Source organism: Protomyctophum parallelum, assembly GCF_964188405.1.
Source record: "Protomyctophum parallelum genome assembly, chromosome: 19".
Classification (NCBI taxonomy): Eukaryota; Metazoa; Chordata; class Actinopteri; order Myctophiformes; family Myctophidae; genus Protomyctophum; species Protomyctophum parallelum.
Window position 1 is genome coordinate 22,081,474 of NC_139717.1, and position 72,089 is coordinate 22,153,562.

Here is a 72,089-nt window from a genome sequence, read left to right on the forward strand (position 1 = left end):
TTTCGATGACGTCCCACCGGAAAATAACATTGAATGTTGTGCAACACCATAGAGTCCATATTCTGGCAAACATTAGATGAAGAAACATGGTGTAGAGTATAGCTTAAATTTCACCCATTTTCAACATATCTTCATATAATTGGTCCTCATGAACTAATTGTATGCCTCAAGGTGACGACAGAGGCCAGTTAGCTGTGCCACGCAGAATTGGGCAGATTACCATGTTTTCACATCTGGGTTACTCGCTCGCAGACCTCCATTGTAAGAAAAGGCTTGTGTCAGCAGTAGCTCACGCTGTTTATCTTTCGGCAGAGATATATAATAATATGTTGGGAGGGATGCGATGAAAAATCGCAAATCACATCTTTTGTTAAAAGGCATCTGACATGGTTTCACAGTGAGTACATGACAGTAGTCCATGTGAACTCCAAGAACAGGCCAGGGTCTCATGCTTTGTTGTAGAGCTGGAGGCTAGTTGGCTCAATGATGATTTCTGAACGACAACGCATTCACTGAATAAACGAACGACAAGAGGGCCCACCACGCTCAGTGCGCTTTCATCTTCAAAGAGTCAAATAATTGCAACTTGTGTCATTTTGTTTGCTTGCTTTTTTATTTATACATACTTCACAGTAACGGAAACAAATTGACACTTTCCATGACAGCATACATTACATTAGAATGTGTGAAGTTACCTCACCCTGGCGCACATTGTTGGCTTGTATTTGCGCAGAGACGTTTAGCGTTAAATGTAATTACAGTCACGATGCAGCAGTTAGAACGGCAAATTAACTCACTATGTTTTATCGTCCGTAACATTAATGGCTTTAAAATGTATGCATTGGCAAGTATTCCAAGAGAAGCTTCTCTTCAGTGTGAATGCACAGTATACTGTATATAGTGTAGTGTCATGCAATGCAGATTTAAACAAGATGAATACACCCATTAAGTGTACAGTGTTATAATGCTCTGAAATGTATATAAAGGGTATGCGCCTGCATAAAGTGAGTGGCAAATAAACCTCATCTCCATATTCTAACTTGAACATAGGCCTACTACAGTATCACACAAGCATCAACAAGTAGCAGATCCACAAGCTTGTAGATCAACCAAACATTGTTGACTTGTTCTTGAAGTACTGTTTCTTGACCTTGGGCTTGGCCGCCTCCTCTCGTTCCTTCTTCTCCTTGGCCTGCCTCACCGCCTCGCCTTGCCTCTGCTGCTCTTTGGTGACCGGCGGGCACTTGTAGAGCTTGTTGATCCTCAGCACGTCTATGTCGGACATGCCCTTCCTCTGCCCGATCCGGATGTTGGCGTTGGGGATGGGCGTAATGGTCTCATGCCGCGCGCTCTTGGAGAAGGCGGTCCTAAGGAGAGGGGAAGCAAGAGGATTAACGTAAGCATTAAGAAAAGGAGAAAGAAAACAAAGGCTGGAGTGGATTTAGAGACGCAGGGGCTGAGACGGGGGAGGGGGGGTCATGGGGGGGGGGGGGGGGGGGGGGGTCAGGGGTGGCCTAGATGCAGTACAGTTAGTGTGGTGATGTTTGTTTTCAAAGGAAAAAAAAGTCTGGGCGAACGAGGCTGGAAAAGATTTACAGTAGTTGCTGAATATTCTTCTAAATCAACACTGGGTGGAAAGTTACGAAAGTACATGCATACTGTACTTTTTGGATTGTCTGTACTTTAAGTATTTGTAATACATTTCAAAGACACATATTGCTCACAATGCAAAGCATGTACAGTAGATCGGCCCAATGTTTGCCTGACATGCCCAGAATACGGACCCTAGGCTAATGTGGCTTAAGTGTTCCTTTGCCTTTACCTTCCATAGTGCAATACAGAATTGTAGTCGTATGGAGTGTCCAGATTGTTGGTCTCCTGCTTCTTGAAGTTGACCTTGAAATCTGATGAGGCAAAGGAGACAAGTGTCAAGGTGGACCAACATTCACTTTAATACCGTTTTATTAGTCCTGGACTTTTTTTTTTCATTTTAAAGATCAATGAAACCCTTGGCTGATTTTGTATTATTATTATTGTATTATTGTTGTTGTTATTTTTCAGTTCAGAGTAAAAAGTACAGCAGGTAAAACATGGCTAGGCTTCACAGGACTGACTTTGTAGTGTGGTGTAAGCGACATGGCCGCCGCTCGCTAATAACGGCTGTGTTGGATGTAGGTGTGTGTTGTCAATACTTTGTTTGCACAGTGGCACACCTTAATGTAACACGGCCATTATCAATTCGATTCACTGCAGCTGTGTTACTTAATGCACTAGCCTGCCGTGTTTTTAATCTGCTGTAGGGAAGGATTTAGATAATGTCCTTCCTACATCATAAAGAATGATTATAATTATAATTGAACTGGGGACCCCCACCCTGACAGGGACTTGGAATTGTAGGAATTAGTTTGACTCTGTTCCACAGATAAATATTGTGAAAAACACAAGGTTTGTCAAATTCGACACACACGTTCCACGCCACCACAGGGAGGGCAGTGCCTGGTGCCTGGCGCATGCATTTCCAACTTGCATCGTTCCAAGTGGGCCAGTGCCCGACGGGCGCCGCTCTAGTATTGCTTAATTCTCTTACACTTCTGGATGTTCTCGTAGTTGATGCGGACGTGCTCGTCGCGGTCGCTGCGGCTCTGCTCGTGCTGGAAGCCCAGCGCGTGGAGCAGCTCGTGTTGCACCACGCCGTGCTGCACGCAGCCGAACTTCTGCAGCGACACCACCTGCACGTCCCCCGTACGCCCCAGTGACGAGTAGCACCTGCAGAGAGAGAGAGAGAGAGAGAGAGAGAGAGAGAGAGAGAGAGAGAGAGAGAAATCAGTATTATAACCAGTGGTGGGGAAAGTACTTTTTAGAGAGAGAGAGAGAGAGAGAGACTACTTTGCCGCCTGGAGACCAATCGCATTTTGCTAATAATTGCGCGTTTGATTCATGGTGTTTGGAGCCGTGCAGTTTGGCGGGGGTTTATTGCGTTAGGGCGCTCAGATTAGAGCCGCTGGAAATTAACTTTCAAACACAGTCCTGACTCTCGGGATTGTCATTTCATTACATTTCCGGAAGTTATTTCATTGTGTCCACTCGTCTGGCATCAACACACTGTATAGGATCAAACAAACTTATATAAGCATACTGTAAGAGAACGCATTAGTGTAAATAAAATATTTTACTCTCTGGTACTCTAAAGCACTATAACTGTAACTATAACTATAAAGCTATAGTTTTAATAATCGTACTAACTCAAGTGGAGTCCACGCACCAACAGCTATAATGATGACAGTGCTAAACGACGCAGTTACAGTGCTTGGTGTGGGCTGCCCTTAACCCTATAAGACCAGAGGGCCTGATTCTACAAAATGTCTTCTAAAATCAGTTTTCTGAACAACTTATCAGTGCTGCTACAAACTATTTCATGTCAAGGACCCCCAGAATTATCTGTATTTGGTTGCAGGAAAAGATTTTGTTCCAGGGACCCCCCAGAAGCAAATATTTGAGGTGAAAATGTGTGCTGTGAAAGAATATATATTCAAAGATTTGCGCACGTTTTCACGATAAAATAAATAAATAGCAGATCTACAAGCTCGTAGCACGGCATGACACAGGCTAAAAAAGTGACACCGATGCGTTCCAGGTCTATAGCTGTAGTGATGCTCCATGGGAATGGGTTCAGCGTTAACAAGTGTGAAAGTCGTGAACGGCCGTCGGGCAGTGTTGCGCCTTTGCCTCACCCGAATTTGGGTTCGATGCTGAGGTACATCCTCTCCCCGGCGGGACGGGGGACGAAGCGGACGCACGTCCTGTAGTGGAACTCCTCCATGGCGCCCAGGATCAGGTCCCTCTCGGCCGAGTCTGCAGAAAGCATAGAGGAGAGCAAGATGTGTCAGCACAACGTGTGGAATGACTATAGGTGAAGAAACGGTTAATTAACTGATGGATCTAATCAGTTAAAAAAACCCTGATAATAGATCATTTTATAAAATAATCGCTTAAAATATTGATCACTATTTTAAGTATGCCATCATAGGCGAAAGGTTTCCAAAAATCAAGGCGAGTAGGAAACCTTACTGTATTTAGAGATGTACCATGGTAAACCATGACTCTAGGCGAGTAGGAAACCTTACTGTATTTAGAGATGTACCATGGTAAACCATGACTCTAGGCGAGTAGGAAACCTTACTGTATTTAGAGATGTACCATGGTAAACCATTACTCTAGGCGAGTAGGAAACCTTACTGTATTTAGAGATGTACCATGGTAAACCATGACTCTAGGCGAGTAGGAAACCTTACTGTATTTAGAGATGTACCATGGTAAACCATGACTCTAGGCGAGTAGGAAACCTTACTGTATTTAGAGATCTACCATGGTAAACCATGACTCTAGGCGAGTAGGAAACCTTACTGTATTTAGAGATCTACCATGGTAAACCATGACTCTAGGCGAGTAGGAAACCTTACTGTATTTAGAGATCTACCATGGTAAACCATGACTCTAGGCGAGTAGGAAACCTTACTGTATTTGGAGCTGAAGGTGAATGGGACCTCCACGTTGCCGTTTGCTGATTTTGGCCAGTAACAGTCGAATGTTGTGCTGGAGCATTTCATGGCATTCCTTTTTCTAGAAACAAATATGTCTCCCTCCAGCAGAAAGTCCCTAGACCCTGTAGTCAGAGATAACACAACATAGACAGATGAGATTGTCAGCCAGACATCTTGTTCAAGGTTTTCTTTATGTGTTACAGTTAAACGTTGGGTAAAGCTTAATAGTGCGTGAGATGTATAGATTTTGGGGAATAAATAATATATTAGACGCTTTTATTCCAGAATTGATACTGTGCACTGTACAAAACAAATGTAAAATGAACAAACTGTACAAAAAAAAAAAACTTTCAAAAGGGCACATTGCTGTCCAGAGGGCAAAGAGGCAGCTAGGTGCGTTCGGACCACTTGGTGTCTATCTGCACGTCCCTGACTATGTGCCCTTTTTTATGAATAAAATGTAGTAGCCTATGTTAATACAATATAACTTGCATTTGGTCTCCCTGCTCTTCTAACTAGACACAGGATCTGACACGAATTTTGACCTGATGGTCAAGATTCAATTTATCCCCTGAGCAAGCAGGGCCGGCTCTATTAGCTCAATGGTAAAGCAGATAATGTCAGCACTTGTGCAGTAGAAGAGGAAAGTAGCCAAAAGGCGTGTATTCCAAATTACAAAAGTATTGGCATCAAAATAGACTTAAAGTACCAAAGTAAACGTAGCTCACAACCCCTTTCGATAAAACAATCCTATCAAATGGCCCTAATGCATATCTACAGGAAGACTACTGTAGAGACTACTAACCGTTGTTCATGGTCAAGATGATGTCTGTGAAGTCTGTGTCGTCGAGTCCCAGCAGCTCCTCTGTACAGTAGAAGACAAATACAATAAATAATCATATTTGAACAGGAGACCCCCCCCCAAAAAAAATGACTTGAAGCATTACATTTAGTTTAACTCTCATAGTATAGTTTGTTGGTTACTTTTGATGCAGTAATGGTCTAGATAGATAGATAGATAGATAGATAGATAGATAGATAGATAGATAGATAGATAGATAGATAGATAGATAGATAGATAGATAGATAGATAGATAGATAGATAGATAGATATTTGATAGATGCAGAATAGATAGATATTTGATAGATGCAGAATAGATAGATGCAGTAATGGTCTCATCCTGACCCAAAGGATGAGAACCACTGGCGTATATAGTGTAATGTCATCAATGAAGACAGAAATGCAGAAATGAACTGGCATAGACGAGAGCACTCACCGGGACCGTTCGTACCCTGGTGCTGTGACGGAAAGAAAAGACAGGGTCAATGTTTCATATATAACCGGACCGCACTACCGTGGACAGTAGGGGTGCAATTGAACTAACTTTCAGCCTGGCATCAACATTTTGGCCATTTCATTTTAGGTGAAAACATTCTAGGCTTAAACATTTCCCCAAAATAGGGAAAATAGCAGATGTGACGTAATAGATTGGCTGCTGTAACAATGTATAACAGACAAACTGATTATAATAATCACACAAATGTAAACTATAAAGTTGATAGTATAGTGCAAGTTTGAGCCATCAGGCAGGTTCTTACCGGGTGTGTGTGAGAGTGTCCCAGGAACACCATGAGAAGAAGGGCCAATATGGTCGCTTTGAGCTCCATGGTTCTCTTGGTTGTCAGGTTCAGGGGAGGATGTTCCAGATGTGAGCTGCTGCTGGAGGACTGATGATGATTGTCTGCTGAGGACCGGGCCTTTTATACTGGACCGGTCACTAAGGTGTGGCTTATAGAGGGATCAGTGGGGGTCTGTCTTAGACACACACAGTGTAGTCGAAGCTGTTTTACTTAAGTAAACGTTGCAACACCACTATACAGAAACACTCTGTTTCAAGTGTGTGTGTGTGTGTGTGTGTGTGTGTGTGTGTGTGTGTGTGTGTGTGTGTGTGTGTGCGTGTGTGTGTGTGCGTGTGTGTGTGTGTGTGTGTGTGTGTGTGTGTGTGTGTGTGCGAGTGGCCAGAAGTATTGGCATACTTGAAGTAAGGACATGACTATTAAATGGTTTTACTATTATCCGTGAATTTAAAACATGGACAGAATTAATTAACTGAGGCTCTGTGAAAAAAGAAAGAAGTGAAAATAGTTTTTTTTATTACAGTTGAAGTGCTTTGAAGTCACCGCATGGATGTTTAAATATGTACTTTTTATGTATTATTCATCATTTTGCATGTATTATTATTTAGCTACTGCGTTGTTTGGCTGCTGCATTGTTCGTGTTTTGCTTCGTGATTTTATACATGTGGAATAAATGCATGCATTATCGTGATCGTAAACCCACAATTATTTATCTCGCTATAATCGTCCCATCACTAACTTGAAGTAGCAAAAGTAAAAGTACTTCAGAGAGAGAGAGAGAGAGAGAGAGAGAGAGAGAGAGAGAGAGAGAGAGAGAGAGATCTTTATTGTCATCCAAATACATAAAAAGCATGAATGTTTTTCTCCACTGGTTATGCTCCACTGGCTTACAGATGATCCTATAGTTAAAATAGTGAGAAAAAAAATGCAATACTACAGTAGGCCTACTAATATCACCACTTATACAATAAAATCACCTGTAGACAATGGTTCTCAAACTTTTGCAAGTCAAGGAGGCTCAAAATGATATGTTTGGCTGAAGACCCACTTCAAACATATTTTCAGGGACCTCCAGAAGCAAAGATTTGAGTTGAACACATTTTCATGGTTTGTTTATACGTGTGAAATATGGTTAAAGTGGTTAAAATGATGTGACGCTATATGAATATGATAACAATTCTTTCTGGGGGAACTACTGAGGGACCCCTGATGTTCCCCGGACCCCACTTTGAGAACCAAATCTTCACCACTTTTTAACCTATGTTCATATAATTGGTCCTCACTAATGATGATGATAAAATAGCAAAAAAGGATTCTAGGCCTACTCAGTCCATGTCTCATGTTTTGCAGTAACAATCAAAAGCTACAAAGTAAAGTTGCCAAATTATTGTCATGGAGTAAAACATTCAATATTTGCCTCCGAGATTATGGTGATAGTAAATGCACTTAGTAGTAGGCTACTATCCACCACTTATTAGAGGTAGGACAGGGGAATCAACACTCTTTTTCTGCCTGTGTGTGTGTGTGTGTGTGTGTGTGTGTGTGTGTGTGTGTGTGTGTGTGTGTGTGTGTGTGTGTGTGTGTGTGTGTGAGGGTGTGTGTGTGTGTGTGTGTGTGTGTGTGTGTGTGTGTGTGTGTGTGTGTGTGTGTGTGTGTGTGTGTGTGTGTGTGTGTGTGCGCGCGCGCACCTTAGACACACATCTGATGGGAGGTCACTGCCCGCTATTCCAACATAGGGATAATCTCATTGTGAGGGGATTAAAGTGACCACAGGCTTTAGCATCAGATATCACACAGCCTCCACTGATCCAGGGTCACGCCTTAGAGATGCACCATATTGAGAGGGAACTAGGGTGGGGGTTATTTTCTCTGATTAATATGATGTGGAAAACGGTGTTGATTTTGTCGAGTAAAATTATAACCAAAAATGGTCTCTGGCTACCTTTTGTCTCACAGATGACAAAAAAGCTATGATGACTAAAACTGAGACTAAATATATTGACAATCGTCAACAGATAAAAAGCTAGACGGGAGGGGCTAGTGCTGGAGGAGATCCAGTAGAAGTTTGGTTGTGCTCGGGTGTTGCACTCTGAAATTAGCAGGTCTACAAGCAAGTGAAAATTGCCATTTCAATGGCATCACAGCCCGCCAAAATACATTAAAAAAAATCTTATATTTGGTCGACTAAAACTACACAAAAGGTTGCCTAAATCATTTCAGATGACTTAACAGAATTGTATTCAAATTACTATGACGACTAAACTAAATCAAACTGACTGTCAAAAATCAATACTGGTGGAAAAGCAATTCACTGAGTAAAATCTGTCTGTTTTCTCCCCACAATGAATCTACTCTGGCATTTAAAGCATAATGAAACAGTCTGGTTAGAATTCAAACTAAACGTCTACAATTGCCTCTTCAGCCCTCCAGATTGATGTTACAGTATGTTGATCAAAAGTAGTCCAATTTTAGAGTCTTGTCCTTTTTGGTGTCAAAATGGACAGATAAATGCTACCTGTTTAAATGACCACATTTAACACACACACACACACACACACACATATAGGCCCGTGCCCGGCCCGGGGCCCGTGGAGTTAAGGCCCGTCCGGCCCTAAGCCCGTTGGTACAGTCCAGAAATGGCCCGGGCCCGGCCCGGAAGCCCGACATATTTTTATTTAATATTTCAAGCATGCGTGCCGCCGCCGCGGTCGCTCTATTGGTGCACGGACGCAGCAGCAGCAGCTACTGACTTACAGCTGCACTATATCGCTCTGATAAACCCACATTAAGGAACAAGAAGTCAATAACACACAGACGTCACACTAAAAAGTAGCCTACTTAAATATAATTTTATACAGTAGCTGCTGCACGTGCACTGTCAATCAGCGCAACGCGTTGTGAGCTTGCAGATCGGCTATCGCGGACTCACGCTGCATTATAAAACCCAGAGTAGACGGACAATAATAAGAACACTTACGTTATGTATCTGCAGTTTCTGCAATGTACAAATCCAACTTTGTTTAGTGTGGTAATAATGCTCCCGCAGTATTTCATGTTTTTAGAGAGTATAGCCTATAGGCTACTTACTTAGTACTCGGTGTGTGTGTGTGTGTGTGTGTGTGTGTGTGTGTGTGTGTGTGTGTGTGTACAGCTGCACTGCACAATAATTAGGAGAGAGAGAGGACGAGAGTTTAGGCGCGGAGCGAGAGAGATAGAATGTAAAACACGTTGTTTCAAAGTCTTTATAGTTTTGACCAGATTTTAGTGTGCTTGCCTTGTGGCTTGTGTGTGTGCGGACACTGTGGAGGGGTTATTGTCACGTCACTATGGAGCATGCTGCCGCGCTGCTGAAGCAAGTCCAGTCTGGGTGAAATTCACATCGGAAAATGAATATAACGGCGCGTTGGGCAGTGACAAAGTCGGCCTGGGCCCGGCCCGTTTTCCCCGTCGGTACCCGATGGGCTTGCAGGTCTCTAACACACACACACACACACACACACACACACACACACACACACACACACACACAAACACACACACACACACACACACACACACACACACACACGTGCGGGGGTAGATCTGCTCTTTTCGGTGCGCAAAATAAGGTGAGACCTCGGGAACGCAGGCTCGCCTGGAGACGGCGGAGAGCTCCACGGAACCGGGCCGGCGAGGCGCACACGGTGGTTCCGGGCCCGGGCACGTGGGCCGATCGCCGGGCACGATGCGCGCGGAAAGGCATGCCTTTCAATACCACCAAATACCAAAGGCAACCTATTAAGTCGCAAACGGGTAGATATAGCCCCGACGAGTGCCGCGACGAGTCCTCACGCCACGACGGATTCTTAACGCTGCGACGTATAATTCAAAACACGCTGCGACGTAAAAAAAAAAAGCCCCGACTTAAAATGATTCAGTCGCAACCTAGGTCGAACGTCGTTCTGAGATTTCGCCCTCTCTCCAAATGAATAATGAATTGCATTTTTATGGCGCTTTTCTATGCACTATGTGCCTACTCAAAGCGCTTACAATGGTTCATTCATTCATACATTGGGAGGTGAAGCGGCGAGCAGTCGACGCCAGCGTCCTCACTTCTCACCCCCAATCCAACCCTTGATGCTGAGTGTCAAGCAGGGAGGCACTGGGTCCCATTATTTAGAGTCTTTGGTATGACCCGGCCGGGGATCGAACCCCGACCTCCCAGTCTCAGGGCGGACACTCTAACCACAAGGCCACTGAGCTGGTTTTAGACCATTCCTGACAGTTGGAGCGGCCAGATCGTATCTTCACTGTATGATCCTATCACACAGTGAATACTGTTTCACAAACTGGTCTTGCACAGGTGTGACTACTCTCAAACCCATAGAACACCTCTACAAGAATGCGCTCAAGGTGTTTGACAGGAAGCCCCACTCATATCATCATTGTAACATCCTCCGGAGGCTTATTTTTTTTTGCTTTGATAACTTTAACATTTTCAAACAGGTCAGGGTCATATACAAGACCCTACATGGTCTGTGCCCGCCCCCCCTAAGTGAATTCATTAAACGAAAGCCCGATAGGGGAATCAGTACCAGAGCAACAACTCGAGGAGACTGCGAAGTGCCGCACCGGCAAACAACATTCGGCCAAAATGTCCTTTCAGTACAGGGTTGTGTAGCATGGAATGGCCTTCTTCTGCGTATAAGGGTCGTGCTACATTTCCCTCTTTTAAATACAATCTGAAAAAATGGTTGCTTGAAAACCAAAGCTCCAACCATTTATGATTATTTTAGGTGTATTTATTTTTCATGCTGTGTTCCCTATGTAATGTAATTTAAATGTATTCCACTGTTTGACTGTCTGTTTTTCCGTTTTGTGTTTCCTGTGAGGACTGCGGATGAAAATTAGCAACTGTGCTATATCCGGTGTATTTACGTCCATGTGATGTCCATTAATATGCATTTTCCTGTCCAAATAAACAAATAAAGTAAAGCTTTGAAAAATGAGCTCCAAACCTCACAAAATAAAATAATTAGGGTTATCCTAAAACTCCATCCCAGAACACATCTTCTCCCTGCTCATTTTGATAGCCTCAAATGGCCCAGGGTAGACGAAAGTGTTTCATTGATAAAAGCTGTGTATGGTCTACAGGATACAAAGCAAGGACACCCCGACATACCTTCATAAGTATTTCTCTAAGGTTAGCTACATTCATAATCCTTTCACAATTCAAATGTATTTCGCCCAGTTCTGATGTTATAAATCAAAATGTTTCCAAAACAAATGTCAGACAACAGAGCTGACAATTCAAATCTTTATACACAACAGGGCTAAAAAGGAGAAACAAATAGTGAAAGTGGAATGGTCTCGCTGCAGTGTGCCTCTGGCTGTTATGCCCTAATCCAGGGGTTCTCAACATTTTTGGCCCGGGGGCCCGTATGTAGCTTTGGCCACGTCTCGTGACCCCCGCCCCGCCCCCTGCACTCCCCATCCCCAATACAAACTGACTGCAAAAATAACCTTAATAATAGAGAAAATATATCATAAATGAATACTGAAACCAGATATAATCATTAAGGAAAGTTTATGCATGCACTATGTGTACTATGTGAACTCTTCATTTACATTTTTCAGCCATTCAGTTGCAATTTTTTCTTATTTATTTTAATAATTTGGGGACCCCCCAAAATAATTTGGCGACACCCTAATCCATACATTTGTTACAGATTAACCTGTTTTCCAGGCTAACTAAAAGGTTATTGAGGAGTTTGCACTGTCTGTGATATGTGTGTTCGTGAACAAGTGTGAAACATCGCCCCTGTGTGGGGAGGCTTAAGAACTGCACCTAATACCCAGTCTCCAAAAATGGCCAAAGTTTGCATGCCTATAATGTACACTATATCTAATTGCACAGCACACACACAGAAAGCACAGCAGCACTGTGATATCTGGGAACCAAATTCTATACAATATTTCATAAGTAATGTGTGCTCATCTTGCATGCTGTCATCTGGAGGTGTCGATCTGAGAGCTTGTCTCACTTCAAGTTCTCAGCCGGGACACCTGGGGTGTCGATGGTTTGTTTATACTCCTGGGTGACACGCAAAGGACATTTACATGCTAAGCACAGTGGATCGATCAAAGGGCTACAGTGATCCCAATTATATCTTCTAGGGGGGTGGACACAGGCCAGTCTGGAACAATGTGTATTGTAACTCTTGATAATCAGTCGAATTTCAATGTAACTTGGTCAGTCGAGCTGGTCACACTACCTGTGGCCAGCTGGCTCCTGTGTGAGCCTGTGTGCGTTGCTGCTGTGCACTCTGTGCACTCTGGAATAAACACCAGGAAACTTTCATCTGCTGCTGTCGTGCAGTGTCACGATTCTCTTCTGCTCTCCAGTTCTTGGTTACGTCTCTGTACAGTATTTCGTATAGTAGAACTAGAGTGTTTGGTGTCTACCAGATACCACAGCACATTCATTAAAAATAAATCACACCCGTGTGAAGTGAGGGGCGCTAGCTCTTGTCATCGTGCATCATCCATACCATTGTCGATGGGAATTTCTGTAGAGCAAAAATAGCTCCATTCATTGTCAATGTTATTTAATGTTTGTGTTAGGACAAAAATCTATACAATAGCTGAATATAGGAGGGGCTAGCGCCACTAAAAATATATAATAATTCAAATCTCTGCTACATTGAAAATGAGGGCATGCCCCTCAACTGTACTCCAACTCCAAGTTGAAATAAAGGTTATGGTGCTGATGATGATGATGATGATGATGATGATGATGAATCAATTAAATAAAAGTTCAGGCCCATACCAGCTGTAAACATAAAAGTGAACACATTAATTCATTACTAATAGCAATCCAATAATGTCAATTATTGTGATAATGCATATTGTACCTATATAGTTTTACATTTGGTACTGTGTAGTATATTCTTCTGCCAATACTTTTGCACTCGTACTACTCGAGTAAAATACAGGAAAGCGAGTAGGGCTACTTCTACACTATTGTGCTATTGCTACCAGTGTCGACTAAAACTATGACGAAAAATGTCCGTCGACTACCTTTTTTCACTGGGGAAAATTAAATGCAACCTAATTGAAAACTAAGCTACGATGACTAAAAAAAGACTAAATATACTTACAATGTCGTCAACAAATAAAAACTAGACTAAAATGTTAGGAAGGGACTAGTGGACAGGAGATTCAGTAGGCCTAACACAAGTAATTTTACACTTGGCATGCTTGCTGAAAATAGCCGTGGGAGGTTAGGTTTAGAACCAGTCACACATGTGTCAGGAGAGACAGTGTTGTTGGACTAATGCCTGTCGGTCTGTTAGTATGTCTAACCAACGTATATGTTGCACCCCCATGACTTCCAGCATTGCCCCTGCAGTCAGTCAGTGCTGTCAATGACAGAGCAGTCAGTGCACTTTGACCAGCCGGCTCCAGCCTGTACAAACACTACCAGTGTGTGTGGGGGAACAGCTAAAGCTTTACATACTAACGTTTCATATTATCCTAAAAATCTATAGAGTATCCTACAGTAGCTGTGTTTGAACCAGGATATTATAAAGAGCTGAACATGGCGGAGAGGAGAACCGTGCAGATGGAGAGCAGACAACCTGCATTTGTGCAGTTTAATAACCTGGCGTGTGAGACGACGGGAGGCAAGGTGACTAGTACTGTCGTGTGTTTTATCTGGTGTCATAAAACGCCGACGTGACGCTTCCGTCATAAAACAAATAAGGGTCACAGTTCATGACAAAAGATATTATACCATTGCTGTTGGGGCGCTTATGTCTCTATTGTTTTAAGACATTCAGGACGGGAACCCCCTTTTGGTGTTTTAAGCATTATGTTATACTATGTTTGAAAAGTCGTGACAATGTGGCGCAAATCTTTGAGTATAGGCCTATATTATTTCAGAGCGCGGGGGGGGGGGGGGGGGTCCCTGGAGAAACCTATTTTCAGATGGGGGTCGGCGGCCAATTACATATAATGTATGGGTTCATACATTAAATAGTTTGAGCACCTCTGATATAGAAACATACAGAAAACTGACATGATTTAGAAGACATTTTTTTAAAATCTGGTCTCAATCCTAAATGTTTATTTTTTTCCATAAATTAATGCCCTACTTGATCATACTAGTATCACACAAAAGCATCAACAGTAGCAGATTGGATGTGCTACTTTACAACAGTAGCAGATTGGATGTGCTACTTGATTTACAACCAGTGCTGTGTTTGGATTCATTCCAGGTGATTTTCGCTACAGACGAATGGTTTGCTCCAGCCAACAACCTGCTCAAGGTAAACTACACAGCACAGCACAGCACAGCACAGCACAGCACAGCACAGCACAGCACAGCAGAGCACAACACTTAAATGTATCTTTATCAACACGTCACGTGGGAACATTTCATATAGCCTATACCAGTGTTGCTTTTGGCAGGACATTTTGATTTGAGCTTTAGTCATTAGTCTCTTGAATAGCTTCCATTTAGTTTTAGTCACCCGGAATGTTTTAGTGTTAGTCTAGTCTTTCATGCACTCAACTAAATATCATGAGATTTTTATCGACTAAATCCACAGTTGATTTAGTCGACTAAAATTGTCACGGCAAACTTATAGACATGGGAAAACTAGACACAGGTGAACACCACTGACAATCAACACTGGGATAGGCTGGGGAACTAAGGGGACACAGGTGGAAACATGGGCAATCACAGGACTAGTGAGACAAGACAGGAACAGAACTACAGGGGCAGACAGGAAGGCACAAAACATGACTACAAAATAAAGGTTCACAGGTTCAACTAAGAAACGAGGAAAATCACATCAAAATCACAGGAACACAACAGAAAGGTAAAACAATAACAAAAACCAAGAACAGGGTACACAAGAAAACATAACATGTCACAGAACGTGACAAAAATGCATTTTGGCGGGCCTTGATGCCGTCATAATGACTGTTTTTACACTGAAAATGGGCAATCTACAAGCTCACAACGCGTCGCAGCACGAGTACGACGCGTTGTGAGCTTGTAGATCGGCTATTTTCAGCACCAAGTGTAAAATTACTTATACTGGATCTCTTGTCCACTAGTCCCTTCCTAACATTTTAGTCTAGTTTTTATTTGTTGACGAAATTGTCAGCATATTTAGTCTTAGTTTTAGTCATCATAGCTTAGTTTTTTATTTAGATTCCATTTAGTTTTCGTCAGTGAAAAAAGATAGTCGACAAACATTTTCCACCTTTTTAGTCGACAAAATCAACACTGGCCTATATGTACTGCTGTGTTCCCTCTTAAATCAGAGCATAAGCCATCTCAGTCGCTGATGTGCCGAAAATTAATTGACTGACCCGCTGTTATGGTGGGTTTAATGCATTTTAACTAAGAGCTTGTTTAAGATTATGGTCAGACTGCATTGAACGACATGTCATACAACAGACAGAGCAGGCCTATGTTTTGATATGTCGCAAATCTTGGAATATATATTATTTCAGAGCGAACGTTTTTTAACTCAAATCTTTGCTTCCGGGAGAGGGGTCCCCGGAACAACATATTTTCAGATGGGGGGTCTGCGGCCAAATACCAGGGGGTCCTTGATATGAAAATGGTTGAGCACCACTGACATAGAAACATAGGTTTTTTTTTCTTGTTCAAATTAGTTTAATTAACAATAAACTCTTGCTTGCTACAGATTTGTCTGCATTCTGAACAAACGCCTATATAACATTTAGTGTATGTGTTGTTCCCAGAGAGATGCTCCTCAGTTCATTGCGTCTGCGTTCACTGACTTTGGGAAGTGGATGGATGGATGGGAGACACGGAGGAAGAGAATCCCAGGTCTGTTTGACGTCAGACAACCTTCACCTGCATGTCTTCAGTGCCTTGACCCATTTAGACCTGAGGGCGATTCTACAAATGCCTTCTAAATCCTGACAGTTTTCTGTTTCTATGTCAGTCGTTCTCAAACATTTTCATGTCAAGGACCCCCAAGATTATATGTAATTGGCCGCCGACCCCCATCCGAAAATATGTTGTTCCAGGAAGCAAAGATTTGAGTAAAAAACGTAGATCTGCTATTTTTCCAATAGCTGAAGTATAACATAATGGCTCAAGGGCACGGCGAGACAAATCCCGGGCCTGGACACGTCTAGTAGTTAATTTTCTATAACATATAAGGTAAATTTGCGACAAGCGAGTGCGATCCCGTAGATTATTTTGTCCTGCGTCGCCTGAAGAAATTAGGGGTATAGCTGGTTTTGGTCTATATGGCTACATGCATGTAGTGCTGGAGTATAATATGCAATCACTGACTATAAGGCTGTATAGAACAGATGGGGCTCTCTGCATTCTCAGATTGTGCACAGATTGTTCACAGACATGGACTCAGCTGTATCTTGACTTTACCAGAAAGCTTTTTATGTCTGACTTCAAAGACCCCCCCCCCCCCCCCCACCACCATGCACCCTCAGGGAAGAGATCACAGGTCGCCAAACAAAGGCCAAATACATGCCAAACTAAGAGATATAGGGGAATCTCCAATCACTTAGACAGTAGTAGACCATATGTACAGACACACCTAAATGACACCGAAAAGTCTAATCGAATTGTATTTATTTTGTAATCTGCAAAATAATTGTTTCTAATAGTGCCTTTTTTAAACCTGGGATCATGATTAAGATGAATAAGCATTAATCAGTAAACAAACATGAGGAGTAGTTGCTACTGTGAAAAGCCCTTTACGGCTACGGTCATTAATGTGATGTTCTCTCTCTGACTGTGTGTGTGCATGTGCATGTGCATGTGCGTGCGTGTGTGTGTGTGCGTCAGGTTATGACTGGTGTATCATCCAGCTGGGAGTGCCAGGGTTGATCCGTGGCTTTGATGTGGACACCTCCTTCTTCACAGGAAACTACTCTCCCTCTGTGTCCGTACAGGCTGCCTGTCTGGGTGCGCACGCACGCACGCACGCACACACACACACACACACACACACACACACACAATAACATGTGCAAAGGAACAACAACTTCGGATTTCCAGTTCTCCTGTCATGGATAAAGTAAAGAATGGAAGAAAAAAAATCACACCTGTGTGAAGTGAGGGGCGCTCTTATCATCGTACATCGTCATGACGTAACATGTCTATTTGCTCAGACAGATATGACGTACATCACGTCAACGTCCAATGAGGCTTCAGTACTCTGATATAATAAAAAAAAATATTTAAGCACACATCTACTGCTCTTTTCTGACTTCTACTACCACTGTCAGTCAGTCAGTCAGCCAGCCAGCCAGCCAGCCACGGCAGGCAGCCAGTCATTTATTTAAGCAAAGTATCCTGTGTGTTCTTACCTCTGGAGATGTTAGCAGCAGACCCGGGCCATGGGGACAGATGAACACACCGGCTGATGAGCGAAGTCACCAGTGTGACTGAGTGACCGACCAAACAGGAAAATGAACTTTGCTCTGTAGAGCGTCGCAGTCCCGCCCCGTACCAGGGCCCAGGAAATGATTCTCCGTTCATTTTCCTCATAGACATTTCAAAAAGTATTTATTTAAAGACGTTTACGCCGCAGACAAAGCCAACTCGAGTCGTGACAACTCATGACAACAAACACAATATTTTGGACCAAACAAATAATTACAAAGAAGAAAAAAAAACGGCAGGTTACAACACTTTTTTTGTTGTTTTTCTTCTTTGTAATTGTTTGTTTGGTCCAAAATATTGTGTTTGTTGTCATGAGTTGTCACGACTCGAGTTGGCCTCGTCCACGGTGTAACCGTCTTTAAATAAATACTTTTTGAAATGTCTATGGGAAAAAATGCACTGGGAATCATTTCCTGGGCCTGGCGTCGTCAAGAAAGGGGGCGGGACTGCGACGCTCTATAGTCTTCTCATAATACCGATTCAGATCATTCCCATGATAAGCCCGCAATATATGGACGTTCATGTTGTGTTGAGTGCTGTCAGGGCAATAACCTCGGCAACGATTACTGCATGTGTTCTGCTATTACTGTATATTCATAAAGAGTATGAGGTCACCAAAACCAGGAAAGTTAATCCTGCAGTCCACTGGAGAGCCATGGCCACTCTTATTATTTTATCATCCGTCTAACAGTAGAATATCCAAAGAAAAATGAATCTGTACATTGAAACTATAGGATGCCATGCAGGGCAATAGTGACCATAGTGACCTGGCATCTCTCCACATAACATGCTAATGATGCTATCTAGATTATATTGTAACCTTTGCATATGTGAGCAAAGTCTTATAACAGCCCACCCCTGTCTGTCTGTCTGTCTGTCTGTCTGTCTGTCTGTCTGTCTGTCTGTCTGTCTGTCTGTCTGTCTGTCTGTCTGTCTGTCTGTCTGTCTGTCTGTCTGTCTGTCTGTCCAGACGTCCCTCCAGACATGTCCCTGGAGGGAGACAGGACCGGCATGGCCGCTGACGACAGCCAGTTTGCTGCTGTCGCCAAGGTAACGCACTCACTCACACACGCACGCACACACACACTCTCACACACACACGCACACACGCACGCACACAGACAGTGACGTGTGCTGTGTGTTTTTCAGCTCGGGTCCGAGTCGTGGACGGAAGTACTTCCTGTGTCGGAGATGAAGCCCGGATACTCCGACAGCTGTCACAACCACTTCCAGGTTGACCACGCCCACAGGGTCACCCACCTGCGACTCAACATGTACCCTGGTCAGTTAACCCAGTGGTTCCCAAACTCATTAGCCCGCGGGCCCCCCATTTAAAAATATATGCCAGGGACCCCCCCATAAGAGAAGATTTTTACGGCTCTAGCAGTGATTCTCAACCTGTTGAATTTCAGGGACCCCCAGTTTGACATGCATATTAGTCTACAGACCCCCCCCCCCCCCCCCCCATTTAATGGCATTTCTATCTCTGGGACCCTCAATTGATATTGTAAAATCTATGTTAATTTAACTACAGACCCATGAGGGTCCATTTGGTACCAAACTATCATTGAGCTGGGGATCCCCTGAAACTCCCTCAGATACCCCTGGGGGTCCCCGGACCCCACATTGGGAACCACTGAGTTAACCCATTCTGGGCGGGAACCTCTTTTGGTGTTTTAAAGCATTACGTTATACTTTAGCTATTGAAAAATAGCTACTCGTAGCACGGCACCGAGTGCTACGAGTGTAGGTCTGCTATTTTTTTTTAATCGTGAAAATGTGGCGTAAATCTTTGAATATTATATATATTCATTCAGAGCGAACGTTTTTAACTCAAATCTTTGCTTGGAAACGACATGTTTTCAGATGGGGGTCGGCGACCAAATACATCAAAGTTTTGGGGTCCTTGACATGAAATATTGAGAACCACTGATATAGAAACATACGATACAACTTTATTGTCAGCTTGCACTGGCATTTGTTTTGCGTCCATGACGTCACCGTTCAAGATACAGACAAGACATACACAATACATTACAAAAAATACATTACAGGACACAAATCACAGAAGCAGACAGGAACAAGAACAATAGAACATATTCTCTTGGTTTTCCAATTTAGGTTTAAAAGCAGAACAGACTTTAGCCTGTTTTTCTTTAGCCTGAAACATGAGGTTTTTCAGAAAATTGTCATGATTTAGAAGACATTTTAAAAATTTCGTCCTGGTCTAAATGGGTTAATAGACTCAACATGTATCCTGGTCAGTACTGTGTCATTAATAGACTCAACATTAGAAAAAGTAATAATATTACATTACTTATTACTTGGAATCAAGACTAATATAGTTACATGTATATTACTTTATATTACTTTTTTTTCACCCGGGCCCCTTCCACCCGCAAAAGAACACAATCTGTTTAGCCAGCTCCTTTTACAACTGAATCCAATTCATTGGAATACGAAGTCTCCAATCAGCCAAACTGAATAATTGCAGGATATAAAACAAAAATAGTCAACAGTCTCCCATCAGTCTGGTTCTGCTGCATACTCCACATTTGGAATTCAACATCAACAATCTGAACTACACACACATGGCTGCAGCATCTCAAAACGGACACTATATATTGTATACATACATAACAAACAATACAATAAAGCAACAGTCTCTGACCTTTTTGAGGCAGCCTATAGTCTCTCAAGACTGTTGATATTATATAATATCACATATTACTAAGTAATAACTTACTTTACTCGTTACTGGGAAAAGTAATAATAGTACAGTAATATGTAACTAGTAACTCGTTACTGCCCAACGCTGCATATAATGGATGTGATAATGTGTCATTGTGATGATACAGTCATAAACTCTCTATGCGTGCGTGCGTGTACAGATGGAGGCGTGTCCAGGTTCAGGGTGTATGGGGTGGGGCAGAGGGACTGGTCAACAGTCTCCTCCCAGGACAAGGTGGACCTGCTGGCTCTGGCCAATGGCGGAGTCTGTCTTGGATACAGCGACGCCCACTTTGGACATCCCCGCAATATGATTGGTAATGTCAATCACATTACTATACAGCATATAATTAATGTCGGGAGGAAACCACCTAACTCCATTTTTGAGTTTTCTATGTATATGTATGTATTATGTATGTATGTATGTATGTATGTATGTATGTATGTATGCATGCATGTGCAGTTCTGGCCAGAGCAGCCAACATGGCAGATGGATGGGAGACCGCCAGAAGACTGGACCGACCCAGAGAACTGAAGGTTTAACACGCACGCAAGCACTGCACGCACGCACGCACAGGGGTTTGGATTCGAGTTTTCCCAATGTTATACTTAGTTGTCCGCCGATGTTACACACCGGAAATCAGCAAACATGTTTTTCAGTCAGAAAACTGGAAAAAAAGGAACAATTTATTATAGACTGAGAAGTGAGAATACAAGTGTGCATATGATATTTTATCTTGCCGTTCGGCTCTGCTATAATATGTCCTGTAAGGGATTGAGTGGTATGTTATTGTTGCTAGACGGACCGTACGACACATGCTTACTCGGCTTCCGCCCCAACCTAAAGTAAACAGTTAACTCCACACGCCTCATTATTACATGTGAACTTGATACCATAAGGTTTACACAACATGGTGTCAGAAGCTCGGAATGCAATAAGAAGAACAATCGAGAGGAGAAAAAAAAGAAAAGAAAAAGATGATGCATACCGTTCAACACCCCTGGAGAGTGGTTATTCCCCTGCACAACTCCTCATGGCTGGAGACAGATTCGCTACAACATACCACAACACCCAAACACCCATGCTTTCTCGCTGGCCAAACATCAGAGAGTTCAGAAAGTCAGAGATGCAGGCAAAGGAGGATCAATGACGTCGCTACGACCTGCGTCACGGAGCCCGTCCCTTACCTACGCTGCAGTGTGGCCAAAATGTGTGGCTCTCCAAGGAGAACAGAGGAGGGACTGTCGTACAGCAGGCGGCAATGCCCAGGTCATACATCGTGGAGACGGACGACGGACAGTTGAGGAGAAACCGCGCCCATCTGCGCACTCTTCAGCAACCTGCTCCACAGACGACAACACCTGTGGTCGACTGTTAGACTGGATATGTGAAATGTCTGAATGTAAAAAATAAATTAAAAAAAGATTGTGTTCTGATTATGTGAATTGAGATTTGAGAATGTGAATGTTTTTTCTGACAGTAGAGAAAAAATCACACACGTGTGAACTGAGTGGTGCAATTCCCCCCCCCCCCCCCCCCTCTCTCTCTCTCTCTCTCTCTCTCTCTCTCTCTCACTCTCTCTCATTAGAGACACTACCCCTCTCACTGTTTCTGGCGCCCCCTACTGCTATTATTAAGTCACATACTCGTGCTTACACAGACACACACACAAACAGGTACGAGGACATTGCAAGCTGGTTGTAGGAGTGGTTGCACCACTCAAAAAAGAAAAGGATACAGAGGGAAGGGAAAAAGGTGAATTGCATTTGTTTGCCTTTTTGGTTTAATACTGGTTTGTTGTTAAGAGTGATGTTTCTTACTAAAAGGGGAAGGTGTCCTGTAAGGGATTGAGTGACGTTAGTGTTGCTAGACGGACCGTTATGTATGTAACACGCTTACTCGGCTTCCGCCCCAACCTAAAGTAAACAGTCAACTCCACACCAGAGTAATCTAGTAAGAGAGTAATGACACTCCCTTTGTGGACCCTCTCGAAAACGAGATATTGTATCTCAAGAGGTGTTCCAAATAAATAATTTAAAACGCCCGTTGACTCGCATTGTAACAATGGAATGCGGAAGTGCTCATTCTATCTCAATGGAATAGTTCCAGCCATAGGAGCAATGTTTGGAACTATACCCCATAGGCACCCACTTTGCGGCGAGATCAAAGCGTGTCACCACTCTCTCACTAGATTACTCTGCTCCACGCGCTCTCCGCCTGTACATGTGAACTTAATAGCATAAGGTTTACACATCACTATACATTTTTCTCCCTGCACAATTATACAGCCATCATTAACCACTAAGAACAGGGAGATAGATATACAACAACAACCCCCCCGCGCCACATGGCGAACAGCAATAGCAGAGCCCACCGGTGGTGCTGGGGTGGCGGTGGGAGTGCATATAGCAACCACCAGGAACGCATTATGCAGAAGGAAGGCAGGAAGAAACATGCAGGCTTATAGGTGAGCTCAAATACGTCGCCAAAATTGGTCAGCCGATTGCAACGTCAGCATACGTCATGTGGGTCATTACATGACACTGATTGATCCCCTCGAGTATATCTGACTGAACTAGCTACGCAAGCTATACGTATCGTATGTCCCCATAAGTACAGCATAGTAACCACACGTGTGTGTGTGTGTGTGCGTGTGTGTGTGTGTGTGTGTGTGTGTGTGTGTGTGTGTGTGTGTGTGTGTGTGCGTGTGCGTGTGTGCGTGCGTCAGGCAGATGAGTCGGGCATCCTGCAGGTTCCAGGGTGCGAGTGGGCCGTGTTCCGCCTGGGTCACCCGGGGGTCATCAGCCAGGTGGAGGTGGACACCAATCACTTTAAAGGTGACTTGTTTTTGACCTTTAAAGTGATTGGTCTAAACAACTCTAACAAAGTGGTTAGAGTTGTTTAGACCAATCACTTTAAAGGTTACTTGTTTTTGACCAATCACTTTGTTTAGAGTTGTTTAGACCAATCACTTTGTTAGAGTTGTTTAGACCAATCACTTTAAAGGTTACTTGTTTTTGACCAATCACTTTGTTAGCGTTGTTTTTTGGCTAATCACTTTAAAGGTACTGTCATAGTTAGAGTTGTTTTCGACCAATCACTTTAACCCATTTTTGACCTGAGGACGATTCTACAAAATGTCCTCTAAATCCGGACAGTTTTCTGGAAAATGTTTCTATGTCAGTCGTTCTCAAACATTTCCAATGTAATGGTTAGGGTGTAATTGGCCGCTGACTCCCATATATCAAAGATTTGAGCCACATGACATGATTTTTCAAAAATAGCAGACCTACAAGTTCGTAACGCGCCACATATTGGTCACATGATAAGTTGCCAATGTTTGTTTAGCTGCTGCCCTAAACGAACATTAAAAGTAGAGTTGTCCCGATACTGTATCGGTATCGGAAAAGTATCGATATTGGCCCTTATTTGTCATATCGGTATCGGAGAATATGCCAGTCTAACCATCGATCCGACACGGGGGTAAGGGGGTTGACACTATGGCAGGTCAATAAAATGTTGGGGCCATGTGGAGTTTGCTTTGGAGTTGCCCAAACTGCAAAAGTGCACATTGGAGTGAGGAGTCTGCTACTGTATAAACACAACACGAGATATATAGCTAGATAGCTATAAACACAACACGAGATCACAACACTGGTATCTGTATTCGGTATCGGCTAACACAGAAGTTGTGGTGTCGGGATCGGATTGGGGACGAAAAATCGGATCGGGACATCCCTAATTAAAAGTCGATAGACTTGGCTGCGATTCGACTTTTGTTTCTCTCTCTCACACATACACTCACACGCACGCACGAGCGCACGCACAGAGATCTATCTCCAGACCCTGATAAGCGCTCCTCCCAGCCGGTGTAACGTTGACATCTCTTTCTAAGACCTGCAGTCAGATAACATCTCTCTTAGAGAACATCATATTTTTTTAAAGGGAGGCAGATAGAGTGACACGGCCAGTAACACAAGCTGAGCGGGGATGAGATGTCCTCCCGTGTCTTTATAGAGGTTCGGTCATCCATCACCCCCGGGGCCTGACGGGCTGACCTCTCTCTCTCTCTCTCTGTCTCTCTCCTATACTGTGACACCTAAACCCAGCCAGTAGGATATGGTAATAACTTCTGTAACTTATACCATATACACAAAAGGACGTTGGCAGTGGGTGGACAAAGTTGTATGCTTAATTATACAACAGGTCGTTTCGAGGAAGCAATCTGATTGGTTGAAACAGCCTTCTAGCCGTGCTTCAAACGAGCACCACTCCACACCTAATCAAAACAAAGATTTCAGCTGCTCTGTTCTCCCAGAGCGCAGCAACCTCGCAAACTCAGTGGCTAGGCTAGCTAGTTTCTTGGGACATTTGTGGTCGTAGTGACTACATTTGTCATTGAAAAAATATGTCTTTTCAGCGATTTTCGTAGTTTTAAGGGTAACTGTTGTATATTTGCAATATTAAACTTGAGGGTGTGGTTTAACATGATTATTGCAACTTCAGTGATGCTTGCGGAACCCTCTCGTGTAATATTGCTTAAGTAATACCTATTCAAATGGGGGTTTGGTGTAGATCAAGGCAAAAAAGAAGTACTGAGCCAAATTGTCACGTTTACAAAGTATTGGGGGTGTACAGAGAAGCTGTGGACGGGGTTAATTCCCAGCCTGGAGAATATACATTCACCAACACAAAACCAGGCTTTGTTTCGGTGAATACCGACGTGGTTTAGTTTATTTTTGTGGTAAAGTTGGACCCCTCGCACGGCGGTGGGATTTTCCCCCGAGGCTTTCCTGACGGGGCGTTAGTGAGAGCTCGCTAACACACTAGACCAGGGCTACGGGCCATGGCGCTTACGCTCCACCAAGTTCCATTGTTAAAGGAGAATTCCATGCTAGAAGGCTTTCTTACCTTTATTTGTAGTTGTTACGTGCCCCACCAAAGAGGTCCAGGTGTTATTTTGTGCAAAAGTCCATTATTGGCTATCTCCCCATATATAAGCCCTCAGTGGGGGTTGGGTTTTTGTGCTAATTCACTTATTTCCATAAAAATAAGTAGTACAGTGTGCCGCTTGGGATGCTATTTGCATTATGAAGAGAGGGTTTTTGAGCAATGGAAATAAGCAAATTAGCACAACACCCCAATGCCCCATTCAATTCAATGCAATTCAGTTCAATTCATTGAGGGCTTATGGTAGGGGAAATAGCCAATAATGCGCTTTTGCACAAAATAACACCTGGACCTCTTTTTTTTGTTGACGTGACCTTTAATGCGGGCCTCTCCACTGCATGCAGCACCTTACCCTAAGCCAGCCAGTGAGTATAGCCTCGGAAACCCAGACGTTTTTATTTCCAGGGAGAAAAACAAAAAGTCTGAGGCCAAAGTCCACTTCAATACGGCATACAGTAGCACTCTCTGCTGATTTTTGATCGTCTGCACTCTGCACCTTTGTTAAATTGACCCACACACGCGCGCACACACACACACACACACACACACACACACACACACACACACACACACACACACACACACACACACACACTCCTCTCTCTCTCTGTCGCTCTAATTAATTAGTCTCAGTCGCGCAGCTTTGTGTATCCCGGCGGATCCTGCCGGGAGCTGCCTATGCCATAGAAAGCATGGGTTCCAGTCTATAGTAGTATAATATCTGCTGTAACTCTACACCGTAACACAGGAGCCTGGCAACGCTCCACACGTCTGTCCTTTTGAACCGTGACTGTGTCACATGCAGTCTGGGGGTCACAGAGTTGTGACTGCGTCCCATGCAGTCTTGGGTCAGTGTTAGCCGCAATTTGCAACTCTAGATTTCTCTTTATAATGGGATGAATCTAGAGTTGCAATATACCCTATCTCCATTGACTCCCCAGTCATCCAATTTGCGTTTGCGATCTGCTTGTATTAAACGACGTTAAACTCACCAACATTGCAGCTATAGGCCAAGCTTGAATTATCCTCTTTCAATCTGCCGAGCTTTTGTTTCATACAAATCCACCGTAGACATGTTATGAGCTACTTTCTAAATGTTTTATTTTTTTGGCTTTCGCCTTTATTTTATATTTGTTATAGAGGGACAGACAGTATAGGCTGACAGGAAATGAGGGAGAGAGATGGGGGAGTGACATGCAGTGAAGGCCGTCGGGAGTCGAACCCACGGCACACTGCCAGACTCGGACTACCAGCCAAGGTGCCTGGACCGCTGGCCTATGATTAAGACATTCTGTGCAGGTGATTATTTTTCCAAGTGTTGGAGTTTGGAAGCACTCGTCAAAGTCACCTGCGTACCACCTGTTTCGCATTTGCACATAATGTAGGAGGCAGCAGCACGGCCTGTTAAGGAAAACGAGTGCTTCCAAACTCCAACACTTTGACAGAAAGTAGCTAACATGTCTACGGTGGATTTGTATGAAACAAAAGCACGGCAGATTGAAAGAGGATAATTCAAGCTTGGCCTATAGAGCTGCAATGTTGTTTAATACAAGCAGATCGCAAACGCAAATTGAATGAGTGGGGAGTCAATGGAGGGTATTGCAACTCTAGATTCATCCCCAATATAAAAAAAATCTAGAGTTGCAAATTGCGGCTAGGTCAGTGTCATTTTGTAGTGTCGCTGGTTTGTCAGTGGACTGGAAATGGGAGCGCAACAGTGAATTTGGCCTAAACGATTAAGATTATCAATTCTCAAAACTACAGCACAGATCGGAAGAATGTGCAGGTTCTACAGTATTCTTTAATAAGGAGCTCTTTCAGTGTGCGGCTCTAATGTGTACAGATTCCTCCTAGCTATGCGTTCTCATCGCCTACGCACCTGCTTGGAAAGGAACAAACGTGCAAACGTTTTTATTTATTTTTCAAATTACTTGATTCAATATTTTGATATTTGATATTAATTGGATCAGACATGCTCCATCCTTTAAGTGTAGGCTATACGTGGAGTCCGTCCTCCTCTACGGCTGTGAATGCTGGACACTTACACAAGCCCTACAGAAATCCCTGGATGGGTGCTATACCAGAATGTTACGTGTGGTACTTAACATCAACCAGGATGAGCACATCACCAACAAGCGTCTGTACGGGGCATTACCAAGTGTAACAGAGAAGATAGCAGTAAGGAGGATGAGACTAGCTGGCCACTGCCACTGACATCAAGAACTCCCGGCCAAAAAGCTTGTACTGTGGGAACCAACACACCTACCTACGTGGACGTACTAAAGAAAGATGCTGGTGCAGAAAGCACAAATGAGCTGGCCAGATGTATGGAGAACCGAGATGACTGGAGACGACGATGGAGGGCTCGTCTGAGGACGACGTAGAGAGATAACTATAAGCCCACTGGAATTTAAACTCAATTTTAGTCTTGTTGAAAACCCACGCCACTGCTTCTGGTGACTGATATTGACCTTCTAATAGAGTATGTGAGTAGTATACATTGTTTTAGTAGCATTTAGTATATCTTTTGATAATATGAAATCTATACGCATAGCTGTGACCATGCTGTGTCAGTGGTTTTCCTTGAGGGGGTTCCAGGGGGTCCCCAGCTAAATGTGTTCATATTTTATACTTCAAAAATGTGGGGAAAAAATGAGAAAGAAATTACAAAATAAAATAAAATGTATAGTTGTAAAGACAGAGTTGTTGTGGATTCTTTTTTGTTTTCTGCGTCCCGTGGTGGGAGTTCTGGTCAGCTTTGGTGGGTCAACAATACAAATGTTTTTTTTTGTTTTAGTTTTTTAGTTTTTTTTGTTTTGTTTTGTGGATTTATTTATTTTTAAATAACTCCCACCAAATGCCCCGAACTACTTAACATTCACCCGCCAAAAAAGAGAAGAACTCCCACCACGCGATTCAGATAATTAATTATTGATTTTGGAACAACTACATTAAAGGCAAGTATTTCCTACAGCTTTAAGTCCAACAATCAGTATGGCACGCCAACAGCCAGCATGACATGACAGTGTTTGGCACTTTAAAAGCCATCGCGTGTTTCCGCCTATCGACTTACGTATACACTAAAGCTTGCGGTGGAATCCATCGTGTCACTGAGTCCTGTTGTTCCCTCAGGGCTGATGGAACGGCTGCATCCTGCCGGCTTTTCATGCCCCTCGGATCAAATGAACACCTTTAACCTTCGCCAGTGTCGTGTCGTGTCTGTGTGTGTGTGTGTGTGTGTGTGTGTGTGTGTTTTACTGGCACTAGTCAACCTCATTTGGGGACAACTATTCAACGTACAACGAGTTGATTGGTGTCAGCGTGTCAAACTGGGGATCAGATTTTAGTTTCGTGAGGTCAGGGTAATGCCAGTCTCGCGTTTAGCCAGACAACTATTCCCCCAATCGCCGAATAGCTATAATAATAGTAGTAATAATAATAATAATAAACTTTATTTATATAGCACCTTTCATACATAAATGTAGCTCAAAGTGCTTCACAGAGCAGAAAAGATAATATAATATAAACAAAAGCAAAACAAAACAAAACGGCATTCAAACAGACATGCAGTCAGAAAACTTTCAGGATGTAGAAGACATTTTTAGAATCTGATCTCAGGTCAAAATGGGCTTTGCATGTTTCTTTGCCACTCGATGTGCCATTTACTTTAAGCATGCACATACCCTCTATATAATGCAGTGTCAAATCAGGCAAAGGCAGTGGTACAAAGATAAGAACAGATATTTTAAAACTCAACTTATAGAGTCTGGAACCACACCTCTGTGAGAGGAAGTTATCAGTAAAACAAAAAAATATCTATGTATGTTTAAGATTAGTTTTTATTCATAACAGAATACATAACAGTTTGGAGGATTTGCATATCTCAATTGATTATAAAAACGGGGGATATTTGGCCAATCTACAAGCTCACTAGGTGTGGCATCTGTGGTGTGTGTGTGTGTGTGTGTGTGTGTGTGTGTGTGTGTGTGTGTGTGTGTGTGTGTGTGTGTGTGTGCGTGCGTGCGTGCGTGCGTGTGTGTGTGTGTGCGTGCGTGCGTGCATGCGTGCCTGTGACAGGTAACTTCCCAGACTCCTGTCGGTTGGAGGCCTGCAGTCTGACTCCCGAGGAGGAAGTGGACTGTGTCGGGAACAGATGGAATTCTGGGAAGTGGCAGGTGCTCCTGCCTCCTCAGAAGGTAATTCTCATCTCCCTTACAAAACGCGTTTTCCTTTACTTCCCTTTTTGTGTCTGAGGAGCTCAGTAGAGCTCTCGGCTTTGGACCACAAATTAATGGGTTCGATTCTGGGCACCGCCAGTGCGGCGTGGTGTTGGGTGAAATCAACCCGCAGTTTTTCCTTACTGGGCAGGGTTTTTCCTTTTCTTTTACATAAATTGGGCGTGTTATAGACAAATTCAGAAACGGGTCTCATGGTCGCAGCTTACGTATTTCCTAGGCGGACTCGACGTAGCTGCGGGTTTAAACCTGGCTCTGGTCTCGGCTACCACCGTGGATATTTTGACATTCCGTTTTTTTTTTTTTTGGAACGTTGCCACTACTGTTGGAGCAGCCATAAACTACACAGGTTCATCTCGATGTTCTGGGCATCTTTGTAATGTTAGTGTTAGTAAAAAGCAGGTAAAAGAGTAACGTTTGAGGCAGACTAACATCAGTCACTCTGCCGTTCACTGAGATGCGCCTGGTGAGGGTATAAACCCCGCAGCTATGTCGAGTCCGCCTACAGGAAATACGCGACCATGAGCTGCGACCATGAGACCCGTCTCTGAATTCGTCTACAATGAAGTAGACTCTAGAAAAGCATTGCAGCAGCCAGTTAGACAATAGACTTGCAATCCATACCTCCTGGGTTGAGTGGGTTTGAATCCTGCTCATATCATTTTTGTGTCCACTGCAAACAACTTTTTTTTTGCGGAGTTTGCTTTGGTCTGACATGCGTTGCGACGTCCTTGACGTTACGTCTAGGTTTTTGGGTTTGGGGTAGGGTTAGTAATACATGGAGTACACGTTCACCCGCATGCGTTGCGACGTGCTTGACGTTACGTCTAGGTTTGGGGTAGGGTTAGTAATACATGGAGTACACGTTCACCCGCATGCGTTGCGACGTGCTTGACGTTACGTCTAGGTTTGGGGTAGGATTAGTAACACATGTAGTACACGTTCACCCGCATGCGTTGCGACGCGGTTATGTTTAGGTTTGGGGTTTGCGGTATGGTTAGTAATAGTAATGTCCGACATACAGTTCATGTTCACCCGTGGCTCCACTCAAAGTGACTACTGGGTTGGTCTTGCTGCATGCCCCCAGTATGTCTGTCAGAAGACGTTGAAATTGGTAATTTCACCCGCGTGCGCTGCAGTCGAGACATGTCTAGACATGTTCAGCACTCACTCAACTGATTGTTTAGAGATTCCTCTTGCGAAGCCCCGCGGAAGCGTGAGCGTACGTCACAGAGCGCATGTTCGGGTCTGTGAGTCCCGGAAAGGATGCGCTGTGATTGGCCCAGTAATCACTTGAGTGGCAACGTAACGTGCCTTCCACACTTCCGGCGTACTTCCTCTCCCAGTGTAAATTCTTCTGCCCCTCCTTCGACACACATCGCTCCAACAAACTGCAGCGGTCAATGAGGCATCTATTTTTTTTTTCTTTTATATTTATGGATACAATCAGCTGACTTACAGCTCACCAAAGAGTTCCACTTTGACCACACCATCATCTCAGTTAAACGGCTGCACATAGACCCCTTTTCCCACCGGTTGGTTCCCAATGGGAACCGGTTCGGTTCTTTTCTGTTCTCTTAGTCCATGAGCCAGAGCTCCAAAATTGGAACGTTAATTATGAATTGAGTGTGCAAAACCATAAAAAAAATTAAGTTGCACCACTCGGTTCACACGGGTGTGATTTATTTATTTTACTGAATAATGGAGTGAAAGTAAACTAACAGCAGTAGTGGCAGCATGCAGGGAAATGTGTGCGGAGTGTTAATTTGCCTAACAACTAAATTGGGGTGTAAGAAAAGGAGCCTGGAACATTTTTAGCGCCTCCAAAACCCCCCCCAAAAAATGCATTTTATAACATGTATACCCTGTCTGTCTGTCTGTCTGTCCCACCCATCTTTCCCTCCCTCCTGTCTGTTGTGTAGCTCCGCCCCCACCACATACACCTCTACTCGGGGGAGGGGCTCGTGCTGAAGCAGCCCGTCAGTCACGTCCGCCTGGTCATCGCCCCCGACGGGGGGGTCAGCCGGCTGAGGCTGTGGGGTCGACCCGCCGTCAACATGACCTCTAACCTTTAACCCCTGACCCCTGGGGGAGTTTATTTTCTTTAATAAACTTTTATTTAGTTTCAGTCACATTAGTCATCTGAAATGTTTTAGTTTTTAGTCTAGTTTTAGTCGACTGAATATCATAAGATTCCAATTCTAATCCATGTTTTTATCTACATAATATAACTTTTCGTATAGCCTACTTTTCCCAAGTCTCCAAAAGTACAATTAAAATATTTGACTCTTAGATTCAGTGGTGCATACCGAAGTCCTGACGTCACTTTCGGAAGAGGGCGTCAGTCCCCAGGTTCATGTATTTTTTATTTACATTGAAATCACCATAGGGGGATTTTAGATCTCTTCATATAAGAACTGCGTTTGAAAAATAAACCGATCACCCCGGCCTTTTCACTCATATGGATATGAAGCATCGACTGAAGGTGGAAATGTACAAATATACCCAAAGAGTAACATAATAAGCGTTAGAAACGAGTCAAATAACCCAGAGACTACATTTCCGGGTAGGCGGGTGGCTGCATCTGCCTGTCGCACAACATAAACTGAATGTTAATTACGTTTATTTTTATTTTATTGATATTTAATGTTTCGTGGTTAGTACGAGTTGAGTCACCACCAGCTGAGCTTATGTCAACGAGGAATCTCAGGAACGCAATGTGTTGATAGCTGGGCGTGACATATATTAGCAGCGACATTACCTTCATATGTAGTTTCAAGGCTTTTGCGGCCACATTAATTCCATTTTCTCCAGAAACTGGCTGTATCAAATATTAATGAACATCATTAACGACACACAGCCACTCCCCTGACAGAAAGGCCGGGGTGGTCGGTTTATTTTTCAAACATAGTTCTTATATGAAGCGATCTAAAATCCCCCGATGGGGATTATAATTCAACTAAAAAAATACATGAACCTGTGTACTGGCGCCCTCTACTGAAAGTGACGTCAGACTTCGGTGCTCTATACATTGTCGGAAAATGGAAATACTCAAGTAAACAAAAAAAGAATCCCTCAAACTTGTACTTAAAGGGTAAGACCACTTTTTTAGAGGTTTGGGTTGTTTTTTCTACCTTATTATGGGCAAACTATTGTACTACAACTATGGTGTTGATTAGCAATTTAAGAAATAAATAATAAGGTCCATTGTCTTCCATTGTAGCGGGAAAACAGCTCTCAAAGTCACTCTTTTAGCACATAAACGAACACAACAAAAGCTGATTCTGACAGTTTATGACATCAGGAAAACTCATGCGGTTTTATTTTTAATAAAAAATGTCAACTTTGTCTTGTTTTGACTAATTTGTGTAGAAAGAAGAATGAACAAATGGATTTGATCTAGTCCGCTTGTCACTAAAAACATACACAATGGACGTGTTGAGGGAGACACTTTAGAAGACACTTTAGAAGAAGTGTGTAAAGTGTCTGTGTCTGGGATTGCTCATATGCAAGGGTCCATCTCAAACAGCGTGGAGACTTCTGTTTACAAAAGAAACCTCGCAAGACGGCCCGCGAGAGTTGGGAACGCCGTAGTACTGCTACAGTCTATCTCCGACTAAAATAGTAACTTTATAAATCTATCTTAAAAGACGAAAATAGAATCAGCTTTTGTTGCGTTGGTTTATGTGCTAAAAGAGTGACTTTGAGAGCTGTTTCTCCACTACAATGGAAGTCAATGAGCGACTATTTTTTAAATCTTAAATTTGCTAATAAACACAACGGAGCGAAATAACTCATGAAATGGAATAGTTTGCCCATAATAAGGTAAGAAAACAACCCAAACCTCTCAAAAAGTGGTCTTGCCCTTTAAGTAATCTACTTTAGTACATGTAATTAGTTACTTCCCATGAAAATCCAAGAACCTCCTGTGCCAATTTCTGCAGCTTGTACTTTTTTAGGATTTTGCTGGTGATTACTCCTGCAATGAGTTGCCTATGACTCTCTCTCCTTGAATTTTTGTACTTTGTACGCACTTCCTCAGTCAGCGCTGTATGGAACAGCAGGGTTCTTCTTATTGATTGTCTGCGAAGCTTGCCTAATCATATTGTTAACTTTGGATCTTGGAGATGGATGGGTCTTTTTCAATCGCTGGAGCCGTTTCTTGTATTTTTCTGTTCTCTGTTCTGCTCTTTTCAACTTTTCTTCTAGTTCCTGTTGCTTCCTCTGTGATCTTTTTTGTCCAGCCCATCTTCTTCGTCTCGCGCTAACGCGTTGCCTAAAAGAAACACATGAACATAGATTATTGTTCCTTAACCATACATGTTGCAAAACATTGGCAAAAATTCGCATTCTCTGCTTACATTAACTTGCATTCCCCAATAACTTTATTGTACCCTAACCTTGAAGTCCCAGATTGAGAGCTGGAGCTAGAATCTGGCAATTGGGCCCTGAATGGGATTTCTGGTGTGACTGGAGATTCAGGGCTCATTGGAGGGGTGCTTAACGCTTCAAGTGTCTTTTTCCTCACGTTGCTTTCCATCTTTTCCGTTGGGAACGCTGTCCTCTCTCAGTGCGGTCATTTTGCAGTAGCTTCTTCCCTGTTGCTAAGTCTGCTTTCCATTTCTCTCTCTTTTTCTAAATATTGCTCTCTCTTCTGTGGATCAGCATCACGCTTAGCACGGTAGCGCCTTTGCTTCTCAGCAGCGCTCAGGGGTGGACCAGCACGCTGCAAAAATAAATAAATAATACAATTTAATTAATGAGTCTAACTGTTGCAACTATAACTGTGGTTTTGACTATGTAGTGCAATTAAGGAAACAGTATTCATAATTCAGTAATAGGTTTAAAATATGTAGATTAAACAAAATTAGTTTACTTCATGTAAAATATTTAATTGGACCATAAATACTAGTTATATAGTTTAGTAACTGATGAGATGCAACCCTGTTAATGCAGTGCGGGCTGCTAATCATAGTATCAGGGTTGCAGGTAACAGGATTGCAAATCCATGCTAATGTTAGCTTTTCCTCTAAACTAGAAGCTAGTTGTTTAGCTAACTGTTAGCATTTACCAAGAGGACAACCTTACATGAGTAAATAAGTAAAAAAAAAAAAAAGTAAAGTATTTATATTATTCTGGAAATATGCATAACAGGGTTGCGTGAGGTAGGTTGAGACATTCAAGCAAGGCTGACAATATTATACAAAAATAGAAGAGAGGACATGCCTGTGGTCTACCCATGCTGCTTGATGATGTCACTCCCAGTGTGTCATGTGACTCATACCTTTCTTCTTCTTCTACCATGCTAAAAAGCTTAAGGTAACAGGGTTGCAGCCAAGGTGTGGGACACAGGTTCCTTGCATAATAATAGCCTACTTAATAAAAACTTTTTTTCTCACAATTGATTTAGATTTGGTCTAAGGACTAGTAAAACTTACACAACAACATTATGATTATATATTTTGTACATGGTTTATTTGAAATTCATGGGGGGGGGACGTCAAATGTCCTACAATTCTGGAATGACCCGCATGCCACCACTTCTGTTGCTGATGAGATGTTAATTCATATGTATTAAAATATTACATTTTAAATGCTTGTATTGCATTTTAATTTGTTTAATTTGATTGGCGACTAATGCCTAATTTATGTTCCATATGATGGCCGCATTGCACGCCAGAAATAGCAGATCTACAAGCTCCTAGAGGACCTAGAACATTGCAGGCATGACACATTTTGAGCTTGTATGTATATCTGTTATGTCAGGCCTAAGATATTGCAGCAGGTATTGCTACACTGCAGACAATGTGAGGTGTTTTTATCTATAGGTCTCTCAGCCACTATATTATTGTGCCGTTGTGCTTTCTTGCAGAAAGACACGTCTCTCTGGCTGTATTTTGTTTTGTTACACTGTTTATGTTGACAGCTCTTTAAGGCCTGACGTAAAAAAAAAAAATGTCCTGACAGTTTTCTAAAATACCTGTTTCCATACCAGTGGTGCTCAATATTTCATGTCAAGGACCCCAACAATGACGCCGCCGACCCCAACAATTTGGCCGCCAACCCCCATCTAAAAATATGTTATTCCTCGGAAGCAAAGATTTTAGTTAAAAATGTTCGCTCTGAAAGAATATATATTCAAAGATTTGCACCACATTTTCACGACTTTTCAAAAATAACAGATCTACAAGCTCGTAGCGTGGCACTCGGCATATCGCTATGAGCTGTTCTTATTATTTTATTTATTTTAGTTGTAGAGGGCAAGTACAATGTTTTAAGGCATATTTGTCCTATTAGCCAGGGATCCTTTTAAGGCCGATTGATAGTCCAGCTTTCGGCGAAGAGATGACCACCGATCCGGTGGTGAGTAAAAACCGAGAAGGGCTGGGGAGAGCGCGGTGGGTTCCTCGTCACTGCGGCTCAGTGACGCCATGTTGTAGTTTGCGAAAACTGGACTATGAATAGGTCTTTATACTGCACACCCTCCTGGGAAATCAGCACCATGGACAGCACAAGAAAGAGAAATCAGAACCATGGACAGCTCATGTTACAATACAGTGCACTCCCTCTTTGCATTGTAGCCATAACCACTGTCCTCGCCGACCACTAGATGGCGTTATTGGCTCAGAGCGCCATGGTTTTCAGGCCGCACGGCTCCCATTTGAAGCGACAATCTCAATCTGAGCTCAATTCAAATACAAAACGTTTTTTTGGATTGCCACTAGCCCGAGGACCCGACGGTGGATGGATCCATGACGTCGCCAACGCGGAAGCGAAGCGTTGCCTGGTGACGATGACGCCAAGAGCCGGTAAAATCATTATTAAACATTATAAAACCCTTATCTCGTCCGATCTCTTCCTATAGCGATCTGTGATCATACATTTATCTCGTCCAATCTCGCCCTTAAAGCAGGGAAACTGTCAATCCCCACCGTCTGTATTGTGGGTGAAGCTTTCGCAGGAGACATGGGTAGGAGAGCCGAAAGATCTAGACATGGGTAGGAGAGCAGAAAGATCTAGACAAAGAATGTCTGTCTCTGATGATTCAAGCTCTTAAAGAATGTCTGTCTCTGATGATTCAAGCACTTGAAGAATGTGCGTCCCTGTGATGCTTCAAGCTCTTAAAGAATGTCCGTCTCTGATGATTCAAGCACTTAAAGAATGTGCGTCCCTGTGATGCTTCAAGCTCTTAAAGAATGTCTGTCTCTGATGATTCAAGCACTTAAAGAATGTGCGTCCCTGTGATGCTTCAAGCTCTTAAAGAATGTCTGTCTCTGATGATTCAAGCACTTAAAGAATGTGCGTCCCTGTGATGCTTCAAGCTCTTAAAGAATGTCTGTCTCTGATGATTCAAGCACTTAAAGAATGTGCGTCCCTCGGTGATGCTTCAAACTCGCTGCTCCCAAGTTGTCCAGCTCTGTGACCCACTTGACCTTCTTATATTACCTTCTGACATAACGGTGTCGGCATCACGTCAGACCCAAAACGTTCCTGCATAACTTCCGGGGTTTGATGATGATGTCACGTGCATACCCTCTATGCTGCAACATAGAAATACTCTGTTGCAAGTGTGACCTGGGCCACATAGAAATTGAATTGAATTACTTCATGAGAAACACAATATATATATATTTGAGGTGCATTGTTAAAAGTGCAGGGTGCATAATTGTGAAACCCAGTCAAGCTGGTTGTTTGCCACTACGCCACCTTTTTTAACGAGGATGGTCCTCTGCATAACACTCTTAACGTCGATATAAAGATGCACACAGGTTCTAGTCTTATACCAGGAAAAAGAGCATTTAAACATGGAATAACTGAAACAGAAACAGTTCAATATGGATTTTATTATTCCTATACATGGGGCACTCTAAGATGGCCGATTAAAAATACAATAGAAAAATCTAAAAGCCTAACCTACCTATATCCTATAAACAAACTAACCAAACAACCAAAACAATAATCAACAACTCTTAAAACATACTGTTATCAAAATGTGCAACTTGCAAGGGGGGCAATTGAGTCTATTAGGTCAACTTGAAGGACACAGAGGGGGTACTTAGCTTGGAGAGGGGCAAGTCACAAGGGGAAATCAGCACCATGGACAGCACAAGAAAGAGAAATCAGAACCATGGACAGCTCATGTTACAATACAGTGCACTCCCTCTTTGCATTGTAGCCATAACCACTGTCCTCGCCGACCACTAGATGGCGTTATTGGCTCAGAGCGCCATGGTTTTCAGGCCGCACGGCTCCCATTTGAAGCGACAATCTCAATCTGAGCTCAATTCAAATACAAAACGTTTTTTTGGATTGCCACTAGCCCGAGGACCCGACGGTGGATGGATCCATGACGTCGCCAACGCGGAAGCGAAGCGTTGCCTGGTGACGATGACGCCAAGAGCCGGTAAAATCATTATTAAACATTATAAAACCCTTATCTCGTCCGATCTCTTCCTATAGCGATCTGTGATCATACATTTATCTCGTCCAATCTCGCCCTTAAAGCAGGGAAACTGTCAATCCCCACCGTCTGTATTGTGGGTGAAGCTTTCGCAGGAGACATGGGTAGGAGAGCCGAAAGATCTAGACATGGGTAGGAGAGCAGAAAGATCTAGACAAAGAATGTCTGTCTCTGATGATTCAAGCTCTTAAAGAATGTCTGTCTCTGATGATTCAAGCACTTGAAGAATGTGCGTCCCTGTGATGCTTCAAGCTCTTAAAGAATGTCCGTCTCTGATGATTCAAGCACTTAAAGAATGTGCGTCCCTGTGATGCTTCAAGCTCTTAAAGAATGTCTGTCTCTGATGATTCAAGCACTTAAAGAATGTGCGTCCCTGTGATGCTTCAAGCTCTTAAAGAATGTCTGTCTCTGATGATTCAAGCACTTAAAGAATGTGCGTCCCTGTGATGCTTCAAGCTCTTAAAGAATGTCTGTCTCTGATGATTCAAGCACTTAAAGAATGTGCGTCCCTCGGTGATGCTTCAAACTCGCTGCTCCCAAGTTGTCCAGCTCTGTGACCCACTTGACCTTCTTATATTACCTTCTGACATAACGGTGTCGGCATCACGTCAGACCCAAAACGTTCCTGCATAACTTCCGGGGTTTGATGATGATGTCACGTGCATACCCTCTATGCTGCAACATAGAAATACTCTGTTGCAAGTGTGACCTGGGCCACATAGAAATTGAATTGAATTACTTCATGAGAAACACAATATATATATATTTGAGGTGCATTGTTAAAAGTGCAGGGTGCATAATTGTGAAACCCAGTCAAGCTGGTTGTTTGCCACTACGCCACCTTTTTTAACGAGGATGGTCCTCTGCATAACACTCTTAACGTCGATATAAAGATGCACACAGGTTCTAGTCTTATACCAGGAAAAAGAGCATTTAAACATGGAATAACTGAAACAGAAACAGTTCAATATGGATTTTATTATTCCTATACATGGGGCACTCTAAGATGGCCGATTAAAAATACAATAGAAAAATCTAAAAGCCTAACCTACCTATATCCTATAAACAAACTAACCAAACAACCAAAACAATAATCAACAACTCTTAAAACATACTGTTATCAAAATGTGCAACTTGCAAGGGGGGCAATTGAGTCTATTAGGTCAACTTGAAGGACACAGAGGGGGTACTTAGCTTGGAGAGGGGCAAGTCACAATTTAGCCCCTCTGCTTCGGTGATTTGGCTTCCCCTCTGTTACTGTCTCGTCTGCCGGTCCAGATCCTTGGTTAGTTGCACAACTCCTCCTGTCCCTCGATTACGTCAGCCACGCAAGCCAGTAAGCTCCATGGCTTAGCCTGGGAGCTGTCTCCTCCTTTGTCCTATCGTCCGTACACAACAGACCCACTCCTTCAGGCCTTCTCCCTTTACTGTCCTCCTTTGAATGAATTATCTGGCCCCATTTATAGCCACTGGAGCTCCACCCCACTCATTGACAGGGCTGGCACTGGTCAGGTAATTAAGGGCTTAAAGGGGACGTTCAAGAACACAACCATTATATATTATCACACAACACAACAGCACAATATAATACAAGTAATATAAAGGACACAAGGGAAAACAATATTACTGATTAACAGGTAAATAAAAAAGGCCATTATGAAACACAAAAAATAAAGAAAAAGAACACTTGACCCCCGTCACACAAGTAAAAGTCCGAAATTCAAACTGTACTTGAATAAAAGGTACAAAGGTATCGGCATCAAAATGTACTGAAAGTAACAAAAGTAAAAGTACTCAATTTGAGAAAAAAAAAAAGTTTGAAAATAGCCGATATACAAGCTTCACATGTAGATCGGCTATTTTCAAATGGCCGAAGTGAATGGGAGGCGTACTTTGGTTCGACATATCATTGGTTCGAAGGAGCATTTGTCACGGTTTGCAGAATGACTGAACCCAAAAGCGGAGGAAAGTTCAAATAAAGTGATTTATTAAAGCAAACGCGGTCAAGCTTACAAAGTGTTAGCCGTAGCTGCTTACAGAAAAAAACGTGGAATGCAAAATGCAAAACATTTCAAAAGCAGAATGCCATAAACAGAAAGACCAAAAAGGCAAACCTTACAAAAGGCATAAAGTAGTGATGTCCCAAAACGGAAGAGCAACACAAGGAACCAGGATCTTCAAGGTAGAGCTCAGGGACAGCAAAGTTGACCACCGGAAAAAGGTTTATGTTCTGACTGTTTGTTTGTGGAGTGAGTATTTATAGGTGGTGCGTTGATTCTAGCAGAGTTCACCGGTTTGTAATGGGCTGGGCTGATGAGAGTGGAACCAGGTGATGTGTAACTAACTAGGACTGAGGGCTGCAATGGGAAGTGGGAGTGGCCGAAGTGGCAGAGGGCCAACTTTTTTTTAACTCAAATCTTTGCTTCTGGCGGGTTCCTGGAACAACATATTTTCATATGGGGGTCGTGGCCAGATACAGATAATCCTGGGGGTCCTTGACATGAAAAACGTTGAGAACCACTGACATAGAAACATGAAAACAAATCTTCTGAAAACTGTCTGATTTAGAAGACATTTTGTAGATTCTAGTGTCGGCGGAGTGTCACGCACCACGCACACGAGGAGGAGCACTGGTGAAGAAGTAACCAAGTACAATTACTTAACCCGTCAACATTTCTATATTAATGAATTACTTAATTCATATATTCTTTTCACCTAAACATCATCATTGATGTTCATTGTTTAGTCTTGCAATGTCATTGGTCATGATATTTCATAGAAATACGCCCCACAGAGGCACACATTTACACAACTTCAAAATCTCTGGACATTTTAACCTATGACCTTTGACCTTTTTAACCCTGATAAAAGCAATAAAAATGCCTGTAATATATCTTTTTTGTGGTCATTATAATGTCTAGAACATGTTTTATATTGTGAAAGATATCCCCCAAATGTAAATTATGAATTAATTATTATTATTATTTTAATAATTATTATAAATGTGCATAAAATGTGCATAAAACTGCACTTAAATAAAAAAGGCTAACTTTACATGAGGATTTCCAATTTCCATTACTATTACTTTTACTCCACTATACATCTCCGATACCAATATTTATTGACAACTTTAGTTACTAGTTACTTTTTTACATTTTGATTATTATTACACACAAAACATACATAGGCTACGTTATTATATTGATAATTTTACTTAAGTAAAACATGTGAGTACATTTTCCACCACTGCACACGAGGAGGAGGACAGGGGGAGTGGCACGCGATGAGGGGGGATTGTGTACTCTGACACCATACGGTGCTGCCCCGCTCGCACTGGAAACTCATACCGTGTGTGTGTGTGTGTGTGTATGTGTGTGCTCCTCACACATGACAACTCACCTGCTCACAGGCTGCTATACCTGGGCTGTAGACTCACCGCACGTGAGAAAGGAGAGAAATGAGATATGGACCGGTAGCTGTATTATGTTTGAATAGTCTATTTTCACCGCGCGCGAGGACAGGAGCATCAGCATACTGTTGTTTGTTGAGGACAGAGGACGACATTTCATTCTTGAAAGCTAAATGCTTTGGGGCATATTTCACTTCTTTTTTTTTACTCTTCTGTATAAATAATATTTGGTTAAGCCAGAGCAATTTACATTTACATTTTTTTTTAGCTTGCTGCTTTTTGCTTTTGTATTCTTTGAATCCTGAAAAGAAACAATTTTGCCACTTTCCGGCAGAGACAGTGAAACGCATGCATTTTCTCCAAACAGACGCTGTCAAATATAACGTACTTTTTGTAGTCATCTTTCATCAATTCGAAAACCACGATGTCCTCCTTTTTTCCTCGCTTACACTTGCTCATATAAGGGGCACATACATATATTGTTTAATGCTTACTTTTACGATTAACTCTTAGTTGCTTTTAACTCACCACCATCATGTCTGACAACAACAACCACAACAACAACAACAACGCGACGAAGAGCGGCCTCGTCCCTCCGGCGGTGAAGACTCTTCGCCTGTGTCGCAACGGCGACCCATTCTTCGTGGGCACGCGCATGGTGCTGGACCCGCGGCACCTGCCCTCCTGGGACAGCTTCCTGGGCGCGGCCACGCTGCGCGTGCAGGCGCCCTGGGGGGCCGTGAGGAAGGTGTTCACCGCGGGGGGCCGCAGGGTCCGCAGGCTGGACGCGCTGAGGGACAGACACACCTATGTGGCCGCAGGCGCCGAGAGCTTCAAGACACTGGAGTAAGTATAGGAATCGGCAAAGTAACGAGTATAACTCATGCTAACAATGCTGTCAACTGTTGTTGATGTACCAATTTTCCTCTAAGAATAGCTTGTGAAGTAAACGTTTAAAGTATCCAAACAAATATATAGTACCTCAACATTGTAATGAATGACATTGCTTGAATGAATGTCCACTTTTCACCAGCACTGACATTTTAATTGCCCCATCAGTTGTTTAAAGATTGAGTGCCGTGCTTTCTTTGTCAACCCTAAAACATGATTATACGGTATTATTATTATATTAGGTGGAAGATTTATTTTTGTTGTGTACAGTATCTGTTATAATGTCGTTTATATGTGGAGATGGACCAACGCCTGGTTTGCCTGGTGGTTGGTGATGGGTGCATGGTGTTGGTGATCCACCTCAACTGAAGTCGGCACCCAGAGCTGTGGTTGTATGATTAGGGGAGGGGATGATATTTTGATGTCACTATATCACAGCTTTCTTTTCCCATTGTCACGTTTGCCTGTCAATGTTTCAGACTCCAGGAAGAAACCCTAAATACAAAGGGAAGACATCATTGCACATAACCACCACACCAAGGGGTGTAATTTAGTACTGTCACCCATAGAGTAATAAAATGATAGACCCCGAACCGGAGCATAAGCCCCCTCCCTCCCCCCCCCGTCCCCCGTCCCCTCAATTGTAGTTGCTCAGTGGCGTTTTGAAGCACCCGGAAGACTGCCGGAAGTACAATTATAACTCAATGGCTCGAGCGAGCAGAAGTTTAGCCTAGCCTAGTTTAGCCTAGCCTAACCTCAAATTTGAGGTTCGGGCATACGCACGTGACGTCATGAACGTCCATCCATCTCCATTAAAGTGCTGCAATTCCACATTTCGCCAGTAGGTAGTGGCAGCTTCAACATTGAATAGCTTTACTGGGGGCTTGCTTTAAAGTGAACTGTTATGAAACATGTGAAATAATAGACCAGTTTAAGGGTAGTCTATTAAAAATGCTGTCCATGATTCTTCTCTTTTCGTTTCCCACACAGTTACTCTCACATCTCAACAAAGACGCCTCAGAGGAAGAAAAACGATGTGGTATGTTGATGACACACGTTTCTGTCACTTTACTGGGGAGTTCTCTTCAGGGGAAAAGGCATGCTCTACTCAGACAGTTTTATATAGTTTCAGGCGTGTGCTGGGTGCAGATTCCAAAAGAACATATAGAAAATGAATTAAATCCGCACTTCCAGTCGAGTAAGAGTCTTTATTCATAAAGAGTGTGCTCCGCAGCAGCAGTCATACCAGACAGACAAACACGTTTCGGCGCGCAGGCCTTCGTCAGTGTCAAAATTGGCAGTAGCAACATAAATGACATAGATATATAGAAATGTTTCAATTAGAAGGGACTATACAGCCGTGTCACATTATTAAAGACATACAGTAAATAGTAGTGAACATACATATTATTATAAGAAATCATTGTCTTATTTCAGAATCCACATTACAAGAAAGGTTATTAATAGAAAACAGTTTAACACCAATTCTTCATTTAGACCTTTAGGAAATACAGTGTTTAAGAAATGGATACAGAATGCTTCGTAACCGATCTCTGTCCCCACCTGTCTTTAAAGGGTTAATCAATTCTATGCCTTGAAACCTCAGGGTACATATGTCATGTCCAGTGCTGTTGAAGTGTCTAGCTATGGGGGATTTTTCTTCTTTATGGGGGAGGACATCACCGTTCAGGACACTGATTGAATGAATTAATGAATTCCATTGTTGCTGTGTTGCCGTGTTGTCCACAGGTCAGACCAGTGGTTCAGACCAGCAGGATACTGGTGTCAGCTCGCTGGAGGAGGATGCACCACGAGCCACGCACCATCAAGTCAGTATAGAAACCTCTAATACATTATACACTAATACACGTTTGATGACGTGACATTATGTTTAATCTGCTGCCGTTTTTAACCTGAACTGGAATATAAGCGACACAATCAGCCTGGGGTTTCATTCCCTGCTAAACAGAGTGCCTAAGTGGTTAAATGCTTAGCTAGGCTAGTTGAGACCTCCAGGTGTCTATACAGAGTTATGGTACCTGGTAGTTAGGTTGTTAAACTGTTAGGTAGTTAAGTGGTTAAGTGGTGAAATTGTTAGGTAATTAAGTGGTTATTAAGTGTTAGGTAGTGAAGTAGTTAAGTTGTTACAGTAGTGACTTCTCGTGTTCTCGTGATTGGAGGGTTTAATACCTAAATGCGTTGTTATAGGCAGTACTGTAAATATATGGTGAACTCCCCCCCCCCCCCCCCCCCCCCCCTTTTTTTTTTCTCATGGCCAAATCTTGCCACCTTTCTCCCCGCTGGTAGAGGCAACGGTTTGTGTTGTGTGTTTGTGACATCAGACCACATGTCTGCTCGGCCTATACAAGGTGTTACAAACATCAAGAGAGAGAGAGAGAGAGAGAGAGAGAGAGAGAGAGAGAGAGAGAGACAGTAGAGCATGAGAACGGCACACCGATCTTGACTTAGTGCTGACATCAGATCGTTGTGGAGAAACGCATTTACGGATAGATACGATTGGCCTGGTCATCGTGACAAAGCATGGTCGGATAATATATAAGAGGGAGGGGTCTGCTCAAGGGTAGGATGTATAGATTCGGCATACTGCATACTGGTTAAGTTCTAATCGGACACCACAGCAGTGGGTTCTATTCTATACATTTTAAAGAGTGGTTGAGAGAAAAAGAGTCAGATAGACAGGCAGACAGACAAGCAGACAGACAGACATGTACTGCTGGCCGGTGCCCATGAACAGAGGTCCAGTGCAGTCAAATGCACACGTGCTTGCTTGTGCCGCTGTGCCATCAGGGGACAAGGTGTACCTCTTTGGAGGGCTCTTTGACGGGAAGAGCTACGACGTGGATCAGATCGATGTGCACGTCTTCGACGTGGTGTCCTCGCGCTGGACGTCCCCTTGCGGTTCCCCCTGCGTCCTGGGGCCACACAGCCGCTCTGATTGAACATAGAGTCTACATATGGGCTGGCCTGGTGAATTGCAAGACAATAAAGAAGGCCAGCACCACCATCACACAGGGGGACTACTGGGACAACGATGTTCTTTATGCATTTGACGTCGACGGCCACGGATGGTCGAAGCACAACATTTCCGGGACTGTTCCGGGGGCGAGGGCCGGCCACTCTGCCTGTGTCTCGGGGAAGGTCATGTTTATCTATGGAGGCTGGAACAGGCTCACCCGATACACTAATGACATCTACAAGCTGGTCACCGCCACATTGGTCTGGTCTTTAATTAACACCAGAGGAATTCCACCTCCCGATTCCACCATCATCGGGACAAAGATGTTTGTATTCGGGGGCAGGACAGCGTCAGGGCAGGACTACGACAACCTCAGCGTGCTTGACACGGAGACCGACCACTGGCTGAGCACGCCTTCTTCCTTACAGCTTCCAGAGAAACGCTGGCTTCATTCAGCCTTCGCTTACGACGGAGAGCTGTACATATCGGGTGGTTACAGCTCTGGTCTGAAGAGACACGACCAATGCTCAACCCATCTTACAGATTTGGACCTGAGTCCTAGTATGAAGACATTGTGCAAGCTGGCATTTCTTCAATACGGTCTGGAGCAGTCAGGACTCCCACATAACCTCAGGTGGGAATTGGCAGCCATGACAACGCCAACAACGGAAGGATTATTAGTACAAAAAACAAACGTACAAGAAAACGGAGAGCCCTCTAAAGCGGTGTGTTCGGCCGTTTTACATTTCTTGGTTCCACCTCTGGTCACCAAGTGGGGCCAACGTCTAATTTGTGCATATTTGTATATTACAAAGGGATGCCACTTCCTGACTTACAGCTATTCATCTGACAATCTGTGAGTATCACAATGTTATGAATAACGTTTGATGCAACACAAAAGTGTTGTTGCAAGATGCCCCCCCCCTAAAAAAAAGGAAAAATAACATAATAATAAAATACAGACATCCACCACCGCGTGAAAAGCGATGTTAATGGTCGATCTGGGCCTTGCATTTGCCTAGTAAGACTCAAGTTTAGCACATTATGGAAATACACTCCCGTTCAGAGACAGTTTAGACAGATATTACCGTAGAAACCAGTAAGACTCCTTAATGGCGACGGGCAGCCGAAGGAGCACTTGGACATGTTAAGCTGGTGCGCAAAGGGGGGCGGGTTACCATCTACGTACAGTGTGTTTAGGTATAGTTATGTGGTTAAGTGGTGAATCTCACAGTGAACCATGGATGTGTTTGCGTGCGTGTGTGCGTTTGTGCAGTGTTTTCACCAACGGTGACATCCTACTCCCTCCCGTTCGCATCCTCATCCCCAAGACCACCCTGAGGAGCTGGGACCAGGTCCTCGCCATGGTAACCCAGAGGATACACCTCCGCACCGGGCCGGTAGACAGGTATACTGGGGCACTAGACAGGTACTGAGGCAGTAGACAGGCACCTGGAGCAGTAGACAGGTGCCTGGGGCTGTAGACAGGTACTGCAGCAGTAGACAGGTACCTGGGGCAGTAACAATTAATTGCATTTTTCTAGCGCTTTTCCAAGTGCTTTACAATGGTTCATACATTCATACAGCGGCGAACAGTCGACGCCAGCGTCCTCACTTCCCACATTCACACACCAATGGTGGCGAGCTCAGACCGCTCTGGGTTTGAGCCGCCGACGCCACGGATCATTGGACGACCGAGCCACAGCCGCCCCCACGTCTAGTTTTTGGAGCAGTAGACAGGTACCTGGGGCAGTAGACAGGTACCTGGGGCAGTAGACAGGTACCTGAAGGGCAGTAGACAGGTACCTGGAGCAGTGGACAGGTAACTGAAGGGCAGTAGACAGGTACCTGGGGCAGTAGACAGGTACCTGGGGCAGTAGACAGGTACCTGGGGCAGTAGACAGGTACCTGGGGCAGTAGACAGGTACCTGGGGCAGTGGACAGGTACCTGAAGGGCAGTAGACAGGTACCTGGGGCAGTAGACAGGTACCTGGGGCAGTATACAGGTACCTGGGGCAGTGGACAGGTACCTGGGGCAGTAGACAGGTACCTGGAGCAGTAGACGGGTACCTGGGGGGCAGTAGACAGGTACCTGGGGCAGTAGACGGGTACCTGGGGGGCAGTAGACAGGTACCTGGAGGGCAGTAGACAGGTACCTGGAGCAGTGGACAGGTACCTGAAGGGCAGTAGACGGGTACCTGAGGGGCAGTAGACAGGTACCTGGGGCAGTAGACAGGTACCTGGAGGGCAGTAGACAGGTACCTGGGGCAGTAGACGCGTACCTGGGGCAGTAGACAGGTACCTGGGGCAGTAGACAGGTACCTGGGGCAGTAGACAGGTACCTGAAGGGCAGTAGACAGGTACCTGGGGCAGTGGACAGGTACCTGAAGGGCAGTAGACGGGTACCTGAGGGGCAGTAGACAGGTACCTGGGGCAGTAGACAGGTACCTGGAGGGCAGTAGACAGGTACCTGGGGCAGTAGACGCGTACCTGGGGCAGTAGACAGGTACCTGGAGGGCAGTAGACAGGTACCTGAAGGGCAGTAGACAGGTACCTGAAGGGCAGTAGACAGGTACCTGGGGCAGTAGACAGGTACCTGGGGCAGTAGACAGGTACCTGGAGGGCAGTAGACAGGTACCTGAAGGGCAGTAGACAGGTACCTGGGGCAGTAGACAGGTACCTGGGGCAGTAGACAGGTACCTGGAGGGCAGTAGACAGGTACCTGAAGGGCAGTAGACAGGTACCTGGGGCAGTAGACAGGTACCTGGGGCAGTAGACAGGTACCTGGGGCAGTAGACAGGTACCTGGGGCAGTAGACAGGTACCTGGGGCAGTAGACAGGTACCTGGGGCAGTGGACAGGTACCTGAAGGGCAGTAGACAGGTACCTGGGGCAGTAGACAGGTACCTGGGGCAGTAGACAGGTACCTGGGGCAGTGGACAGGTACCTGGGGCAGTAGACAGGTACCTGGAGCAGTAGACGGGTACCTGGGGGGCAGTAGACAGGTACCTGGGGCAGTAGACGGGTACCTGGGGGGCAGTAGACAGGTACCTGGGGCAGTGGACAGGTACCTGAAGGGCAGTAGACAGGTACCTGGGGCAGTAGACGGGTACCTGAGGGGCAGTAGACAGGTACCTGGGGCAGTAGACAGGTACCTGGGGCAGTAGACGCGTACCTGGGGCAGTAGACAGGTACCTGGAGGGCAGTAGACAGGTACCTGAAGGGCAGTAGACAGGTACCTGAAGGGCAGTAGACAGGTACCTGGGGCAGTAGACAGGTACCTGGGGCAGTAGACAGGTACCTGGGGCAGTGGACAGGTACCTGGGGCAGTAGACAGGTACCTGGAGGGCAGTAGACAGGTACCTGAAGGGCAGTAGACAGGTACCTGGGGCAGTAGACAGGTACCTGGGGCAGTAGACAGGTACCTGGAGGGCAGTAGACAGGTACCTGGAGGGCAGTAGACAGGTACCTGGGGCAGTAGACGGGTACCTGGAGGGCAGTAGACAGGTACCTGGAGGGCAGTAGACAGGTACCTGGAGGGCAGTAGACAGGTACCTGAAGGGCAGTAGACAGGTACCTGGAGGGCAGTAGACAGGTACCTGGAGGGCAGTAGACAGGTACCTGGGGCAGTAGACAGGTACCTGAAGGGCAGTAGACAGGTACCTGGGGCAGTAGACAGGTACCTGAAGGGCAGTAGACAGGTACCTGGGGCAGTAGACAGGTACCTGAAGGGCAGTAGACAGGTACCTGGGGCAGTAGACAGGTACCTGAAGGGCAGTAGACAGGTACCTGGGGCAGTAGACAGGTACCTGGGGCAGTAGACAGGTACCTGGGGCAGTAGACAGGTACCTGAAGGGCAGTAGACAGGTACCTGAAGGGCAGTAGACAGGTACCTGAGGGGCAGTAGACAGGTACCTGGGGCAGTAGACAGGTACCTGGGGCAGTATACAGGTACCTGGGGCAGTGGACAGGTACCTGGGGCAGTAGACAGGTACCTGAAGGGCAGTAGACAGGTACCTGGGGCAGTAGACGGGTACCTGGGGGGCAGTAGACAGGTACCTGGAGCAGTAGACAGGTACCTGGAGCAGGGCGGTAAACAAGTACGAAAACCCGGAAAATGACAGGATTAAGGTTGGCGAACAAGCGTTAATATTGGGACCGCACTGCGACATGCTTGCGGTTATGTTTAGGTGAGCGTATGAGGAGGCTTGTCATTTTCAGTAGGCTCCCAGCATGTCCAGTAGACCGATAAGATCGGTTAACGTGTTAGCAACGCCAATCGCAGCCAGTAGGCTCCAGACTACATGCAGTAGGTCCGATCGGCTAGATATGATCGGCGTAATAAGTAACCTACTGAGATCTCCATAATATGGTGCACAGAAGGGACACAGACGGACGGCCGGGTGCTATGACAACGGGTATTGCACACTACGTTATTCCCAACTTGCATCGTTCCCAAGGTAGGGCCGGTGGCCCGACGGGCACAGCTCTAAAGTCCCTAGAATGCAGGGTATATCTGTGTGTAGTGTTTCTTAACCCGGACATATTTCTACTTGCAAAAAAGAGATTTCAACCTTACTACTACTTTGTACTACTAGGACTAGGACTAGGACTGTTAAAAATAATAATAATAAAAAAATAAGTTTGATGAAAATGTTATGCACATTTATAATAATTATATAATAATTATATAATAATATAATAAATTAATAATTTACATTTGGGGGATATCTTTCACAATAATGAATAAAACATGTTCTAGACATTCTAATGATAACAAAAAAACATATATTACAATTATTTTACTTACTTTTATTAGGGTTAAAGTCAAATGTCATAGGTTCTTTTTCAAAATGAGACCAGAAATGTTTAATATCATGACCAATGGCATTGCAATGGCATTGCGATGAACATCAATGATGACGTTTAGGTGAAAAAAGAACAGAAGAAAATAATAATAATTAAGTAATTAATTAAAATAAAAATGTTACCGAAAAGCAACGCTGGGTCTTACAGGGTTAAAAGGTTGTTCATGCTCTGCAGTGTTGATTTCGTCAACTAAAACTAAAGACGAAAGATGTTCGTCGACTACCTTTTTTCACTCACGAAAACACAATGGAAACTAAATGAAAACTAAGCCACGATGACTAAAACTGAGACTAAATATATTGACAATAAATAAAAACTGGAGATCCAGTATAGGTCATTTTACAATTAGTTGCATGGTGAAAATAGCCGATCTACGCTGCGACGCGTTGTGGCCCTTGTAGAACGGCTATTTTCAGCAAGTGAAAAAAAAACTGTCATTACGATGGCATCAAGGCCCGCCAAAATACATTACGTTCGACTAAATCAACTGTAGGTTTAGTCGACTAAAATCTTATGACATTTAGTCGACTAAAACTAGACTAACACTAAAACATTCCAGGTGACTAAAATGTGACTAAAACTAAATGCAAACTATTTAAGAGACTATGACTAGAAAACTAAAATAAAATGTTGCTGCCAAAAACAACACCGATGCTCTGTGTTGGTGTTTCTAAAAAGGTTGTTCACGCTGGACGGTCGTCTGCTATCCAGCGCCGTGGACATGGAGGAGAAGCAGTTCTACGTGGCGGCCGGCAGGGAGAGGTTCAGAGCGCTGCCCTACTGTCACTGGGTCCCACGGTGAGTCAGAACCCACTGCCCTACTGTCACTGGGTCCCACGGTGAGTCAGAACCCACTGCCCTACTGTCACTGGGTCTCATGGTGAGTCAGAACCCACTGCCCTACTGTCACTGGGTCCCACGGTGAGTCAGAACCCACTGCCCTACTGTCACTGGGTCTCATGGTGAGTCAGAACCCACTGCCCTACTGTCACTGGGTCCCACGGTGAGTCAGAACCCACTGCCCTACTGTCACTGGGTCCCACGTGAGTCAGAACCCACTGCCCTACTGTCACTGGGTCCCACGGTGAGTCAGAACCCACTGCCCTACTGTCACTGGGTCTCATGGTGAGTCAGAACCCACTGCCCTACTGTCACTGGGTCCCACGGTGAGTCAGAACCCACTGCCCTACTGTCACTGGGTCTCATGGTGAGTCAGAACCCACTGCCCTACTGTCACTGGGTCCCACGGTGAGTCAGAACCCACTGCCCTACTGTCACTGGGTCCCACGGTGAGTCAGAACCCACTGCCCTTCTTCCACTGGGTCCAAAGGTGAGTCACTTCCACTGGATGTTTGTTATTCCAACCGGTTGCTTTCTCAAGTTCCCTCTCAACCAACCGTTTGGAATAAGGTGTTCTTTCCATCCCCCCACCCCCCCGCCACTGATACAAAGCAGCTCTCTTCGGGGCACTCCCCAAGTTGGCAGAGGGATTACGGCTTAGGAAATTGGCACCAGGTGGAAAAAATGGGTTACAGAATCTTGGGATACATTTTTTTTAAATGGGTTAAAACCTGTTTAAAATGCTTTTGTATTCCTTCTTTTTTCTTTCCAGGATACATTGTGACGCTCTGTCAGCAGAGAAGAGGAAGGGGAAGAGAACACATCTGGTATGTGGAAAACGTACCATCTAAAAAACACAACATTCATTGACATTGCAATGGTAAACATGAAGAGGTGGGACAAACTAAATTGATTTTAACTGTGGTTTCTCTAATTGTAACGTTGGAATGAAGTCTGCATGGAATATAAATGGAAACGAATTCACCTTTAGCTAAGCTCCGCCCTCTCTCACTTAGACACTCCCACTTAGACACTTAGACACTTTTGTACATGCACGTCGGCCTCCGGCCTACTTGAGAACGATGCAATTGGGAACCTAATAATACCCATCGTCAACTTGTCATAGCACCCGTTTTAACTATCTGTCCCTTTTGTTCCCATACTGTATAAGTGTATGAAGATCTCTGTATCTGTATCACTGTTTCCACACCTGAGCGCAAAACGAAAAGATGCTGCGGACAGAAGAAGCTGTGCGCAGGTTTTTGCGCAGGTTTTTAGACAGCTGGTGGATGGAAATTAAGCTCCACCTCCGGAAAAACACGGAAAAAGAAGCTGTGCGCAGCCGAGAACGTGCGCGGCTCTTTAGTAAGTCTGGCAGCACCGTCTGCCTGTGTCTGAATTTCAAACTGACTGTGAAAAGTGGACTGGTTAAGTAATCAATTGGCAGGTGTGGGGTTGCCATGGCAATCAATTGGCTGAGGCAGAGGCTGGGAATAGAGCGTCGCAGTCCCTCCCCCTTTCAGAACAACGAGTGGCCCAGGAAATGAATCCCAATGCATTTTTCCCATAGGCATTTCAAAACGTATTTATTTAAAGACCTTTTAAGCGTCGTACGAAGCCAACTCTTGTCGTGACAAATCATGACAACACACACAATTTTTCGGGCCAAACAAAGAATTAGAAAGTAGAAAAAACGGCAGGTTACAACACTTTTTTTGTTGTTTTTCTTCTTTGTAATTTATGTTCCCCCCGACATCTCGCACAGGGCCTCGCATTTCTCCCAGACGTCTCTGTGTTCATGTGTTCACCTTTGTGTCCGTGTGACGTTAATGAGCACGACTATTAGTACCAGTAGGGGCGCTGTTGTGCCAGAAACAGAGAGAGAGAGAGAGTGCTGCACTGTTGCCTGCTAATGAGAGAAAGAGGGGGGGGGGGTAGTTGCACCGCTCAGTTCACACAGGTGTGATTTTTGATCTAGTATCTACCTACCGAAAAAATTATAGTATACCATTGCTGAAAATAGTTTAAATATGGAATAGCGGCGCTGGCGTTACATATAAGTCAAATGCACTTGGAATGGAAATAGTACAGTACACTAGTACAGTACCGTACAGTACCGTACCGTACCGTACCGTACCGTACCGTACCGTACAGTACATTTTTTACATGGTATGATCTAAATCTGTATTTTATGTCCTGAGGATGCCAAATATAGAGATAAGTAGAAAATAAAATAAATTAAGAGTTGGTGCATGTCCCTTTGAGTACTAAACCGTTTTCTTAATGGAGGCCTCTAATTTGCATATTTAGGAGTATGGTTACCACTAATGACATTGCAAATACCTTAGACACATTGTCTGACACTCAGAACATAGATATGGACACTGTATTTGTCCATTTTGCTTGCTTTGTTATAGGGTTGTTGAAGAAATAATCGCCAGCCATTTTGTTATGCAAATTAGAAGGTTAAAAACTAAAAGAAATTGCTTGGGAACCAGGTTTTTCAGATTCAGCAGCACCCTTGACTTGGGTAAAATGGACTGGTTCCCCACTTTTACCCCCAAATGCCTCTAACAACCACATTTAACACAAATCCCACAGCTCTATAACTGCCTGTCATTGCGTATCAAAGTATTGGACAGTATTAAGATGTTGATATTGATTTTGTATTAATCTTTAGGGCCCCAAATCACACCTCAGAAAGCACGAGTATCGGCACCCGCTGGCCTAGTGGTCCAGCCTGACAGCGCGTTCCATGTTCGAGTCACGCTCATGACAACCTTTACTGCCTGTCTCTTCCTCTCTCCTGTATGTTTTCACTTGTAACTATCAAAGGCAAAAAGCCAAAAAGAAATCTTAAAAAAAAAAAGAAAGACGTGTGTGTGTGCTTTGGAGCACCCTATGGTTGCACCACTCAAAAAATTAAGCATGAGTGTCTATTTCAAACACAAAGTGTTGTTTGACTGTCATATTTTGACCATGGTCATATTTTCCCTATTTAAGTATTGGACCATATTAAGATGTTGATATTGATTTTTGTATTCATCTTTAGGGCCCCAAATCACACCTTAGAAAGCACGAGTGTCTATTTCAAACACAAAGGGTTTTTTCTCTAACTCCTCTTGCCTCGTCATCACTTTTTGCTCCAGAAGTCCTAGTTTGGAGGGGTGACGTCATCGAAAATAACTGTCGTAGTTACTGACGTACATTATTGTGTTCAAAAGACCAACATCATACATTCATCTCACAACGAATTAGGCTTCTTTTTGGTATATTTATGTTACTGAATTATAGCCGTTTAAAGAGATGACAGCAGAAGCATACAAGCGTGGAAATGTGAAAGCTCTCATCAAGAAGTTTGAGCACCACTTTCGGGAACCAGAGCCCCCGTCCCCGTCCAGATGGGACACCTCGGAGACATCATCAGCGAGATCAGTGAAACCAACAAGAATGAAGACGATGGACAGCAGGCGGACACCATCACCCTTCAACCAGATATTGCAAATAGAGACTGAGAAGAGATGCGATCAGAAAGAGACGTTGGCCGCAGAGTGCTATCCAAGTGATTCTGCACAGACTCCGTGCATCTTATCTCAACCGTCCAAAATTGCCATGGAGCAGCAGGGATGGACATTAGATGAGGGGAAGTCGCTGCAGGGGATTCATCAGCAATGTTATCCGTACGACGGCGAACAAAATAAGCCTTTCATGAACGGTACCTCCATTGTTCAACGCGAGCCCAGCCCAGCTCCACCGCTGTTTGAGCATAAGAGAAACGAGAGTTCCCACAGCCATTGTGGTGAAGCGGAACCGTCTAATCAGAGGGGTTACTCTCTCAATCACGATGCCACGTACCCCACAGCTCAACACAATGTGCAAAAGACTCTGAAAGAAGAGCTTGACAAACATCTAGGTATAAATGAAGATTCACCTCTCATGAGGTATATATCTATCCTCCAGGAGGCTCATTCTACTACAGTCCTGTCCTCGGACAAAGCAGCCGTGGATGCTGTAAGACTGAGGCAACTAGAGACTGAGAATAAACTACTGAGAGAGGAGACTGAAAATGCCAGCCAAAGGATCGATGGTATGGAACAAATGATGAGAGAGGAGAGGCAGGATTGTGAGAGGATGATGACTGACAGAGAGTCAGTCTGGAAGGATGACGTATACCAGATGGAACAGAAGTTCCTCAAGGAGAGGCAGGAGTGCGACCGGATACTGTCCGAGAGAGAGGACTTCTGGAAAAAGGAAATAGATAGGATGGTGGACCAAGAGAGCAAGAGGATTCTGTCCGAGAGAGAGGAGGTGTGGAAACAGGAATTGGGCCAGATGGAACAGAAGTTCACCAAGGAGATGCAGGAGAATGACAGGATGCTAGCTGAGAGAGAGGAAGCATGGAAACAGGAAATGGACCAGATCATAAACAAACTGTTTGAAGAAAAGGAGGTTGTGTATGAAAATTTCCTCTCAGCACAGCAGTATATCACAGAGCAGATGGACCGGACAGAAAGTCTGTGGAAACAGACACTGGATCAGACCATGGAAGAGTACAAGCGGAAATGTTGGATGTTGGAGGAAAAGGTTGAAGACCTAGAATACAGCTTGTATAACTACAGGAGAGAATGGATAGAGCAAGAAACCGTTTGGACGGACAACGAACGTGTTTGGGTCACTGAGAAGGTGCATTATGAGAAGCTCACAAACAAATCACAAAGAAAATTGTTCAGGGGGGGACCAATAAAGCAGCCCACCTCTGGAGCTGAGCAGGAAGAGACAGATCAGAAATGGCCATCAGTCTCCAAGTTCACGAAGTTAATTGAAGAGCAGAAGAGCAATGACATGCAGCAGATGATCACAGACATAAATTATCTGAAAAGGGTCTTTCTGGTAGTAGAGCAGCTAGTAGACGAGAATGACGCTTTGACAGAGGAGAATAAGCAACTCACCAAAAAAGAGCTCAGCACCTCCCAAGCCTTCCAGGATATGGAACATAAGTATAATAAGGAGAAGCAGAATTACGAAAGGATACAGTCCACTAACCAGAACATTGAAGAGGACATCCGCTTCCTCCAAAAGAGGGTGCAGGAAGAGAGGAACTACAAAGAGCAGGGAAACTCAGAGCTCAAAGTGGTTCTGACTGAGAGAGATAAAGCCTGTAGAGATCAGAATGAACTGAGAGAAAGTCTGTGGAAACGGGAACAGACCGTGGAACAGGCCAGGCTGAAGATACACAAATTGTTTAACGAAAAGGAGGCTTTGTATGATAAACTCCAATCTGCGCAGCAGAAGAGCACCGACATGAAGAAAGAGATTACAGAATCGAAGCTCTTCCTATCTCGGAGCAAGAGGGTGGAGTCTAGCACAGCGAAAGCATTGAGGGAGCGGCTTGACCTGCTAGAAGGTTTGTGGAAACAGAAAGTGGAGCAACATACAGAGGTTAAAGATGTGCAACACCAGCTGGACTGCATCATGAGAGAATGGAAAGAGCAAGAGACTATTTGGACCAATAAGGAAATGCTGTGGGCCCAAGAGAAGGACGACTTGGAGGATCGCATGAGAACAAACGAACTAACTTGGATCAGCGAGAGGGATGCTTTGGAGCGCACCGGCAACTTGAAAAAACAAAGAAAAAAGGATATGCTTCCGAAATTACCTACGTAAGTTCAACCCTGGAGGCAATTTTTTTCGGTGATGAAATTTAACGTAATAAAAAAAAGTCAACCAAAGATTTTGTGATCTACTCCCTAAACGAATAAAGTCAAAAAGTCAAATAATCGCGGCAATGCATGACGGAGACCACACTTTAAAATGAAAATAATGATTAATTTGAAATGCTTTATTCGCACGAATGCGAGTGCGAATACAGCATTCATATTTTTTTATAATATAAAGGTTAATTTGTATTTGATCCCCTCTCTCGCACGCTGCCCAAGACTGGAATGGGCTACAAGACACAAGAAGCTTGGTGAGAAGGAGACAACTGTTGGAAGAAGTATACAAAATAACTATCAATTGCCCTCTGCCTGGAGCTCCATGCAAGATCCCGTCTCATGGTGGTAAGGATGATCATGAGAAGGGTGTCGGATCCCCCAGAACTGATCACTCACTCATTCAGCTCCACCGCTGTTTGAGCATAAGAGAAACGAGAGTTCCCACAGCCATCGTGGTGAAGCGGAACCGTGTAATCAGAGGGGTTACTCTCTCAATCACGATGCTACGTACCCCACAGCTCAACAATCATCAACCACCATGAAAGCCCATCAGATGAATCAGAGGCAATTAAACAATATGCAAAAGACTCTGAAAGAAGAGCTTGACAAACATCTTGGTATAAATGAAGATTCACCTCTCATGAGGTATATATCTATCCTAGTCTACTACAGTCCTGTCCTCGGACAAAGCAGCCGTGGATGCTGTAAGACTGAGGCAACTAGAGACTGAGAATAAACTTCTGAGAGAGGAGACTGAAAATGCCAGCCAAAGGATCGATGGTATGGAACAAATGATGAGAGAGGAGAGGCAGGATTGTGAGAGGATGATGACTGACAGAGAGTCAGTCTGGAATGAGGACGTATACCAGATGGAACAGAAGTTCCTCAAGGAGAGGCAGGAGTGCGACCGGATACTGGAAATGGATAGGATGCCCAACCTCAACCTGCACCTCCCCTCTCAACCCGACTTTCTCACAGGCACTATTGAAACAGCCAGGAGTCTAAAGGTTGTCCATCTTAATATCAGGAGCATCAGGAACAAAATTGACGCCCTTAGAACATGGGTTACTCTTTACAAACCCAATGTGATCACAATATCCGAAACATGGTTACACAATTACATTTCTGGTGAGAGCATGATGTCTCCATCAAGTTGACAGGGATGCCAATGGAGGTGGACTGGCTACATATGTAGACTCCAATCTTGTTTCAGAATGTTCATTTTGAATGTCTTTTTATTAATATTAAGTTTCATGATAACAAACACTTAACAATAGGAAATATCTATAGGCCGCCATCAGCCCCGGCTGACTCCATCAAATGCATCCTGTCCACCATAAATTCTCTTGACAAACAAAATTAGTTTATAATTTTGGGAGATTTTAATAAAAACTGTCCGGGCCATGCCTGCACAAATGACAGAAACCAATTTTGAAGCATACATCTCACACAGTTAATTAACCGTCTTCCTGCCATTGCCGAAGCCCTTCGGCAATTGAAGCATTAATTTGATATTAACGCTTGCTGCCATTGCCGAAGCCCTTCGGCAATTGCTCTTTTATAGTGCTTATGATTGATCAAGCCATAATGCTACTCACGTTAGCCGGTTAGCTAGCAGTGGTGTTAGCACTGCACTGGATCGTTCATATTAATTCACCGTCGCCATAAGAATCCATTCTATCCGTTTCTTTCAATCGCCTGTATCTCCTATTCCTTGTCCCAGATGGCATTTTTGGTCAAAACAGCGTTTCTTTGACGGCACGAGCCGACGTTGTGGAGTGCTAAAATGTACCGGCATGATTCGATCATGTAAACAAAGGTTGTCTTGGCAACGTAAAGCTGGCAGGGATAAGCTCACTTCCGGTTGAGGCAAAATGTGGCTTTTCAAAATAAGAGCTCAAATTAAAAAAATGCTGGCATGAATTAGGTCCTAATTTCTCAATAAATGGCAGCAGTAAAAGGGTTAAGGAACCCATTAGAGTGGACCACCGGTCCTAATCTCTTTTAGACTGGATACTCGTCACTAATCCTGGGAGGATTATTACATCTGGTGCCATGTCTGATTGCTTTAGCGACCACTCTGTTATATTCTGTTTTTTGAATATTCTGTGTCCCCCCCAAATACATAACACTAAGACAAAGTAAAAATATGAATGTAGACTCCTTCATCCAAGATCTAGTTAGAATTGACTGGAATACAATCCAACTAGTTCCATCTGTTCAAGATGCTTGGGACTATTTCCACTCTGAAGTCACCAAAGTAATCAATTTGCATGCCCCCTTCAAAACAATTAGAGTTAAGGGTCGCCAGCCCACACCTCATGACTTATCAAAGAAAGGGATAAACCCTGGGCCAAACACAGAACAACTAAAGACCCTGGTGATTGGGAACACAACCGATATCTGAGGAAACAAGGAACGCAAAATCAAATTACTACAAAAACAATTTCAGCCACGATTTCCATAATCCCAAACAGTTCTGGAACAAACTGAACACCCTCTTCATTAAAACCGACAAAACAAATCTATAAATCAAATACAAATAAATAATAATATTATCTCGGACCCTCCACGCCTTGCCCAAGCTTTCAACAATCATTTCTCATCAATCGATAGTATATTAAACTTGCTGCTCATATATTAGCCTTTCCTCTTGCTGATCTGTTCAATTTATCTCTGTCTACTTCCTCACTCCCACCCATATGGAAATGTGCAAGAGTTACCCCCATCTTTAAATCCGGAGACTCAACTGATATAAACAATTACAGACCTATTTCAATCATCTGCACCACTGCAAAAATCTTTGAAAAACTGGTCTTCAAACAACTATCTAAATACATCAATCAGGAAAACATCTTATCCCCCCTTCAATCAGGATTCAGACCACCACAGCTACTCTGTTTTTACAGCTATGTCTGGTTTTGAAAAAAGCCAACTTACCGGTGCAATATTCATTGACCTTTCCAAAGCCTTTGATATGGTTGACCACTACCTCCTCCTAGACAAACTCCATTCTATCGGTATTCAACGACATGCTCTACTCTGGTTCAATGCTTATATCTTCACAACAGGCGTCAATGTGTTGCCTTACAAGGTTCCCAGTCAGACTTTTTAACAGTTGAGAATGGTGTCCCCCAGGTTTCCATATTGGGGCCACTTCTATTCTCTATAATATTAATGACTTACAGGATGTCTGTTCCCACTGTCAAGTCCAGCTCTATGCTGATGATACCGTTATTTATGCCTCAGAAAAAAACATTCACCAAATTCAACACCTTTTACAGTCTGACTTCAACCTGGTCAAAAAATGGCAAACAAAATATAATAAACTGTTACTGAATATGAGGAAGTCCTGTAGCATGTTGTTCGGCCACTCACGCAATGTCCAAAGCTCCTCCGATTTAGAGGCAAGCTCGTAGCGCGCCACCGAGTGGCGCGCTACGAGCTTGTAGGTCTGCTATTTTTGAAAAATCGAACGACTGACATTTTTAGAATCTGATCTCAGGTCAGAATGGGTTAATCAGACACAGTGTGTGTCCAGTAGAAACCTCGTATGAATCTGATCTCAGGTCAGAATGGGTTAAATAGAAGAACCATACACCGACTAACACTGTTTCCACACCTGAGCAGAGAGCCGCGGCCGTGTTCTGCTGCTGCTGGTCGACAGCAGAACAACAACAGCTTTACTACACCTAAGATTCAACAGCTTTACTACACCTAAGATTCCATGCGCGGACAAAAGGGTGCCTTTGCATCATTTCCGGAGGTGGAAACATTATGCTTTGGGGCCGCTTTTTTAGACAGCTGGTTGATGGAAATGAAGCTCCAACCCACGCGGCAGATTGCCGCGTCGGCCAGATTCCCGGAAATGACGCAAAATACTTCCTTTGGCCTCGCATGGAAGTTCAAGTGTGCCCAGGCTGCGTGCCGTTCACTTCCTATCATACTTTGTTTGTTTACAGTCTATACTGAATAAAAATGAACTTGAATTGCACTTTCCTTGGTGCGTTTTTCAATCTACACTAAGAATTGCCGATATACAAGCTCACAATGTGGCCCGTAAACTTGTTATTTAGGCTCCGCTCAGTGGTGAAAAAAGTACTATTTTTTTAAGTAAAGCATCAATACTGCAATGTAGAAACCTTATTTTAAAAGACAAAATGTACTTGAGTACATTACAAAGTCATCAAAATAAACTTGAATTTATTCATGCAGAATGTCCTGTTTCATATTGCACGAATTTGGTGAATAAAAAACAACAATCCATTATTGGACAAAAAAAAAAGTTTATATATGGAGATATGAGGTTTCTACCCATGCAGCAACGACATGCTAATTACTAATTAAGCCTCACTTGAGTGTTTCTGTGCTGTGATGAGGCCGTCTTCTCCGCTGCGACCACAAGAGGGTGACAGTGACATAGTTATTGACCACAATGCTTCCAGACATGATATGAGATTCTCTGCCTCAGAACAGCACTGAGTCTCCACCTCTCTCCAGCTCATTATTCAACCAAATTGCCAGCCAACCAAATTGGTTAAAATAAACTTAAAATTAACCACTATCCATTTTTAGGTTGGATATTTTTAATATAAAGGTTTAAAAGTTTGTGTTGGCACCGTTTGTTTTACATCACCATTACATCACCTAATCAACATGAGTTAGACTTTAATATATTAGCGCCCCTCACTTCACATGGGTGTCAACTTGGGGGTCCTTGACATGAAAAATCACACCTGTGTGAAGTGAGTGGTGCAACTCTGTGTGGGGGTCCCCGGAAGTTCCAGACCCACAGGACGACAGCCAGGGTGCCGGCCCGGTTCCGGCGAGCCACCCCACGTCCGAAACTGTAGAGAAATGAGAGAGTTACCATGTGGGGGTCTTTGGGGAAACATGCCCAGGGGGGCAGGCCGATTCCGGCGAGCCGCCCCACGTCCGAAACGGTTGAGAAATGACAGAGTTACTGTGTGGGGGGTCCCTCTACTTTACTGTACTGTCACTGTACTGTATTGGCACACCCAAAATCATCATATATACAGTTAATAAGTGCGTGTGGTTTGGTGTGTGTTAGGTTGCGCACAGGTGGTGAAAAACAACCATGCTATTTCCGTGCTCATGCCCAGGCACCCACCCACCCAGCCACACACATAGCTCCGTAAGGGAGTGGTTGCACCACTCAAAAGCCTGAGCAACACTGCTGTAAACTGTGCAGTGGTGGAAAGTAACTAAGTACTTTTACTTAAGTACTGTAGCCTACTTAAGTACAATTTTGAGCTTGTAGTTCAGCTATTTTCAATAGATTTCGTACACATTTTGAACTTGTGAAATGGGACATTCTGCAATATGAATACTTTTACTTTATGCACTTTAAGTACATTTTGATGCCGATACTTTTGTACTTCTACTCAAGTACATTTTCAATTCTGTACTTTTACTTGTAACGAAGTAGGTCTAAATTGCAGGTTCGTACTTTTACGATTGAGTACTTTTTTCCACCACCGAAACTGTGTGTCTAAGGGTGCGTACACACCTTTCCAGCACATGCTGTACAGCGCTGTATGGAATCTGTAAGTGTCATGGCCGCCCCAATGCAATCCTAATGGAAGTCATATGGTTTGTAGTCCACATTTTGGACTACAAGCAGCTGTATGGCATTTTCCTGTGTTTCGACTGCCCCCCTCCCCCGCACACAACACAATGTTGTGTCCAACCATGTGACTCCCATCAGGAATGCATTGGAGCGGCCATGACACTTACAGATGCTGTACAGCGCTGGATGGAATCTGTTGGAAAGGTGTGTACGCACCCTTAGGGTGCGTACACACCTTTCCAGCACATGCTGTACAGCGCTGTATGGAATCTGTAAGTGTCATGGCCGCCCCAATGCAATCCTAATGGAAGTCATATGGTTTGTAGTCCACATTTTGGACTACAAGCAGCTGTATGGCATTTTCCTGTGTTTCGACTGCCCCCCTCCCCCGCACACAACACAATGTTGTGTCCAACCATGTGACTCCCATCAGGAATGCATTGGAGCGGCCATGACACTTACAGATGCTGTACAGCGCTGGATGGAATCTGTTGGAAAGGTGTGTACGCACCCTTAGGCCTCACTCACACCTTTCGATCTAGCATACAACATTGATGCATACTAGATGTAAGCAAGATGTAAGTGTCATGGCCGCCCCAATGCATTTCCAATGGAAGTCACATGGTTTGATACAACATTTTGGTCTACAAGCTGTTGTATGGCAGACCACGTCATGTCCTTCTCATGTTAAAACCGAGACAGTCAAGTTTTCATGTGTTCATGTGTTGCAGTCCACAGACCAGGAGAGCACACACACACTGCTGACAACACCAGGTATGCGCACGCACACACGCACACAAGCATGCACGCAGCCACGTGCGCACGCACACACTGCTGCACTGCTGACAACACCAACAGTGGTTCCCAAAGTGGGGTCCGGGGACCCCACTTTGGAGTTCCAGCAGGGGGGCCGCAGTCTAAATGACATAGTTTGGAGAACCAGATGGACCCTTGTGGGTCTGTAACTCTGAGAGTGTACAAATGAAACCTGCATATCAAACAGGACGCTAATGGATTCAGAGCTAGCAGGTCTCGTGCGTGCGTGCGTGCGTGCTTGCGTGCGAGAGAGATAATATACATATACATTAATTAAGTATTGTACTGTAGGTACAGTAGCATATGATGATGATGATGTCATGATGATGTCATTGTTCGCACAGAGAACAGCGTGTTCAGGGCACGCTCACGGAGGTCGGAGGTCATCGGAGCGTCCCAGGTGCCAGACGACCTCAGGGTCAAAGTGGAGCTGCCCATAGACATGGTAACCATGGTAACCCAACATGTCACAGGTCCAATCCCCATAGACCATGGGTAACCATGGTAACCCAACATGTCACAGGTCCAATCCCCATAGACCATGGGTAACCATGGTAACCCAACATGTCACAGGTCCAATCCCCATAGACCATGGGTAACCATGGTAACCCAACATGTCACAGGTCCAATCCCCATAGACCATGGGTAACCATGGTAACCCAACATGTCACAGGTCCAATCCCCATAGACCATGGGTAACCATGGTAACCCAACATGTCACAGGTCCAATCCCCATAGACCATGGGTAACCATGGTAACCCAACATGTCACAGGTCCAATCCCCATAGACCATGGGTAACCATGGTAACCCAACATGTCACAGGTCCAATCCCCATAGACCATGGGTAACCATGGTAACCCAACATGTCACGGGCAGTGTTGTTTTTGGCAGCACAATTTTATTTTAGTTTTAGTCATACAATATTACATACAACATATTTAGTCCAACAAAATGTATTTTGGTGGCCCTTGATGCCGTCGTAATCATAGCTTAGTTTTCATTTAGTTTCCATTTGGTTTTCGTCGGTGAAAAAAGGTAGTCGACGAACATTTTTCGTCTTAGTTTTAGTCGACGAAATCAACACTGGACACACAGGTCCAATCCCCATACTTTAAAGAAGGACTTTAAAGAAGAAAGCGATAGATGGTAACCAACATGTCACAGGTCCAATCCCCATAGACCATGTGACCATTGTAACCAATCACCATGTCCTGTAACCCAGAGCCTTAGATATAGACAGAGTTATGCAAACTGCGTTCACTTCATGGGGCTTCAGTCCAATGGCGGCTCTCCTACATAGACTATGCATTGAGCGTGGGGACAACCAACTGGGACAAGTCCTGGACCGGAGGTAGGCCGAAATGCATTGGACTCAGGCAACAGCCCAGCTTTAATGATCTTAAATCCCTTTAAATTGTTTTGTATAGTAATAGTACAACATAAACATTAAATAGACTTTAGTTGTCACTGTACAATATACTTTAAAACAGTTGGCATGTTGCACACATGCCTAAAATAGCTCGATTTTGCGACGCCCTTGTTGAAAACAATGTATTCCCAACTCCAGCTTGTCTCAGTTCAAGCTGCATGAACAGTGCTCGAGTGCTCGGTTTCTGCCCCCTCAATATCGTAACTCTTCTATTAGATGGCTCTGCTGTAACCTAAATCAAAATTTCCCAAACTTTTCAGCCTGCGATATTCGAACTGTGGACCCCCCCCATCCAAAATAATCATATTTAGTAAGTAAGTAAGTACATTTTATGGCTACGGCATTCTGAATTAGTTGGAGGTTGAACTGGGGACTCCCCACCCAAAATAAACATATTATGTGAGAAAACGGTGTTTAAATACAATGACGCGATCTACGGCAGTCAAAGTATTAAAGTAATCCTTGCGCATGTGTGTGGTGTGCGTATGTGTGTGCGTGTGCCGTGCGTATGCGTGCGTGCATGCGTGTCAGGTGGAGGCAGAGGTGGTAGAAGATGATGAAGAAGATGATGCTGGCTTAATTCCTGACAATCCAAGGTTCTCAACCAATCACTGCACTAAGGTCAGTATTGTTTTTGGCAGCAAATTTAGTTTTAGTTTTAGTCATAGTCTCTTGAATGGTTTTCATTTAGTTTTAGTCACATTTTAGTCACCTGGAATGTTTTAGTGTTAGTCTAGTTTTAGTCAACTAAATGTCATAAGATTTTTGTCGACTAAATCTACAGTTGATTTAGTCGACTAAAATGTGTTTTGGTCGGCCTTGATGCCGTCGTAATGACTGATTTTACACTTGCTGAAAATAGCAGATCTACAAGCTGAGCTGCAACCAAGTATAAAATTACATACTGGCTCTCTTGTCCACTTGTCCCCTTCCTAACATTCTATCCTAACATTCCTGAAGTCTAGTTTTTATTTGTTGACTAAATCAACAGTATATTTAGTCTTAGTTTTAGTCGACGAAAACAACGGGCAGTTGAAACGATGCAAAGAGGCGTTGTGAGTTGATTTGGAGCAGCTGCTACATCATGCATCATTCCGTCTTTGCATCGTCATGTTGCTGCAGGCTTCCATTGGCAATGAATGGTAGACCACATCGTTTAATCTGCCCTGTGTTAAGTTTATTGTGAACACAACATGAGGTCAGTCTAGATTCTATACGATCCTCAACCCACCACTGCACTAAGGTCAGTCCAGAGCCTTCTGTTAGAGAGAGTTGTGTCAGTCCAAGGAAGGCCCAGTCTCTTCTACAATAGACTTCTATTGGCGAGTAGTGACACAGACCTGAACCGGAAGTTTACGGAATGCCCTCTAGTCTATGAGCCGTTTGTCACTATTCCAAGTTATTTCAATAACTCTTCTCTTCTCTTCTCTTCTCTTCTCTTCTCTTCTCTTCTCTTCTCTTCTCTTCTCTTCTCTTCTCTTCTCTTCTCTTCTCTTCTCTTCTCTTCTCTTCTCTTCTCTTCTCTCCTCTCCTCTCCTCCCTATCAGGTCCTGACACATTGCAAGCGCCAGGCGTGTGCGCTATCAAATGTGCACGTTTACAGCAGCTGCTACAGCCACGGCGGAGGCTGCCGCCATGGCGGAGCCTCCGTCGCGTGGACGCATCAAAGCCTGGTGACGCGCCTCACCATCATGGAGTGTCGCCGCGTGGCACAGACCATCCAGAACGTGTTGGAGCAATGCAGGAAGGTATAACCTCTCCAATTTACAATTTAGGCATTTATCAGACGCTCTTTCTTTTTAGAGACTAGGGGCTCCATTAACCAGTTCCAATAATATTACATATCAAATTACAGTTTTATGAGCTGGGGGCGTGTGGTATGTCATATAGCAATTTTGGGCATGTTAAGAAGCGCTTTCAACACCCCGTGGATTGCGCAAAACGGCCTTGAATTAGTCATGGGAGTGTTTAAGGAGTGTTTGAGACTTACCCAATCAACATGTCCGTACTATTCTCTTTACCAGTCAGCTGATGTCACATACGGAATGCGCACTTTGGGGATTGTGGTATTACATTTCTTCAGGCTGGCACCATAAGACATGACAAATGGCTTTGGCACATTTGGGTTAATTATTCCTATTGCACTGCATGCTGTCACCTTTATGCCTCAAAATAATTTGTTTCTATTGAAAAACACCAGTAAAATTGTATTTTAATTAAAATTATAATTATATTATATTATATTTGAAATGAGTAATGAGTTGAATGCGTGGTGCGTAATACTGTGGCCCGTGATGGTATATGGTCTTCGCTCGTAGCATTTTATTGAAGAAGACTTGAATCGGGTGTGATACAGCGTATGAAAGCAAACTTCCCAAGGATTATGGAGATGTTTTTATTTATTTTTAAGGTTGAGAAATGAAAGAATTATGGCCGTTTCTAATCTCAACATTTTACAAAAAAAAGACGCAACAAAAGAGCTGTTGCCATGTCTCCTAGAAACAAGTAAATAGGTCTATAAAAATAATCCCAAAATAAGGGCATATAACAGGGGTCTGTAACCTATTTTAAATGAAGTGCCATGTTTTTATTTTCTAGATAGTGAGTCTGCCATATCCAGATTAATTTTAATGACACCACATTAAAATAAAAAACATATTTTGATTGTCCACAAATATAAAGTTCTTCCTTCTTTTTAAATATGTTCTTGCATGTTGTTATAATGATCATTATATATCCCCCTGCAGTCAGAGTTCATAGTTTTAATGAATGTGATGCATTGTGAGCTGGTAGATCTGCTATTTTCAAAAGTAATCTTGGAAAAATGTAATTACATTTTTGGATTAGCCGTCCTTAGGGAATGTGGGAATGTGCTGTGTGAGGATCACTGGTTTAAACAACATTAGGAGAAAAGCCCACATAACCACTTTAGAAACAAGAAAAGCAACCACAACTAGTAACTACCAATATGTACAAGCAACTTTACAGAAAAAGAAGCCGCTTATAATAAACAGACATGGCAACACTCCAGCAGACTCCCAGAGCCGCTCAAGTGTAAAATCAAACAGTGCTTTTTGCGTTTATGAGGTGGTCAGACCCACGTCTAATCGTTATGCGCTGAGTGTTTTTAGGTCAAGGGTTAATAGCAAATTGCGCAAAGCGAAAATAATTAACATATGGACACTCCCACAATGCTAAAATATTCAGGAGCCCTAGGGGCTGTATTTTGCGTGTTCTAAATACTAGGTCTTATTGCTTAACTTAAGACCTGGAGGCGTGGTCAATGCTCTTTGGCCACTCAGAATAGCCTAATAGCATAAATGGCATTGATCACGCCTCCAGGTCTTAAGTTAAGTAATAAGACCTGGTACTTAAGACACGCAAAATACAGCCCCTAGGAGTCTAGGACGATGCCCGTTGGTCCTTTGAAATGAAAAGGATTGAGAGTAGCGCCATGCGGCAGAGTGACCCGAAATGGTCCCGACGTACGCACCCTTAAAGGGACACAAAATATATTTGAATGACGTTTAGAAGATTTCGAACACTTTCCTGGGGTTTTTACGTGTGTAATATGTGGTTTTAGATATTTTAGATTGTAGCAGTGAGCCCAGTGTCTCTGATGTCATCGACACTGGGCTCACTTACTTCCTGGACTATACAATTCCCATCATGCTTTAGTGCACTGCTCCTTGTGGACAGGGGGAGGGCTGTCTTACTGAGACCAGAGTAATCTAGTAAGAGAGTGGCGACACTATAGCGTTGACTCCCATTGTAACAATGGAATGTGGAAGTGCTCATTCTATCTCAATGGGATAGTTCCCGCCATAGGAGCAATGTTTGGAACTAGGCCTATAGCCCATAGGCACCCACTTTGCGGCGAGATCAAAGCGTGTCGCCACTCTCTTACTATATTACTCTGACTGAGAGTAGTCTCAGTCAGAGTAGTCCAGGAAATAAGTGAGCCCAGTGTTGATGACATCAGAGACACTGGGCTCCCTGCTAAAATGTAAAATATCTAAAACCACATATTACAAACACAAAGACCCCCAGGAAAGTGTTCTAAATCTTCTAAACGTCATTAACATGTATTATTTTGCCAAAAAGGTGCGTTCAGACTTGAATGGTTAGAGCGGTGCGATTACATACAAAGTCAATGCATAGACGAGAATTGCGCAAACGGGCGCGGCGCGACCTGGTGCAATACAAACAGGACGAACCGAGGCGAATATACTGTATATATTCAGGTCTGAACGCAGCTTTAGAGTCCCATGTCACCCACAATGCACCTGCCGCTCGTTTACTCTCATTTAAGGACACACACACACAGCTCCTCTTCAGCAATAACCACCGACGCACGTCGATAACTAAATGCACTGCACTGCTCGTGTGTGCGTGTGTGTGTGTGTTTGGGTGGGGGGTGTGTGTGTGTGTGTGTGTGTGTGTGTGTGTGTGTGTGTGTGCATGTGCGTGTGTGTGAGTAGTTGAGCGGGGGGGTCAATCAATTGCCACCCTCCCCCGCATCTTCTTTGTGTGAAATTAGTGATTAAAAAAAGAAAATCCGATAGGTATTGATAGGGGGCGCTATTGATCGCCCTTTTCCACTGCAATTAGCTTCCATTTGTCCCTGTGCCTTTTATATATTCTCCTCTCTCTCTCTCTCTCTCTCTCTCTTTCTCTCTCTCTCTCTCTCTCTCTCTCTCTCTCTCGCTCAACCGCTCGTTCCCTGCCTCGCTCTGTAGTTTTTTTCTTCTTCACTACCTTATGTGCCCCCCCCTCTCTTTCTCTCTATCTCTCTCTATCTATCTCTCTCTCTCTGTGGATTTCAAGGTCAACTTTAATCAACCTCAGACATTGTCTATCCGTCACCGACCGTGGCCCCTGAGAGTCTATCTGTGTGCGTGTGTGTGTGCGTGCGTGCGTCCACGCCAGGGAGTCTTCCCTCAGCACTGCGGCAGGAAATTAGCTCTCCTCAAAGCTGTGGATCCTCATTACGCACTATAGCGCACTATGTCCCCTTTGAAGAAAGGGGACACTTTTTTATCATTTACACACAACAACTCTAAGGTATATTAATGACAGTTCAATGTTGAACATGAGAGGTTAAGATTGATAGATTGATTGAAATATTTATTAACAGTTTGTAGAATTACAGTACATTTTAAGCACAAACTCAATACAAAGACTGTTAGATGAAGATGAAGATGAAGATGAAGATGAAGAGCAGTAATTATTAAAATCTCTCTCTCTCTCTCTCTCTGTCTCTCTCTCATGTAGAGAGAGTCAGCAGTGTCGAGTTCCTCATCGGTGACCACGACGTCATCGAGCTCCTCTTCTTGCAGGAGAACGCCCCCTTCTGGCAGGAACATGCCGGTCGTGTGGTGAAAAACAGACACAGCAACGCTATCTGTCTCATGTCTTCCATCTCCAGACGTCCAGCTATAGCAGAGCCATCTAATAGAAGAGTTACAATATTGAGGGGGCAGAAACCGAGTACCCGAGCGCTGTTCATGCAGCCTGAATTGAGACAAGCTGGAGTTTGGAATACATTGTTTTCAACGAGGGCGTCGCAAACAAGAGCTATTTTAAGCATGTGTGCAACATGACAACTGTTTTAAAGTATTGTACAGTAACTACTAACGTCTCTTTAATGTTTATGTTGTACTACAAAAGTATTTAAAATAAAGGGATTTAAGATCATTAAAGCTGGGCTGTTGCCTGAGTCAGTCCAATGTATTTCTGCCCACCCTGGGCAAGACCGCGACTGAAAAGACTATCAGCGGAAGTGCGGAATTTTAGCGGAAGTAAATGGAAGGAAGGAAATGACGTTGATGCTTTACAAATCAGTTTACATTCTCCGCGAATGAAACAAGTGTTGTGATTGGTCGGGAAAATATCGTATTCGGGGGAAATACATCTGACGGATATTCCGTCTATGTAGGAGAGCCGCCATTGGACTGAAGCCCCATGAAGTGAACGCAGTTTGCGTAACTCTGTCTATAAGGCTCTGAGCTATAGGAGGCTTCAAGGATCCTCCAGAGCCAAATTCCAATACCACCAAAATCTCGGCCACTCGCTCACTCACACTCGGTCACTCCCAGTCCCATATCATGTCAAATTATGGTGAAATTGGTGACCTGTGGAAATATGTTACCATCGTCGTGTGGACTTAACTTACACAACTTACATGGAGGGTTAGGCTAACCCTAACCCATTCAAGAACAGACAGACAGACTAATGTAACCATCATTTATCTGCCTTCTGCTGAGTAACTACACTACACGCACTAGCTGACTGGCACGCACACACACAGGGTGAGAGAGAGAGAGGTCAAGCAGCCATTCACAGGGCTGCTCTTGGACATGACCTTTGACCCCGCCTGTGAAGCTTCATCCACGGGGGGAGCGCACGTCTGTGTCTGTGTGTGTGCGTGTGCGTGCACGTGTGTGAGTGCGTGCTTGCGTGCGTGTGTGTGTGTGTGAGTGTGGGAGTGACAAGCAAGGGGGGAGTCAGCTTAAACAGGTAATGTGTGTGTGTGTGTGTGTGTGTGTGTGTGTGTGTGTGTGTGTGTGTGTGTGTGTGTGTGTGTGTGTGTGTGTGTGTGTGAGGGATGTTATGAAAAAATTATTGTAATATAATTCAAATTACACATTTTTAATTATGCTTTAAGTATAGCGTGTGACATGTCAAACTAGGCGTTATTCATGATTCTGAACACATTCCAAGCATTAGTTTTGCACGAAAAACAGCCATATAGCCGGCCATAGCCAAATTAATGTAATGACCTCATCACATTTGTGGAAAAAAATCCAATGACTTAGGCCTCACTCACACCTAAGTCTTCTGTGCGTCATGGACGCCTCAATGCATTTCCAATGGGAGTCACATGGTTTGAAGACAAAACCTTGTTGCATGGGGGGGAGGGCAGAAGACAGCCATGCAACAAGGCTATGTCGTGAAACCATGTGACTCCCATTGGAAATGCAGTGAGACACAGAAGACACGGGACACAGTGTGTCTTGGGTGTGAATGAGGCCTCAGGCCCGATCAGAAAGGGTCACATGGCCTATTACCAGAAACACAACGAGCTAGCCAGACACAACAGGTGTGTAACTTGGTATAACATGTCGTCAGTCCAACCTCCTGTTATTCAGACCATTACTATATAACACTATACCACACCCTAGCCTAAGCCTAGACACTGTTTTTGGCAGCAAATTAATATTTTAGTTTTAGTCAGTCTTTTTGGAATGAAACTTCATTTAGTTTAAGTCATATTTTAGTCTAGTTTTAGTCGACTAAATCTACAGTTGATTTAGTCGACTAAAATGTATTTTGGCGGGCCTTGATGCCGTCCTAATGACTGATTTTACACTTTACACTGCTGATCTACAACCTCACAACGCGACACGTTGTGAGGTTGTAGATCTGCTATTTTCAGCATGCAACCAAGAGTAAAATGACTTATACTAGCGGATCTCTTGTCCAGCTAGTCCCTTCCTAACATTTTAGTTATTATTTGTTGACGAAATTGTCAATATAGTTAGTCTCATAGCTTCAG

The 72,089-nt window shown here is 43.9% G+C and overlaps 2 protein-coding genes across 2 annotated transcripts; one reads left to right on the forward strand and one right to left on the reverse strand.

Annotated features, from left to right (window-relative positions):
• Nucleotides 1-1,105: 1,105 nt before the first annotated feature.
• LOC310876857 (low choriolytic enzyme-like) lies at nt 1,106-6,209 on the reverse strand (the record flags this gene model as incomplete). The annotated part of the gene is made up of 8 exons (XM_083790509.1): nt 1,106-1,367; nt 1,823-1,904; nt 2,588-2,766; nt 3,732-3,852; nt 4,517-4,663; nt 5,347-5,406; nt 5,819-5,840; nt 6,141-6,209. The coding sequence occupies 8 exons, from the start codon at nt 6,207-6,209 to the stop codon at nt 1,106-1,108; spliced, it is 942 nt and encodes a 313-aa protein (XP_083646635.1).
• A 7,573-nt stretch (nt 6,210-13,782) lies between these two features.
• Nucleotides 13,783-31,610, forward strand: allc (allantoicase; the record flags this gene model as incomplete). Its single annotated transcript, XM_083790510.1, has 11 exons — nt 13,783-13,848; nt 14,438-14,488; nt 15,942-16,029; nt 17,020-17,139; nt 18,590-18,669; nt 18,769-18,901; nt 20,511-20,666; nt 20,813-20,886; nt 23,079-23,187; nt 29,378-29,496; nt 31,458-31,610. 11 exons carry the CDS (start codon nt 13,783-13,785, stop codon nt 31,608-31,610), a joined length of 1,149 nt encoding a protein of 382 aa, XP_083646636.1.
• Between the last annotated feature and the right edge of the window lie 40,479 nt (nt 31,611-72,089).